The sequence below is a fragment of the Ictalurus punctatus genome, chromosome 18, assembly GCF_001660625.3.
Source record: "Ictalurus punctatus breed USDA103 chromosome 18, Coco_2.0, whole genome shotgun sequence".
Lineage (NCBI taxonomy): Eukaryota > Metazoa > Chordata > Actinopteri > Siluriformes > Ictaluridae > Ictalurus > Ictalurus punctatus.
The window spans coordinates 22597742-22658898 of NC_030433.2; the positions used below are offsets into that span (position 1 = coordinate 22597742).

General features: G+C 41.2%; 4 protein-coding genes and 1 non-coding gene across 11 annotated transcripts in view; 1 reads left to right on the top strand and 4 right to left on the bottom strand.

The window, feature by feature from the left end:
* dbn1 (drebrin 1) overlaps window positions 1-4973 on the bottom strand; it is a 67594-nt gene extending 62621 nt beyond the window's left edge. The window contains exon 1 of one of the 4 annotated variants that reach the window (XM_047162029.2): window positions 4770-4973. In XM_047162029.2, the coding sequence (XP_047017985.1) occupies window positions 4770-4852 (83 nt within the window). In that variant the 5' untranslated portion in view covers window positions 4853-4973. The remainder of the gene's footprint in view (window positions 1-4769) is intronic. The other 3 variants (XM_017492968.3, XM_047162031.2, XM_053687832.1) reach the window with 3 other exon arrangements.
* A 7878-nt stretch (window positions 4974-12851) lies between these two features.
* Window positions 12852-23660, bottom strand: zgc:77151 (ARID_ARID5 domain-containing protein). The gene is made up of 10 exons (XM_017492451.3): window positions 23411-23660; window positions 20513-20773; window positions 18466-18625; window positions 18078-18314; window positions 17044-17156; window positions 16758-16902; window positions 16536-16588; window positions 16036-16133; window positions 15786-15933; window positions 12852-14943 (listed from the first exon to the last, which is right to left on the bottom strand). Exons 1-10 carry the CDS (start codon window positions 23429-23431, stop codon window positions 13696-13698), a joined length of 2484 nt encoding a protein of 827 aa, XP_017347940.1. The 5' UTR covers window positions 23432-23660; the 3' UTR covers window positions 12852-13695.
* Window positions 23661-28512: 4852 nt separating this feature from the next.
* uimc1 (ubiquitin interaction motif containing 1) lies at window positions 28513-40655 on the bottom strand. Of its 4 annotated transcripts, none has more exons than XM_017492450.3 (18): window positions 40122-40647; window positions 39905-39995; window positions 39682-39806; window positions 38152-38454; window positions 37548-38012; window positions 36520-36583; window positions 36147-36268; window positions 35658-36032; window positions 35022-35273; window positions 34874-34929; window positions 34673-34791; window positions 32246-32301; window positions 31854-32097; window positions 31706-31766; window positions 29824-29932; window positions 29119-29167; window positions 28926-28971; window positions 28513-28843 (listed from the first exon to the last, which is right to left on the bottom strand). In XM_017492450.3, exons 1-18 carry the CDS (start codon window positions 40269-40271, stop codon window positions 28651-28653), a joined length of 2880 nt encoding a protein of 959 aa, XP_017347939.1. In that variant the 5' UTR covers window positions 40272-40647; the 3' UTR covers window positions 28513-28650. The 4 variants fall into 4 exon arrangements, 3 of the variants coding, with proteins under 3 accessions (XP_017347939.1, XP_017347938.1, XP_053543799.1); XM_017492449.3 differs by having other exon boundaries at window positions 34874-34932; window positions 40122-40646; XR_001815408.3 differs by having other exon boundaries at window positions 28750-28843; window positions 29824-29955; window positions 34874-34932; window positions 40122-40655.
* LOC124629196 (small Cajal body-specific RNA 14) lies at window positions 36358-36486 on the bottom strand. The gene has a single exon (XR_006984106.1). It is a non-coding gene; the product is annotated as a small Cajal body-specific RNA 14 (non-coding RNA).
* A 1278-nt stretch (window positions 40656-41933) lies between the features above and the next one.
* On the top strand, window positions 41934-47575 carry znf346 (zinc finger protein 346). Its single transcript, XM_017492452.3, has 7 exons — window positions 41934-41991; window positions 42434-42537; window positions 42718-42813; window positions 43752-43908; window positions 44013-44228; window positions 45009-45108; window positions 45510-47575. Exons 1-7 carry the CDS (start codon window positions 41934-41936, stop codon window positions 45652-45654), a joined length of 876 nt encoding a protein of 291 aa, XP_017347941.1. The 3' UTR covers window positions 45655-47575.
* Window positions 47576-61157: the final 13582 nt, after the last annotated feature.

Consider the following 61157-nt stretch of genomic DNA (forward strand, 5'->3'; position numbering starts at 1 on the left):
GTGGAAAAAATGCGTGCTGGTTCATGTGGTATTACCGATCAGTGCCATGAAGCTCTCAAAAACCATTTTATTATTCATCTCAACCAGTGCAGAGTTTAACATGCAGCATTTTAGGGATTCTAGGCCAAAAAACACCCCAAACATTTATAAATAATACTGGTAGCCATGGTGATTATGATGGTGGTGATGGTGGTGGTGGTGGTGGTAAGGGTAGATATAGATTCGGTTTGTATTTGTACCATCCCTGATATGGATCTTTAATATCAGAACCCTAAATACAAAATAAATGCAGAATTCATGTAAATTACACCTACATACCAAATTTATATTCAAATACTTTTGTCCACATCCAAGCTCCATACCCTGATGCACTCTATTCTAAATAAATAAATAATTCTGGAAGTCCAATTAAACCTTCTCCTGTAATCAAGGCATTTTCTACCCACTGTAATTTCTAACAGGATATAAACTGGGCAGCGGATATCGCAGACTTGGGAAACGGGACCATTAATTACACTTGAAAAGGAGACGACGTTTCGTCTAGTCCTTGGCCTTCAGTTTCTCTGCTGCACAGAGAGATCTTCTGGAACATTCCTTGTTTGATATTCAACAACTGTTATAAGGTCCTGTATCACCTTTCTTAAAAACTCAGATGCCTCCCCTTTCCTAAGGCACGCCATTCGGGACTCAACATCTTGGAGAAGTCCTTAAGATCTCCTTTTAGGATCGATCGTGAAGTCTGCTTACCTTTCCACCTTCTTGCCTTCGGGTGCTGGGTATTATTCAGCTAGTTGTGTGAAGTGGCAGGGTGTTTGATTCCAGCACGCAGCACAGAGGTCGCTTTGTATCCGAGTTTCGTGGTTGTGACGGATTATTGATGAGCATGAGTGTGTCTGTGTTTGGGGTGAAGTGTACCGCTGAACGGGAAACTCGCCAGGTAGAAGAATGAGGAAAATGGAAGGAATACCTGTCAAGGACAGCCGCACTCATGGAAAAAAAAAAAGTTGGGTTTTTCCCCCCTAGTTAATTATCTAGGAGTATAAAAACACCGGTCGGAGCTCACTTACAGTCGATGTGAGAGCTGATGGTGTTGATAAATCTGTAGGTATCTGAGTAATTAGTTCGATTTTTTGGGGGGGTCGAGAGTAATTTACACGTAAATTGTTTATCGGGGTCACCCAAGATCCCCAAGTTCGACAGCCTTGTATTTGTTTACCTCGTTTCAGGTGGGATTCACCTGGGCAGGCATGGGGCACTCTGTAATATCAGTTGAATCAAATAAACAAGCACATGTCTTGTCTCCACCCCTTTTTAGTCATTCGCGTGCCACCCGATTGTGTCTAGGTGTTCTGTGTCAGTTTATAATTAGTCTGAGGCTTGGTTTTCTGTGTTTCACAGTTTCTTGTTGATGATGATTATCGGGTTTACCCGAATAAACCTTACGCTGATCTTACACACTCACGTCCTGACTCGACTAACTAACGGGCGTTACAGGTATACTGTGATGACAGATTTGAAAGCATTGTGCTATACTGGATGAGAGCTTTAAAAAAAAAAAAAAAAGTTATTTCTTATGTGCAAAAAATAAATAGCAAAAAAACAGCCGCTCCATGATTTCGGGGCCGCAGGAACGAACACAAAATCAAGGAAACGCCGCAATATTGGGAGGAGCTCGCAATTTTTCAAACGTCACGTGACGTCATCACGACGTCGGTCAAAGCCTTCTTCGATTCACGTGTTCACAGTCGAACACGAGTACAGCTAAAAGGCCTCGTTTACCGACAAACGTCGCGGCGAAAGAGCGCGCAGAACAATTCCGTTGCCGCAAACAATTCAAATATCAAATCAGATCAATCAAATCGCATTTTATTTGTCACGCGGTGAAACGCTCTCGGCGACCGCGCCGATATGTAAAAGAGAATAAAAGAAATACGCTAAAATATAATAAAGATAAAAACATCATAAAAAAATTAAGAATGTAACATAGAGAGAATCAAACTAAAATATATGAATTAAGAAAGAGTTGACCATTTTGAATATAATACAAAATTGCTATTATATATTGTAGAATAGTAAAAAATTACAAAAAAAAATTACAAATAGTACAATTACAAAACTGAAAAGGAAAAATTTACAATTATTATATATTACGTAAAGTGGAATCTAGAACATTATTATGTATATGTTGAGCTGTAACAAGCTAAATTGCAGAGACATCAGAAATCAGTGCCTTACAATATTGCTGTAAAGTTGTGGTTTCATTTCAGGCTCCTTTTTTTTTTTTTTTCATTAAAAAAATAAATAATAATAATTTCCAGCTGAGAAATGAGCTCCACCCCCAGTTCAGCTCTGACACTTTTTCCTTAACAGGAAATCCACAAGGCATACATCATTTCAACAGACAGGGCAGGGGGAAAGGTCAGCTTCAGAGAGAGGAAAAAAAGTCTAGCCAAAGATTGATTTTAATTAGAACTGCAGTTCATCTTAGAGGTAGCTGAAAATTACATACAGCTTCTTTAATATCTGAAGTTGCACTCCTGCTGTACTGTACAATGTGAAGCTGTTAGCAAACGTGATATGATATGATGTGAGTTGTGTCAAAATGGTGTGGAAGTTTCTATTCCTTAAACCCTTGCACTACAAATCTGACCTATTCGGGGTTGCCAGGTTTGGGGTTTTAACACCAGGTTGGTTTAGCTTTGGAACAAATATCTAATCAGAGTTTGCAAACACAGGCTACGGCAAACAAAGGCAAAGTGTAAGTGCACACAGTGTATCTGTAGCTATGTTTCCATCCGAGCTGTGAATTTATCTTAGGTGAAAAATTCGAATATCGTATAAAACATTTGCGAATAAAGCCCAGTTTCAATCCTGTGTGTTCGAGAGAACGAAATACTTTTCTGAGCCAATTATCCAGTCACGTGATTTGTTGAAGCAAAGTCACGTGACTTTTTTTGACGCACATCGAGGAATTTGTTCGATAAACGCGTAGCCGTCATAGTTTATATCCGTATAGTCTTCTTATCGAACGCAAAAATGATCCGCCTCGATTGAGCGTTTTTTATGCGCATTATTGGAGATTTTATTCGCAGCTGTTGTTTCCATCCAGCGTTTTTTAACGATAATGATAATGAGTCTTTATTGATCACGTATACATTACAGCACAGTGAAATTCTTTTCTTCGCATCCCCCAGCATGTTAGGAAGTTGGGGCTCAGAGCGCAGGGTCAGCCATGATATAGCGCCCTCTGGAGGAGAGAGGGTTAACGTCCTTGCTTGAGGGCCCAACAGTGGCAGCTTAGCAGTGCTGGGGCTTGAACCCCCAACCTTAGGATCAGTAACCCAGAGCCTCAACCGCCAAGCCACCACTGCCCCCAAATTTATAATACGATATAAATTTTTCTTTTTGTTGCATAAAGCAGTGGTTAAAACAGCGGCCTACGGATCGGAAGTTCAAACCCCAGCATCGCCAAGCTGCCACTGTTGGGCCCTTGAGCAAGGCCCTTAACCCTCATCTGCTCAGATGCCGTAAACGTAAACGTAAAAATCGGTGGCTAACGATGCACAGAACCGTTTCTGTCGTAAAAATATATCGCAAACCCCGGGAAATGCAACTGCACATATTGCGAATATCTTTCCCCACGAAAAGACAGAGAAACAGACGAAAGATTCCTCTCCCCTTTCCCAAACTTTTTGGGTGTCGTTAGGCTGGAAACGTCGCTGAAACCTGACGAATCCTGGACCCGTTGTGTCTAGATTCTAGACACAGATATCTTCAGCTGGTTAAGTATGCTCGTGTGCTACTTCTCAAGATTCACGGAAAGGAATTCTGATGGAAAAAAAAAAAAAAAAAAAAAGGATTCCAGGAGTGGATTTTTTTTTTTTTTTTTTTTTTTAAAAAGCCCTGGTGTATCTATCCTCCCAGTGAGCGAGGACTCGACATGCAGAGATTTATTTTCTAGGCATGACACAGAACAGCACAGACAAAGATCAAGCACCTCAGTAATATCGACCATGTGCCCCAGTGGCAGTTTGCAGCTGCACCAGGGGGAGGGGGGGGGGGGGGGGTCCGTCTTTTTTTTCTTTCTTCCTTTCTTTCTTTCTTTCTTTTTTTTTTTTTTAAACACAAGCACAAAGAGAACTGGATCACAGCCCCAGACCAGTGTTACAGTCGTGACAAAGAAAGAAAGAAAGAAAGAAAGAAAGAAAGAAAGAAAGAAAGAAAGAAAGAAAGAACACAAACGCAGACACAAGTACGAGTCATGTTAAGGGGAGGAAAAGAAAGAAAATGACAATAGACTGCTCCTCTGGATCAGGACTGAGTCTTAGTATTTCGCCTCGCCCTTGCAGCTGGGACAAAACCACCGCCATGGACTTCTTGGATACAACAGTAGCTCATATTTATGCATATATAATTATATATGCACACACGAGTTTATATAATATTGAGCTATTGAGCACACCGCAGTGAGAACCCTTACAGGCACTCCGATGTGGAGATCTTTCATCCTACATATAAAACCAAAAAAAAAAAAAAAAAAAAAAAAAAAAAGCAAGTCATTCTTTAGCTTCAGATGATCAAACACCTAAACCTCGCCTCTATACTGAGATAATCAGGGATGCTGCGTCCATTATCATGAGATCATGAGATCACCAGATCACCGACTACAGCCTGAGCATCACCCCGCAGACCATCGACTTCCAGCGGCCATAAAGCGAGCAGCCTGGCCGGGGCCAGAAAATAAACCTCCACCCCGGATCATCTCTTACCAGTCAGTGGGTGAGGACTCGTCGATTACGTCCTGGTAAGCGGTGAGCAGAGCCAGTCTGTTCTTACTGAGATTCACGGCCATGGCGCTGCTTCTGCAGTCATCCAGAGCAGAGCAGCACTGTGAGGATGGAGAGAACCGAGAGCCGAGAAAGATACTGCGCACTGAAACAAAGAGAGTGAGCCAGCTAGACCAAGTGCTCTCTCTCTCTCTCTCTCTCTCTCTCACACACACACACACACACACACACACACACACACACACACACGTATTACCATCCTTATGAGGACACCCCCATTCATATGTGTATTGAAGTTAATTAATGCTAACATAAATAAATACTAATCAATCAAAATCTCTCTCTCTCTCTCTCTCTCTCTCTCTCTCTCTCTCTCAAAAGTCAAAGTCAAAAGGTTGCTTTATTGGCATGACAAATATGAACATTGGTGCTGCCCAAACTTGGATACAGACTTTGGGAACAAATGTACAAAAATACAGGAAGAAATAAATGTACATACATTCAACAATACAGTCAAAGAGAAACAAAAAGAAATAATTAAAAAAAACAAAACAAAACATAGAAATACATATATAAATATATACACGTGTATGTAAGTATATACACACATACATAGATACATACATATATACATTTTCTCTCTCTTTCTCTATCTCTCTCTCTCTCACACACACACACACACACACACAGGTTTGTCTGACTGTTCTTGCAAGGACCTTATGTTGGTGTAATTGTTAATGCAGCTAATTAATAGTGTGATACACCTAACTCTTACCTGAACCTTAGTAACAGGATTTCTTTAAAAATAAGGGCGCACGGTGGCTTAATGGTTAGCACGTTCGCCTCACACCTGCAGGGTTCGGGGTTTGTGTGTGCGGAGTTTGCATGTTCTGCCCGTGCTGCGGGGGTTTCATCCGGGTACTCCGGTTTCCTCCCCCGGTCCAAAGACACGCATGGTAGGCTGATCGGCGTGTCTAAAGTGTCCGTAGTGTATGAATGGGTGTGTGAGTGTGTATGTGATTGTGCCCAGCGATGGATTGGCACCCTGTCCAGGGTGTACCCCGCCTCGTGCCCGATGCTCCCTGGGATAGACTCCAGGTTTCCCCGTGACCCTGAAAAGGATAAAGTGGTATAGAAGATGGATGGATGGTTTAAAAATAAATAAATAAAAGAAGTGATTTTCCATGTACAGATCAGTTAAATATCTCCACAAAGTCCAAACTGTCAGATATTCCTATCCTTGTAGCGACTAATTTTACACACACACACACATAAAATAATTACACACACACTCACACACACACTGGCCCTCTACCAAAATTTAAACGTGCGCTGATTGTGAATAACAAGCGGACAGAATTGTAAAAAATGATACAAATGTGGATCAGTAATGCAGACGAGAGCCTTAAAGGTGCAGACTGTAACGGACATCTGTAATTATCACGTAAGGTTAATAAAACAAACAAAAAAAAACCTGATTCAAATTATTGTCATGCAGTTTTGTTTTGTTTTTGTTTGTTTTTTTCATTGTACACTTCTGTGTAAAGTTTTCTGACCCAGAAATGTGTTTACAATTTTCCACCCCTTTAAAAGCAACTTATGAGGCATATGTAGGGTCACAGAAGGGGCGGAGTTAATTAGGGAAAAGAAGAGGTCTTGGATGTAGCAGTTGCAGTTTTCCTTGCAGGCAGCAGAGGTCTCTAAAAATTACAAACTGCACCTTCAAAAAAAACAAAAAAAACAAAACAACCCCCCAAAAAAACCATACAGACATTTTTGATTTACGTTAAATGTAGAGAAAAGGCCTATTACACAACGCGGCTAACGAGTATGCTAATTTATCAAAATTACTGTTGTGCAAATTGCCAGGCCAGGCCGCACAAAAAGACTTGCTTCACTCATTTTAGCATCCATCAATTCATTTTCTATACCGCTTATCCTACAGGGTCGTGGGGACCCTGGAGCCTGTTCCAGGGAGCATGGGGCACAAGGCGGGGTACACCCTGGACAGGATGCCAATCCATCACAGGGCACAATCACATACACATTCATACACTACGGACACTTTGGACATGCCGATCAGCCTACCATGCATGTCTTTGTACTGAGGCTCACGCTCCTCCCCTTTCCCATCGCCCTGCTCGCCAGCAGCTAAACACAGAGTCATGATACTCTACACACAGAAACCCAACACAATCTTATAACGGACTTGCGGCGATAAAACGATTCATTTGTTTATACCGATTGAATCGAAAATGTCCGATAAGTCGATTTCCATTCTGTTCGGCGAAATAGAGCACGAGTCTACTCCGAGAGAAGGATAAGTGAATCCTGAGACTTTAGATTATCATGATCTTTTCTCTATTAAGCCGAACGAAAGCATAGCTGCATACAGACTATAGAACATGTGCGAAATATCGACAACTTCTTTTGCCTTTCCTATAAATTGTAATCGCGTTCTGATCTGAAATCGGTCGTAAGCTCTCATTTTATGACTGGCTCTCAGTATTCTTTGTAGGTCAAATGCAAAACTACAGAAGCAAAATACGACCACCGAAAAGTGGTCTAAAAGTTTTAGAGTTACAGCATGGGACACAAGCCATGATCCCATTTCACTAGTCACATGTTGTTAAAAAGAAAGCGAATGGCAGGCACGAAAGGTAATGAATCCTAACTGAAGCTGATGGTGCTCTGGCACAGGGATAATACAACGAATCCATGCAGGCGAAAGGGAAGAAAAAACATCGGCTAAAACTAAGATCTGAAAGATCTGAAATCCTAAACTGTGCTTGTAGGCCAGCAGATACACTTCACTTCAGCTAAAACAGAAAAGCCTACATGCTCACACAGATAAATATACTGTACACTAAGCCACGGTGATTAGTGCCTGACCCTATGGATAGCAAAGCCTGCCTCTACAACAGTGACCTACTATCGTCCACTCCACCTCCTCACTGCGTCCGGCTTCATCCACTAATAATCTCCTCCTGACGCTCTACTGCCCATTAAAGTAGCTTAACATTAATTCATTCTTCTCAGTCATCCAGTTCTTGCTACCTGCAGAGACCGCAATGAATTTCAGTGGTTATATGATGAGAAAATACAATCTCTGTCTCTCTTACACACACACACACACACACACACACACACACACACACACACACACACACACAGTACTTGAGTGCATGGTACATTGCATCGTTACTTTGTTACGAGTATAATTAAATCATTAATACTTTTAATTAAAATAATACTATATATATATATATATATATATATATATATATATATATATATATATATATATATATATATATATATATATATATTTGAATTTAACCCAGAATCACTACTAGGAATAAATTCACACATCTATATTCTGAATTTATATATTTCTGTAAAGCTGCTTTGGGGAAAGCGCTATATAAATAAAACCGAACTGAACCGAATTGAATTGAATTGAATTGAATTGAATTGAATTGAACTAGTCCAATTAAAAGACACCCTGTGCGACTTTTGATTCCGAGACCCAATCAAAATAAAGTAGTTTCCTTCTGAAAAATCTACACTTCCTACACATGAAATATTGAGCAGCAATGCCAAAGACAGTGAAGACGGACGCGCACGTTATCAGCTATATTCCGTTTGAAATGTTTTAAAGGAAACAGTCGTTATAACGCTAAGAAAATGATCGGACATGTCGGAAAACTCACAGCAACCTGCGGACGCACGTACAGCTAAGCCGTTAGCTAGCTGAGTGAGCTAGACTAGCTAGCCGGATGTTTTTTTTTTTTTTTTTTTATGTTTTACAGTACAAAAGCTCTGTATTAAAGTAAAGATGGCCACATTTGATGTTTAATAGCAACCGTCTGTTGTGGTAAATATATCAAAGTGTTGCTATGGCATATACTTAAGACTTAGGAAACACTAGAAACGTGTATGGATTAATGTGAGCTAGCTAGCTAGCTAGCGTACAAACCTAGCAAGCTACTGAAACTGCAACAGCATTTGGCTAATTTCGCTAGACGGCTAATATTCTAGACGGCTATTTCGCTAGACGGCTAACGCACTCAGTTTTTGTTATGTGCTGTTGATGATGGAGGTGGTGTTCACTTCAGTATAGGTCACTTGGTTACTTAACATCACTATTTGAAATTACAGAACAGTTCCGGATTAGTCGTGCGGGTCGCCGAGTCATTTTCTCGATCAACGCTTTCAGCGTGTTTTGTTCTCTTTCCACCGTCCACATTCACACCGTGTTCAAATACAACATGGGCCTCATTAACTCATGCAAGAAATAAATGCTGATTTATTTATTCTTTTTACTATTTTGCCACCAAAGTGTGGTGGCAAACGACTGTAATGTAATGTAGTGTAATGTAATGCAGCACTCAGGAGGCAGTGTCCTTGATTCTTTGACCTCTCACTGTTCTGTAATGAAACTTTTTAGGGAGAACAAACAGCGATTGGCTAATGATTAGACCGAGACACATGCTCTTACTGCTCTTACGTACAGTGAAGGGGAATATAGTGAAGGACTACCACAAGAAGCGTTCCTCTTTCTTCCGAAACACGAGTTTGAGTCATTAAAGTAACTAAGAACTATGTTGTTAAGGGTTGTAAGAGCTGTGTTTACACAATGGGTTGCCAGATTTATGGTTTATCCTGTGCAATTTCATAAAAATGTGATTTCTGATGCAGCAGGTAGATTGTTTTTACTGTAGTTAGTGATGTTTTGCGTAGATTTCATTCGTTCTAATTAATTCAGTAAGCAAACATTTTGAAGTCAAGGATTGCTTTTTTTGGATAAACAAAATAGACAGAGAGCGCTCAGTACAGATTTATTTCATTTATGAATATTATCCAGCTACATTAAAGGGAAAAAAATGGATGTCGGACCTGATGCTGATAACAGCTTCGATGGTCCTTTCCCTCTTTGGAACGGAGAACATGATGGCTGTCGACTCGTCGGACCACGAAGCACGATTCCACTGTGCTACTGTTAGTCTCAGATGAGACCGAGCCCAGAGAAGTGGGAGAAACTTGTGCACAGTGTTGATGTACGACTTCTGCTTTGCATAGTAAAGCCTTAACTTGCATCGGTGGATGCAGCGGCGAACGGTGTCGACCGACAAAAGGTTTACCAAAGTATTCCCGAGAACATGTCAGGGTATACATTACACATTTTTTTTTAAACACAGTGACGTCTGAGGGATCGGAGATCACTTGAATCTTCTAATTATATTGCACACTGTAGAAGGTTAAATTCCCCAAACCCTACCGATTGGTCTTTGGAGAATGTTCTTCTCAAAGTGTCGGATTATTCTCTGATGCATCTGTTGGCAGATCGGCGATCCTCGACCCGTCCTCGCTCTTGAAGGACTAGACCTTTTTTGGAGGCTCCTTATATACTATGCTTAGACGATAACCTGTTTCACATCGCTATTAGTCCTAAACCGCCCCTGTCCCAACTTTTTTGGAACGTGTTGCATGCATCCATTTCAAAATAAACATTTACCTTCAAAAACCATGCAAGTCAAAGTACATTTACGAATCACTCCTCTTGGATTTATAATAATCTCTTAATACGGAATATTCGATACATTTGCCATTATTCGAGATCTTTTCACTTGCTAAGAAATGACATTTTGCAGTGTATTAAAATACTTAAATGTGTACAGTAATATTATGCCAATTTCATTGATACCATAGATTTATTTTTCTCTAATGAAGAATAACAAATAACTAACAATTAAAAAAGACACAAGATAAACATTCCCATTAAATGATTAGTGCGTGTAGCACTATTTGCTAAATAGTAATAATAATAATAAACATCTTAGCAAGTGTAAATATCTTTAATAGTCAGATTTATTTAGTGTTTACTATCATAGGATTACAACAAAACAAATAGAAGATTATTAATCCTATTTCTAGATATTATTTTACTCCTTTCAAGCTTGAAATGTTATTTTATTGCCAGATATTTCAGTCAGTAGACAGAATTTGTAGACATTTTTATTTGATCTGCTAGTTGATTAAAACACTAAGCTTGAAAGGAGTAAATATGTTTATAAAAATATGAAATAATCTTATATTGGTCTTGTATTTGTTACATACAAAATCGCAATGAGAAATATTTGATAACTTCTCCGTTATTCAAGATATGAAAAGATGACATATTTTGTATTTAAGTGTGCCTGGAGCCTGTTGCTTAACCTCTGCTGTGTCTGTCTCTGTATATGTGTGTGTGTGTGTGTGTGTGTGTGTGTGTGTGTGTGTGTGAGAGAGAGAGAGAGAGAGTTCAGAGAGTGAAGGTATGTGCTCATTTCAGCCCCAGCTATTTGTCCAAGTTAAACAGCTCCCCCCCCACACACACCCACACACAGATCTGAGTGACAGCTCAGTTATTGAAAAGTTGTTAAAACATTGCATGAAGGCACCAGAAGTGTGCAGAGCTCATCCGAAACTGAAATACGTCTTCATCTCTAGCAGATTTGATCTGCTCGATACAAACACCAGTCCGTACATCACCAACACTTGTGCATTAAACTGACAATGACAGCCATTTTACAAAAAATATTTCCTCTTGTACATGGAAAAGTGAAATACATTCATTCCAAAATGGTGGAATGCGTAGTAGTCATCATGTAGTCCAGGAAGGCCTTTGAGAACACCAAAGAGAAACGCTCATGAGAAAACATCTCCACCTAGTGGCCATACAGGCGCAGTGCAGGCAATACGGGACACAAAATAAGCTGAGTAACATTTTTATCATAAATATTCAGTGTTGTAATGGTCTTCATCAATTGTCATCGGTTCCTTTAAATACATCTTGTAAAAGAGAGAGTATCTAATTATATATATATATATATATATATATATATATATATATATATATATATATATATATATATATATATATATATATATATATATATATATATATATATATATATATATATATATATATATATATAGAGTGTTCCTATATAACAGTCCACAGTATCGTTTAGCAGGAAGTTAGATTATGTTTGTGGTGACAACAAATAAGACAGGACTGGATGATCCACATTCATCAGCATGGGTCTGAAAGTAGCTAAATCCAGCAAGCACTGCGTCAACAATAGTCAGTGAGGACCAAAGCTAGCTTTCAATCAGCTTCGGAATTGAAATCAAAAGCCGTTTCACTGAAATAAAAAAAAAAAAAAATTAAATATACCAAAGGATTAATGCCACACGTATTAAACAGTGCTGTTGAATTAAAGCATCAAAGTGTCATTTATTCTGCTCACTTACACGCTGTAAACCATTGATGACCAAAGGCAGAACAATAAATGTGAGAGAGAGAGAGAGAGAGAGAGAGAGAGAGAGAGAGAGAGAGAGAATAAGGCACCGAGCTGAAACCAACGATTCAACTGCATGGATTTTGGAATAATAATTTAGTCAATAAAGTATTTTTTATCTTTTCATTTTATTAAAATAAACTGATCCAGGCATTTTCCAATCTGCAAAGTATATCACAAGCCATATTCTTCTTTTATTATAATAATAATAATAATAATAATAATAATAATATTTCTAAAATCCAATTCAAACTTTAGATTTCATAATCACATTAAATTCGTCTGCTCTGTAAACATGTTCAGGAAGAATATATATGCCCTTAATTTTAAGCTCTCGCTGGACCCTTAAAAACTTATAAATAAAATGTAAAAAAAAAAAACATAAAAAAAATTACTAATTGCACAAGTTTAATAAACAACCACCAAACAGAACACTCCGCAAATGCTTACAGCAACGTTAGCTTCCGGTTAACAGAGGAAAATGAAAATGTATTTAAAATTAAAATAAACAAAAAATTAAAAAAAAAAAAAATTATATATATATATATATATATATATATATATATATATATATATATATATATATATATATATATATATATATATATATATATATATATATATATATATATATACAAAAAAAAAAAGAATAAAAAAAAAAAAAAAAGACTTGAACCGTAAAATCAACAGCACCTCAAGAAATAACATTTTTTTAAAAAAAATGGGAAAAAAAAATATGGTTTACAATTTATAACGCACTAACGATAAAGCTTAATAGCGTATTCATGACCGTAAAATGACCAAACATAAACAAACTACAGTAGCCGTCCAATTCCTGCGGAATTGCCTTTTTAAGTTATTTGCGACGTACAACGTGACATTTGCAAGTTATCTTAAAAATATACGACTCGGAATTCCTGTATCCCCAAAACAAGCACCGTACACGTAGAGAACAAAACCGGAAACGTTCCCCAAGTCACGTGAAACCACCTTCGTTGGCTGGGCCGCTCGAGGCCGATGCACAAGTCCTGCAATAAAATAATAAAATACGCTAAAATGGATCAAAAGCTCTCCGACCGCACAAGACGACTGGTCTTTTGTTAAGAACCACAGATATAAAGGAGGAGTACAGTAGTAGTGTTTCAGACACTCTGCAAAGAAATGGGATTGTCCAACCGGTCACTTTAATAATAGGAACTGCTCGTTAATGCGGATTGTACGAGAATCAGCCAATCAGGTAGCAGCGGCACAACGCGTAGAATCATGCAGATATAGACCAAACGCTTCGGGTACGCTTCGAGCTACGGGAACTCGAATGACCACCCTGTACAGGCGTGGTGAGCAGAAAAGCATCTCAACACGCGGTATCCTGAGGCGGATGAGTCACGACGACAGAAAACCGTATCGGGTTCCGCTCCCGTCAGGCGAGAACGGGAATCCGAGGCCGGCTTGTGCGAGTGAAACGAGTGAAGGAACAGTATTACTATTAAAGTGTGCAGAGAGGAGTGAGGAATAGATTTTTTTTTTTTTTTTTAAGGCAGACACATGTTCATGCCTGCAGGTCAACAGCTTTGTGAAGGCTTGGAAAAAAGAGAAGGAACTTTATAATCCCTCGTGTTGGAATCCGTGTAAGGAACACTTTGCTCGCTTTTAGGGCAGGATTCCGTGTTCTGATTAACCAGAATTCTCTCGGGGGTCTCGCCTAACTTCAGGTCCACGGGGTTCAAGTCGTTTTCCTGCCATTTCAGAGCAGCGCCCGATGACGAGACGACGCTCAAAGGGAAAACGGAGTCTGTGGAAGGATTAAGGTCAGCTTTTGGAGATAAATGGGAATCCTGAGATCCAGTCGAGACTAAGCTAGTCCTGTCCTGAAGAGCCCTGGCCCTGCGTGGACAACTCAGGTCAGCTGGCTCGTCCTGGACCGACGTCTGTCCCGAGGAACCTCCGTTCTGCTTCAGAGTCAGGCGAAGGTCTACGGGTTCCATCTTCAGCCGCTTGGCCTCGGAGTCTCTTTGCCACTGGGAATCCGTGTCATCTGAAGACCTCTTGGTTGTGGGCTTCTTGCTCAGGTTGAGAGGCACAGCCTGCTCCTGAGAAACGGGCACGGCGTGGCCGTTGGTCTTGCTAAGATCCTGAGCCAACGCTTCGGAGAGACGCTTGGTGAACGTGTTCATGTGTGCCGAGCCGAGGCGGGTGTGCATCAACCGGTGCAGCTGAAGACTGCAATCGATGTCCAGCGGGAGGATCTTCAGCGGAGGCAGCTGAGGTCTGGCAGTCAGGCCCTCTCTCGGGCCTCCAGTCCAAGAAGGATGCGCCGAGTTGCACCCAGAACACTGGTGCTGCAAATTCTCCGGCGTTTCTGGACTCCTGGCTTTGGTCTGGCTTGTGATCGAGGCCTCCTGAGTTCTCACCGGACTGCTCGCGCCACTGAGGCCCAAACGAGCTCTGAAGAAATCCAGGGGACACATCCCCTTAGTCGGGCTGAACCCTTCTACCGAGCGTCCCATCTGCAGCTTAGATTGTCCAGCCAATAAGCAAGGAGCTGAAGGTTCGTTCTCCTGTTTCACCTTTAGATCTTCCTCAGCTTTATGCTGCTGGGGTGTGTGGGCGGTATCCGTGGGTGCTGAAGAAATCCTTACTTCCTGGATGACCGTGATCGGCTGGGCAACTTTACTCACCGCCTTCTCACTTGAAGTTTTAGAGTGCGATGGAGGTCTACCAACTCTGCCCCGACCCAAAACTTTAACGGCCCGTTTCCCAGGAGGCCGTCCTCTTTTTCGCACCCTGGCGCCATCTGCTGGTGGTGCTGCCTAACAAAGCGGAACACAACAATTCAGCGAAATAATTGAACTCCACGTCGTTCTCATTAATATTACAAAGAAAGTTACGTTTTAAAAACTTTAAAATGTCCACGTGGTTGTTGGTATGGCTGCAAGCTTCTATTCTACCTTTGTATCTAACGTTAAGTTGCTTCGTGACGTTTTTGGCTGTACTATGCAGGGACGCGTTTTAAACTATTCCCCGAATCCCGTTTAGAAATCTTACACTCCATTACAGAATACCGGACTGTCTATGAGATTTGGACGTTTCAGTTGTCATCCTAGCAATGCATTCCTCAGCGCTGACACATCACAGGCTGGATAAACTAGTCGTGTGTATTACACTACGTAAAGGTATGAGAAGCAAACTTGAAACAACGACCGCGCCGTGACGGAATAATTGCAGTTAATGCATCCAGTGGAATTAACATTACATTCCCGTAAAGCTGCTTGCGAAGATGTCCTTCTCTTAAACTGCGATATTAATAAACCTGAACTGAATTACGCTCCCTTCCTGTGTACTCTGAACCAGGGCTGTCACTGCGGCCTAGTGTGTTCAAAATAAATCGATGAATCAACGCTGTACACGTTTATCGTACGAGGTGTGTAACGATTAAATCAAACAAATATGTGATTCATTCCGTCATTTCCAAACGTATAAAATCCGTACTCCGATCCATCCCCGACTTCTTCCGTGTTCTCTGCATCATGCAAATCATGTTCAAAAACCCGATCCTTCAGGCTGATTTGAATCGTTCCCGGTGACCATATTTACAAAAATAGAGCCTGCGTCATACGCGAATAAAATTTTTTTTTTTTAAAAAAGCCCTTACCTGACTAGTGACCCCGTTCTTCCTTGGAGCGCTAGGAATTCTCCCACGCACAGGCTTTCGGATAGACGCAGCCGAAGCTACCGGAGCTTTGGGTTTGCTCGGCTGTTGATTTCCTCCTTTTATCTGCTGCTCGTACGGCAGCATCAACCTGCGATTCGGGGAACAAAATCAAACGGACCAGAGTCACCGTGCGAGCTGGGGACGGTTAGCGCAGTGCCACGGACTTGTTGCTGTAATGGGACTCACTCACTTTTCATAATGTCTTCTGGTACATGTGGCAGCACTGGTACTGCCTGGACTTCCCCCTAGCTCGTTATAAACCACTTTCCACAAGCGCCGGGACGTCACCTGTAGGCACAACGCGAGCGTAAACGTCACTTCTGGCATTTTCTTTATAATATACAGGTGCATCTCAAAAAATTCGAATATCGCGGAAATGTTCATGAGCTCAAGACGAGCGCCAATTTGAAAAATTTTAATAATAATAATAATAATAATAATAATAATTCAATGACAAATTTTAATAACAACCCAACACTTAATTGCTATTTTAAATATTTTATACATCTAAGAATAGACTCAAGCTGTATCAATCATTGTATGATCACAATTTGCCACCCTGAATCGTAGGACGCTTAAAAACATTCCCACCTCTAAACTAAAAGCAGTGAAAAAATTTGATTCAACACACACACACACACACACTAGATATATAAAATTTTAAAAAACAAAATAAAATAATAAACTTACTGCTTCATATCCTCCCAGCTTGTTGACAGTCGAGTACATTAGGAAGAGATCAACTGCAGACAAATAATAACGAATACAGATATCATTAACAATGCAGATGGAGTCGAGTAGAAATAAGAATAATAAGGAGAACGAAGTGCTTAAGTCAAAAGAGGAATTTTCAGATAAATATTAGCATGATGTGCCTCCATGTATTCCAGGAAGCAGGAAGGAAACACTCACTCTTCTTGAAGCCCAGGTTGGGAACCTTGGAGATAGGGGATCCTCTACGCTCCATGAAGACATACAGCTGATCCAGAAAGATCTTCTCCTCAGGATGAGGAAGCAAGTTCCCCTCGATCGTCTCCACATTGCTCATGACACTCTCCTGCACCGTCATTCGTTAACCACCAATTATAATCCATTTCATCATGCTTAAGGCTCAATTCTTTAGCTACCTCTTGTCAGAATGTGGCAGTGTGCGCGCCTTAAATATACACTTTCTACAGAAATATATCTGAACACATGCCTTCCTTCTCTCTCCCCAGGACTCGGAATGGTTGAGGCTTTGCTGATCGGTTCCGTCGCCGTCTCGGCCCCGTCTTTTCCTCGGTCGTCCCTTCAGGCTTACGGAGAGGCATCCTGAGACGGAGACGCAAACGAGGCAGCCATTTAAAAAGATAATACTGAGAAAAATACACAACAGTTTTGTCTTAATATTCGTTCCAAATGCCTCCATTTAGCCCACTGTGGGTGTGTATGTGGCACTCACTGAGAGCACAGACACTGGAATGTTCATTAAATAAATTGTTTAGGTCTCTTGCCATAAATAAATAACAGACTTCTGTCTGAATAATTAAGAAATAAAACACCCGTGGCGCATGCCGTTCTAGGACGATAATCAGTGACCGGATGGTGTGATGTGGCCCAACATAAAGCGGAGTTAATGTTACCACCCCAGAGTCCATTGTTTTCCTGGAACCACACGGTACGAAGTGTTCCATTCCTCTCATAACACAGCAAGGTTTTATTTATTAACGAACGACCCTCCGTGCTTAATTTTTAACCATTTAGAGTTACATTTTACGTTAAGAAAAGTCAGAGAAACCACACTGAAGCTAATACGCTAGACAAAAAAAACCAAACAAACAAACAAACAAAAAACAAAACAGCAGCTTGTCACGTTACTGAGAAGCCAGAAAGCGTAACCTCCTCCGTCCTGAAGAACAAAACTGACACTGGAGACTCCTTCCGAAAACGTCTCCTGACAGAAAACTTCACGGTATTAACGATTAGACGTTTATTTCTCCCCCCACGTTAAACACTAATCTGTTTAAAGCTTAGATTGCCCTGTGAACGGTTGACGCGTTACTATAGAAACGCATGCATTAATACTATCCTGTGATTCGCGTTAGAGCTGGCACTGCTGTCTTGGAGCCGCTGTTACACAAACCTAACTCGACAAATCAAATAAACAGAGCTGATTTCTCTGCACAGGGTTGCTTGGTTTCTTGGAAATGTAAAAACGCTCGTTAAACACGCAAGCCCGTGCTGTAAACTCACCGAACTCGGGTATTAAACTCGCGTTGGTGCCTAGACTCGGATGGCTGAAAGTGTCTCTGCAGTACAGGATTCGGGTGTTGTGTAGGGTCATTTTGATCCAGCCCAAAGCCAGGAGATGAGGGTCTTGAGGACTGGACCAGCCAGCGTGGCTCTGGATCCGTTTCTGCAGGGAGCGAAAGCGGCAGTACTGCGGGTAACTGAGCACTTTAACCCTGTGCTGAACTCCCGAAAGTTCATCTGGAGAAAAACAAAAACAACATCCGTTAGCAGTCGGGCGGCAACTCCGAGAAAAATGTTCTCCAAATCTCGTACCACAAACACGCGGACGTATCGGACGGAGAGCCTCGTATCGGACGGAACGCCGCACCGTTACAGCCCTTGAGCTTACCCTTGGTTTTCACTTCCTGTGGATCTGTAATACAGGGGGAACCATTGAGTACATGGATCTTTTTGGTGTTCCGTTTCCACTGAGGTGGCTCCGGACAGGTCCATTTCACCAGATGCTCCACTCGCACCACGACCTTCTTAGAGACACCGATGACTTCATCCTGGCACGCAAACACAAACGCGCACGATTGTTCACGGATCATATTCAGCAAAAAGCTACGTATTTCAGAAGGTATCGGGTTCACTACAAGCCACTGGAGCTGGGTGGATGCAAACTTGCCATAGGATCTGCTCCCCCCCCCCAAAAAAAAAAAAAAAAAAAAACAACAAATAAAAAAAAAAAAGAAAGAAAGAAAGAAAAGAGAGACGTCTCCAAATCCGTCCCTTAAAAAGAATTTCATCCTAGTTGTTGCATTTAGAAGGACTTGCTTTTTCAGAGTTTAAGTAAAACGTGGGCAAGAAATCTGACTGCCGATTCCCAAAGCTATGACTCAGTCTCACACACATCAAGACGCTGTGGCTCTGGCAGCTAGAATTTTCCGCCATCGAATACACGTGACCTCCTTCAACGAGAACCCCAAACTCCACCAGTCTGGACAGTGAAGGAAAAACTCTGAACTTTTAAAAGGCTGAAATGTATATAGAAATGGCTCTAGAAATCTGTGTGTAAAGAAGAGAATTAAAACATGCGCCCTAGTTCGCTCGCTTTCAGTTCCAACTCTGAATCAACATCGTTTCAATTCCTTGCATCTCCTCCTGAGGAGTACTAGATTTTAGAAGCGGTGGTCACTACAGCGGTAACTGAGGTGGTGGTGGTAGTAGTAGTTGCTGAAGAGGTTACTTTGTCGGTCATGGCAAAGTAACGAGACTATTCATTGCTGTCCACCTTAGACAGCCGATTCGTGGCTATCGGACAGCATATGAGATTTAATGGCGTCGACCCCCGTTGTGCTTTTTACGAGCACCGCAAAACCCTTCTCCATGTTGACCACTAACGGGCTGCAAGCCACTTTTGCCGGAATTTGCATTTCCCCAGTTCTTTGCGACTTTACGAAATGTACTTTCTCTGCTCCAAGTTTTACTCCACCAGGTCCCAGCGCACCGCTGTCCAAACATCTGGCTGTACAGCAACCGTGCACCGGCCGGAGGCAATTCCACGTGCTGATCACACCAGTGTAAATATTCAAAATAAATTGGTAATTGTTTTGAAGAAAAAATAATCGCTTTTTTAAATTTTTTTTTTTTTAAATGCGTGTATGAATAACATTGAATGCTTTTTAAATGCCATTTAAGGCCTTAATGTTTGCTAAAATTTCATTTAATGACGATGCTTTTCAATACCCCGGAAACCCTGCATTCCATATTCCTGCTTTGTACAGGAACCACTGGGTTGCCTTTACCTTATACCAACCTTTTGTTTTGAGTACCTACATGTTAAATTTATTTAAAACTTGACAGATTTAATTTTAAGGACAACAGGGCAAATATGTACCACGATATTCACTTAGTCGAGCTGCAAGAGCTTTTTTATATCATTTTTTAAATTATTTATTTTTTATTCCATTCTCCCAGATGTAGATTTGAACCACTGCGCGACATATTAACAGAACTTCCTGGTTGGATTAAAATGTCAGTTAGATTCAGGTCAACATTATTTACACTTTTTATTTATTTATTTATTTATTTATTTATTTATTTATTTATTAAACCCATTTCATGTCAAATGAACCGTCTGTAAAACATAATAGCTAAATGACAACCCTCATGACTAGATCACATCACCGGTCATGCATAACTCTCCTACGGTTATAAAACATCAGGTGTAACCTGTTTACAGACAGACTTGAAAATATCGAAAGGTACAGATTAGTGAACTGTTGAAAGAGGACTGAACTTTTAATACGTCTTGTAACACTAGCACTGATATTACTGCTAGATAATAATGGCTCGTCCTTAATTTTAGAAGTTCACGCCATTTATTCATCTTTTTTTTAAGCAGACAAATATCAAGTATTACAGTGGCTACACTTTAAACCCTGCTTATTTACCTCTCCGTGCTCCTTAGTTCTGCCCTTGGGCGTGTCCTCTGGAAGGTAATAGAGTCTGGAGCTGGCCAGAGGGTGACGCTGTCTCTGATCCTCCCACAGCAGAGTGATCTCAGCGATACACACGGGCTCCTGAGGGCCACAGCGAACATAGTAGAACTCTCCCAGTCTCCAGACCTTCGCGAGGCCACCATCCTTGGGCTTGCAGCTCACCGACTTGTAGAAGGCAAAGGAGCCTCGGAGGCAGCACGGGGGGCCTAACCACTGAAAACGGAAAAACAACAACATAGAATTCAACTCGTACCTCCTTCATACAGAGGAACGACGGCTACGGTGTTAGGGATAAAAACATGACGGGGTGTGTTGTTACAGAAAAATCAATAAAGCAGTCATGAGATGGACTCACCACCCCAAAGCTGACTTGGCTTGTTTGTTCGTTCTAGGAAATTAATCAACATCTCCTGATTTGAGAATTCAACTGCGCTCTGGTGTAATAAAAATCCCAAAGTTTCCATTCCACATGGCCAAATAATACAGGAAAGAAAAAAAAAACCTTTACCCTGGGATGTAAAGGTCAACTTTATAAACTCGACACATACACCAACCTCACATGATCACATTTCTGCAATAACCGTCGAACTTTTCTTTTTTTAAAAAGTAGCTCAACATCATTAACCACTGACAAAAGCTTGCATTCTTCTGCTTCAATTTAATGTGTACTTCTCTCTATTTACTGCTTTTCAACACACAACACTATCTTCCAAATGAGGGTTTAAAAAAAAAAAAAAAAAAAAAACACAACAACTAGGATCTCAGTCCAAAAATGTCTCTGGATTCTCACTGGTCATGTTTCCATGGCTGCAAACACATCGCAGTGCATTTATGCTACTTAGGAACAGCACAGAAAAGTGATGGAAAATTGCCCTGTTTTTCCTGCGAGGTAAACAAACAAACAAACAAACAAACAACTAATAATACAGTTCAAGAGGAAAAAAAGAAAGAAAGAAAGAAAGAAAAAAGATTCAACATGTCCATAACAAACAAATGAGAATTCCATACTTATGTACTTGTTCACTAAACTTGATTTCTTTCTTCTTCTTTTTTTTGGTAATTCCTAATAAACTTGAACTTTTGGAGGCTATTCCGGCTAGCTATGCCTAGGCTATTAACTGCTCATGTGACGCATATTTTGCATTGCAAAATAACATCTTCCACAATCATGAGCTTGAGCCAATTTTTCTTACAAAGCCATGAGGAGAAAGGAAGTAAGCAACTGGAGGCCTTTCCTGCCCCCACCGCCTCCATCGGGGCCTCCGTTACCCCCCTGCAGGGCTTCTCCTATGGGAGCAAAGCTTCAGAGGCCACATGTGCAGCTCCTAAACCATGGCCAACACTGTCAGGCCATGACTAAACTAAGGCTGGGTTACAAGCCCCAAAAATAAAAATGTATATTTTTATAATGGCTCTCATTTTCTCTGTATAGTCATTTTTGCACTACACCCAAGATCACTGACGGTTTGGTAGAAGAAGAAAAAATAAAATGGTGGTGATCTGCAGAGATACTGAGAAGAAGCCCATAGTAGTTGACCTTGGTGTTTCTTTTCTACTTAGGTTCTTACGCAACATGTCTCCGTCCTAGGATTAAATTAAATTAAAAAAAAATGTTACAGCAAAAAGGTTTAATATGAGTTAGGAGGAGGGGGAAAAAAAACAAAACAAACCACACCAAAAGATAAACACCTCAGTGTGTGTGTGTGAGTGAGTGAGTGAATTATTCAAGGGCACTAACTTCCTTTATAAAGTAAAAGTTATATACAAGTAAAAAAAAAAAAAAAAAAAAAAAAAAAAAAATTTAAATTCTCAACTTCCTAAAGTGTAGTTCGTTCTAGAAAACCGATTTTTTTTTAATTTGGTTGCTTCTTGAATGCTTTTAAATAGCTGCCATTTTGTAGCCTATATTTGTAAAGCCTTATTCGCAATATTGTGTCGCGTTTGTGTAATATTAGCTATATTAGCTCATATTCGCCTGTGAATTCCTTTGATAGCCCATAAAATGGAGTGCCACATCATGTAAGGAACTAGTGAGAATGAATAAATGCATCAATAAAATACATCTCTCCACCTAATTCAAGTCTATGGTATGATACTATAGTTCCTAAAAACCTCTCCTTATTAACACGTCATTAAAAAGATGTGGAGTTCCTGGTTAATTTTGTTTGCTTCAAACGACAAACCGACCGACTCACTGCAACAATGTGGCATTTTATTTATTTATTTTTTTAAAAAAATGTAGTAATTAAAAAAAATTAATAAATAAATAAGAGTAAATATCCCGAATTCAAGCGAATATAAAAGAAAGAAAAGAAACAATGAAACATTTCTGTGGGGTAAAAATGTTGAAAGTGCAGTAGTGGGGGTGGGGGTAGAAGGGGGGTAGGAAGAAAAAAAAAAAAAAGAAAAAAAAAAGAGCTAGGTAGTCGACAAGCCACACAAAGAAATTAATCATTAACGAAAATAGCAAAGAAAAATTATACCATTGAATATGTGGACTCGACAGCGACCAGGGTGACACATGTGTATTAAATCGAAAGGATACAAAGAGAAAATATTTGGTGTAACTTTTTTTTTTTTTTTTTTTTTTAAAGAAATACCCCCACAAAAAAACTTTCCCGTTCAAAATCAACAGGGAAAAAAACCCCGTCCAAGGCTTTGATAGGACGAGTATCAAATCAGCGTTTTAGGCGAATTCAAAAACAAGGAGATATTACACGAGCAAAAAAATCAACCGAGCACAGAGAATAAAGCTCTAAATTATTCCTGTTCGGGTGGATTCATTCTTCTAGGCTATAAAATGATACAAGACGTTGATTTAATGTAATATAAAGTTGGAGTTTCCATTACCTGTATGGCATTCTGCTCCATTGCAGTCCAACATTCCCTCACCCCCCCTTTCTTTTCTCTCTCTCTCACTCTCTCACTCTCTCTCTCTGCCCCCTATCGGGTTACACAGCCGGGTACTACATCCACTAAATAACAAGGCAAAATAATACACAAAATACAGCGTCATTCATATTAGTGTCTCGTTATTATTTAGGGGTTTGCACGCAGCCATAAAAACACTACAGAGCAAAAATTAATACCTAAATATCCTTTTTTTTTTTTTTTTTTTTTAAATAAAGCTTGTGCCGTTTGTTTTCTTTCTTTTTGACTACCTAAACAGCACAGGATCTAGGTGTGGCCAAACTTTCCAACGTCAAATAAGGCTGCAATAAAGAATATGATCATTAACCCATTTGATTAATGTTCCTCTAGTGGATTTTTAAAAAAAGATTTTTAAAAAAAAGACAGAATTCGGTCAAAAGAAGACGTTTACACGACAACATGGAAATATGGATGATAATTATTACAGGAATTCTGACAAAGTTGAAGGTTTTATTTCTTTATTTGTATTAAAAACGGGGAGGTATTAGACGCATATATTTTTTTTGAGGAAGACAAACTTGAATTCGGCAAGTGTCGTAAAATGCAGTGAAGAGGAGGATCACGTGACCTTGCCACGCTATAAGAACGACAGATATACCGTGTTTTTGGCAAATTTAACAATGTAGAGGCGTAAACAAGCACTGTGTAATACAAAGTGTTTGTAATAACAAATAAAAGAGAATACAGGTTTTTTTTTAGAAGCATTTTCATCTTTCTAATGGATTTATCATTTTGCTATCATTTAACATTCATGTTTTCTTGTTATTTGGTAGATTTAAAGACATTACCTTAGATTTATTACAATGAAATTTACCTAAATATATGTATCGTGTATAAGTATATTAAAAACAATAACACAAAAACCATTACAATTAGGCTATTAAAAAAAGAATACATCATAAATACATCGGTATCATCTATAAGTACAGAGCCTATATACACACACAAAAAATTGCAGTAGTCTTTCAAAAATAATACATGAAAAAAATGTAATCTCTTGTCTTTCAAAGCATTAATATTATTGTTGAAAAGATGAGTTTTAAAAAGCTTATGTTATGCAGCTTCATTTATCTAAAATACCAAATCCTTTAAGAAAACAGAGCTAGAAGCCTTGTGGCATGATCAAGAGATGGAAAAAAAAACTTTCAGATATTTTTAAAAACCATTAGTTTATGGAAAATTTGACAATGATGCATCTTTACAGAAGTCGGCTGAATAACGAGAGGAAAAGAAAATACGCACAATTGTGTCTGGTTTCAAGTTACAATAAAGTCCCCTGTCAAGTCAACTGAGTTGACATTAATATTTAATTTCTGAATAGAAGCATTTCATGGAAGAAATATCGTAAAGTATCCTCTGATGGGTTTCGTTCACTTTATTAGCCTGCCAGAGAACTAAATGTAGTTGAGGAACATCTCATTTCTGTTTAAGACTTCTGCTAGGAAAACAGCTCGGGGATTATCAGTCAGTGCCTTTATTTGATATTCATTATATCATTTTGGACAAAAACAAATCAAATAAGTGTAAATATGTAGAAGTATATTGGTTATAATCCTAGTTATCTTTACCGTAAACACTAAAGTTCACAGCCAGTAAAACAAACAAACAACAACAAAAAAACAAATAAGTTGATCCGTAGTTATCAGTTACTTGTCTATTAAAAAAACATTGTCTGTTAGATCATCTGTTATAAACACGCCTCTGTCTGCAGAGTCAAATAAAAATGTACTTACTTTGTTTGTTTCTTTGTTTGTTTATAACTAGAAGGTTTTTTTTTTTTAAATTGTCTTTTGACCAGCTTTGACAATGACCTCAGTATTTTTTAAAATTACACTGAACAAAAAAAAGATATCTCAGCAAGCATCTTGAATATATGTAGCCTAGAAATCTATCAAATATTTATTTTTACAAGATTATTCTAAATCAAATGTAATATTACTCAGAGTTTTTTTTTGTTTGTGTTTTTTTTTTATTATTTTTTTTTTTTTTTTAGATATTTGACATTTCAAGCTTTAAATATTCTCATTTTGCTGGCTAATAATTGTGCTACTTTCTAAAATAATTTTTAATAATAATAATAATAATAATAATCACCATCATGTTTTGCAGTGTACACAACAGGGTCTCAAACAATAGAAACCTAATGTGATAATAGAAAAGCTATAACAAGTAATAACACTTACATTAATTGCAATAAAATCATTTTCGTGCTGGATGTTTAATAAAACGCGTATAATTTATAGATAGAGAGAGAGCGAGAGAGAGAGAGAGAGAGAGAGAGAGAGAGAGAGACTGACGTAACTCCACTGCTACACTAGAAACCACTCGATCTGATGAAGTTGAAGTTTGCAGGATCATTCTTTGACCGCCGCCATTTTTAAAACCGCCAGAAAACAGCAAACATTTAAGAAGTTAAACTGAAGTTCCTAGTTTTGGACGCTTGGTGTCGCTATTACACAGAACAGACTCTTACCATCTGTCTTCTCTTACAAAGCGTTTTAGTTTGAAAATAAATAACATCTTTTTTTGTGAACGTGTTTGTGTTAAACTTTTAGGAATTGGTTATGTACATCTCTCTCTCTCTCTCCCCCCCCACAAAAAACCCCCCAACAACAACAAATGTCAGAATATGTATTATCAGTTTTAATATTATTTTTCTTTCTCCCACACCTCAAATGTACTCATATTCAGTACATTGTTCATCTGCTCATGATACTTGGCAACTGTTTTACTCACAAATGTAAATTTTTGGGTAAGATCCCATTACTGTCAATTTTCCCGGTAGACTATAATTCCTATGTTTTATCTTTGATGGGCATTAAAAAAAAAAAAAAAAAAATCTTTGAAAAATCAGAAAAGTTTTTATTTCAGAAGGAAGTGTTTTATTGTTCTTTATTTATACTGTGAAAGGTGTTCAGAAGTGCTTAACCTGGTATTCAGAAAGATAACGTGGATTCTCTGGATTTCAAACGCATATAAAAATATACTACAGACCCCCCCCCCAAAAAAAAACAAACAAACAAACAAACAAACAAAAAAACAGGTGATGGTTTTCCAAACTTCGACTGTCCAGTTTGTGCCCATCGTAGCATCAGATTCCCGGTCGTGTTTGATCAGAATCGAACCCGATGTGGTCTTCTGCTGTTGTAGATCATCCTCCTCGAGGTTCTGCATCGTTTACATTTACATTTATTCATTCATCAGATGCTTTTATCCAAACTTACAAATGAGAAAACACAAGCAAAGTTTGAGTCGTTTGAGTTACCGCAGCCTTCCCGTCACCTCGAACCAGCCTGGACGTTCTCCTCCGACCCGCTCTCATCAACGATGCGTTTCCGTCCGCAGAACCACCGCTCGCTGGATGTTTTCTGTTTTTTGCACCATTCCGCGTTAATTCTAGAGATTGTTGTGGTTTCGATTCTTCCAATAGATTCTCTGAAATGACTGAGGCATTAAACAAATATATATACTAAAAGAGAGAGAGAGAGAGAGAGAGAGAGAGAGAGAGAGAGAGAGAGAGAGAGAGAGAGAGAGAGAGCGCAGTAAACAGTAATAAATGAAACGAAGTTCATATTTGGTGTGATGTGACGACCCTTCGCTTTGAAAAGAAATTAGCGGTACAATTTGTGCACTTTTATAAAGTTCTTCTGGAGACTTTGACTGTCGCACTTGCTGCTTTCTTTAAAGACGTGCAAACACTTTTATGCAACACTGAAGTTTGTGCCGGAAAACTAATGTTTAGAGATCTAAAATGTTTTTGTACTGACGCGATTATGTAGAAGTCATAAAACTCAAATCTATAACAAAGTTATTACTTTAAGAAAATAATAAATAAAAATGAAAAAAGGGGTGCCTAACCCTGACTTTCGCACAGTACTTATAGGAGGAAGCAATTTTCCAAAGACAATTATACAGTTATGTGTGGCTTCTAAAGGTGTGTCTTTCCTTGACATGCAAAGACTATCGACCTTTGATTGCACTTCTTTAAGACGGTGTACCTGTAATATATCGGACCAAGTTCTACCAGCATCTTTGAATCTACAGATAATCCTCAGTACATATTCTCAAACTTCAACACCTGCCCGGATAATACATGGACTTCTCTCAGAATCATCCTTTTTGTTCCTCCCAAATTCAGATTTGATGTTCGCTCACCGACATTACGATTTTTTTAGTTCTAGGCTTACTTAAAAGTGGTAATCGAGTAAAAGTGCAATTACTCATCAGAATAATTAACTAGTGTAAAAAAAAAAAAAAAAAAAAATTTAAAAATAAAAGCACAGCTTCCACTTGTTCCACTCATTTAAGTTAGTGAAAAAATATTAACGTCTTGAAGTAAAAACATCAAAGTGTAAGAAAGACCCGGAGAAGGAAGAGACGACGTCTACTTCCAATCACGCGCCGATTTGAGTTACTGATGTTAAATTAGTGCGTTTTCACCTGGGAAAACATTAACATTAGGGAAGACTAAACCTCTTCAGTAATAAATCTTCCAAACGTTAGCTAGCACGATAATAACGCCATATAATAGCTATCGGTCCCGATACAAACTGCCGTGATCAATAGAAACAGATCAGCGATGGGTAGTCGGTCTTATTCTTACCGTCCTATCGGTTAGTTTAGATTTGTTCACTTCGTTAATTCATCTGTCTGCTGCGAAAAATCTTTCAGATCAGTGGTAAAGTAAAGGGATTATTCTCCCACCTCTGGGTTTCCCCATCAATCTTTCCACACTGATTTCCTATTACTAAAGATGACTCAAGATTTAAGAGCTAATCTGACAGAAACGTTAGTTTGCAATAAGAAAATAGCAGCACCCGTCTGAATAACGACGGACGTTCAGTTCCGGTTTAAATCCCGACGGAAAGGTTGAAACGATTAAACGAGCGACGTCGTTTCATGACGATTTTATACGATCGGTTATAAAAGTCTTTCATTCATCGGCGCGTTCTCCGTCGTTCCGCCCCGTCGTACGTTACAATAGCACGTCTACAGAATTTAAAAGAACAAGGCACCTTAAGTAACATTACTGAATCATTTAATGATATTAATTACAACATAGAAATGAGATTTAAAAAAAATAATAATAAACGGCACACAAATTAAGCCTTGGTATTAATAAAAAGCAAGAAATCGATGCTTTGGAGCGCTTTCTCATGCTATCTCTTAAATTTCCTCTTCCTCTCGAGTCTGTGCCTGGTCCTGTCCGAGTTCTGCTGCCGGAAGTTTATGAGGCAGTCCGTGATTTCCGATATGGGAGTGAAGGATTTGATGGGAGACGAGCTGACGTAATAACCCGGAGCTTGAGAATCCACGCCGTCGCCAGGCGTCACGGACGTGTCCGCGAGGCCGCTGAGGAACACACACACACACGCGCGCGCGCGCTCAAGACTCAAGACGCTGCAGATGTAAGCGTGAACAGTCTGGCACTTACCGATTGTTTCTGCTTGTGGTATTAGATGGTCCAGCTCCGCTGTCATCTGAAACGAGTTTGAATATCGCGCTTAGACGTCGTTTTAGCATCAAAACTATTACAGAATGTAGTTTTCCGACAAATTCGGAGGTTTTCTTGGTTTAATTTTTACCTGACCCTTGGATAAGATGTACACTAAGTGGAGCGTACGTACCCAGGTGCACCGTTTCTGTCCGATTCAAGGCAGACAGCAAGCCGTTTCCCTTTAAAAATAAAAACAAATCCTAACATGGTGCAAACTGGATCTGAATGCTCATTTTATGCGTGTCTTAAGGTTTGTTTTTTTTTTGTGATCGTTGCCGCCAAAAACGATCGATTTCACTGCGGCTTTTTAGAAAAGGAAAGAAAACAACTGCGATGCAGCTTGCAAAGTTTTGTTCGCTTGTGTCAAGGACCGATTTTTTGAAGAATGGAATAATTTATCAATTTAAAGTTGAATAAAATAGAATATATACCATGAACGTTACATTTTTTTTTACCTCAATTTATTTATCCCATGGCTACTTTAAGTTGTGTGCTGAAAGAACTGTCGAGATTTTTTTTTTTTTTTAAATAAAGGAAAATAACACCAATAACGGGATGTGCTGGATCAAGTGCTATTCTAATTTGCTGCTGAACATAAACCATGTTTAAAACGTTCCACCCAGGAAAAACCCGGGAACCTCTGAGGTTTGAGCTCCACGTGGGCGATCTGCACGATCTGAATAGCTCACACAGACAGGTGCGGAACCCGACTCTGAGTATGCGCAACTTTCCCTGCGTACATATCGACACACCTTCTGGAATTAAAGCTCTGAATAGTTTGTAAACCGATATAAGTATTTCGACATGGGTTATATAAATCTTCGGGAAGGCATACCTGCTTTGATCCGGGGGTTTTGTGTTGCAGGCACTGGTCCACATGATGGCTGTACTCCTTGCTCGTGAACAACTTATTACACAAGAAGCATTTCTCTCGCTGCTCTGATCTGATGAAAAACCCCATCGACACCTGGTTAATTATTCAGACGAGACATGAACACAACCCAGCTTTAAAAATACGTGTCATATTTATTGGAACTTTTATTGGAACTCATTTGTAGTACAAGACGTTCGTAGAAAAACGCGATCAATCCTTATTATAAGAACCTTTGGGTTTTGTTTATTTATTTATTTTTAATAAGTCATCTTCTCCAGACACTCCTCCTCGGCAGAATTTTCCCCATATTGAGACGTCTCTCACACTCCCTGTGTATGAAATAACTCCCTACTCTACACTAGGGCTGGGCGATATGATAATACATCATCGCCATTGTAATAAATTACGTCATAATATGATTGTCAAAGATAACAAGGAGATAAAATACTTTTTTTTTTTTTAATGTTCCTTCTCATTTTCAGCATTATATATTTAAAAAGTGAAAATCTAATCAAGTGATAGGGGAGTGAATTGAGAAATGAGATTTTAGTGAACTGAGAAACGATAGAAGTGTTCTCAAATATAGAATCGTTGCCTTTTGACTTTAAATCTTAATGAATCGTATCAGACGTAACCCTGAGGTTTACACCGTCTAATGCGAACACAGCGTAATTATTTATTTTCTATAAACAAAATGCTATTTGCTAAAATTAAAACGCTAAAATGATTTCGTTTCTTCGTGGCGTGGATTCCACTAGATGCTGGAAACCTTCCTTTGAGACTGTGGTCCATGCTGACGTGATCGCATTACACGATTCCTGCAGATTTTTTCATGCTGCGAATCTCCCGTGCTACCACATCCCCAAAACCTGTTCTGGTGGGTTCAGATCCGGTGACTGGGAAGGCCACGGAACTCATTGTCATGCTCATAAAACCAGTTTGAGACGCCTTGTGCTTTGGGACACGGTGCATTATCATGCTGGAAGCATCCGTTAGAAGATGAGTAAATTGCGGCCATGAAGGGATGCACACGATCAGCAACAATACTCAAATAGTCTGTGGCCATGATTCAAGCCATGATTGTTTGGTATTAACGAGCCCAAAGTGTACCAAGAAAACCTTCCCCACACCATCACACTACCTCCACCAGCCTGGACACAAGGCAGTTTGGGTCCAAGGATTAATGCTGTTGGTGCCAAATTCTGACCCTACCATCTGTGTGGCTCAGCAGAAACCCAGATTCATCAGACTAGGCTACGTTTCCCTGAAGTGTTGTGCATTCTGAGATGCTTTTCAGTTCACCACAACTGTACAGTATGGTTATGTAGCCGTTCCGTCAGCTCAAACCAGTCTGGCCATTCTCCGTCGACCTTTATACGCCTCGTTCTGATGGTTGATCCGGACATTAACCGAAGCTGTTGGCCCGTATTTTCATGATTCTGCTGCCACATGACTGGCTGATTACGAGTAGGCGTACAGGTGTTCCTAATAAAGTGCTCAGTGAGTGTATATCATGATAATCACCCACCCTTACCCTACTTACTACAAAGTGATAATTGTACTGTAGGTACTCTACATGTCATAGACAACATCGTTGAGAACTGTATTCGTTTAGACCTGATTATAAAATATAATAATAATAAAAAATTGGGCATGTAACCGTGTACACAGAAAGCAGTACGAGACCTGATGCATAAGCTTAAAACCTGAACTCTAAGATGGTTTATACCCAGAAGTGTTCAAATATTTGAGGCTCATCGTTCATAAAATGCAAGTTGAGCCAAACGAAGGCTGTTTAAGAAGTGCAGGTGACGTGAAGGGACACTATGATACTTCTACTTACTTCTCAGACCTCACGTCGTCTTCCGTCGCAGTTCTTCTCACGCTCTTCCGTCGAGAACTCCCTGAATACAGGAGGAACCGCTGAGTTTTAAACAAAACATTTACTCTTGCATTGTTAAAACTTTTTTTTTTTTTTTAAACTTGCTGACCTTGTGAAAAGTTGTCCTGCTGGTCCTGGTCCTCCGAAGTGCCGTTACAGTAGGCCGCATGCATCTCGATCTTACCGAGAGAGAAGAGGCGAGTGCACATGGGACATTCTACATGAGAGGGAACGGACGCCATCCACGACTGCTCCTCACCTGGACGCTCCTGCTCCATCCTCTCCTCAGCTTCAGCTGGTGGATCCGTCACTTCGTCCACCTCCATGACATCGGACTCTGCCTGCAACTGCGGCTGAAGACGAGAATAGTTCGTGGCTCTCGAAAAAGGTTTGTTTAATATCCTGCGTGCGTGTAAATACAGCTATTAATGCTGCATTACAATAGTTATTACAGTGTTGTTATTAGTCTGCATTGATGTTGAAGTGGATTGAGAGATGTACCTGTGCAGGACTGGTCACCATCAGCTCTGGGGTCTCATCTTCGGTCATCTGGGTTTCTGTAGTCCAAGACAGGGGCGAGACAGGAGAACGGTTCGATGGTGAAAGTTTCGTTTTAAAGGCACACAATGGAATACTTGTGCAAACATATATATATATAAAAATCTATTAATTCTAATTATTGGATCACGTTCAACAGAATTTCATTCATATTTTATTTATTATATACATATTTCTATGAGACCATCTATAAGACTATCACATTCTATAAAACAAACTAAAATATACAGTACGGTCCATAAGTATTTGGACAGGGAAGCAATTTTCGTTCTTTTGCCTCCGTACATGACCGCAATGGATTTGAAACGAAGCAACTGAGATGCGATTGAAGTGTGGACTTTCAGCTTTAATTCGGGGAGTTTGATAAAAATACTGAATTAACCATTTAGGGATTACAGCCATGGAGTCCCTCCATTTTCACAGGCTCACAAGTAATTGGACAAACTAACAGGATTATGAATATAACGACTTGGAGGCAAATCCTTTGTAGTCGATGGCTGCCTGAACCCATGGACATCACCAAATGCTGAGTTTCCTCCCTTGAGATGCTTTGCCAGGTCTTTACTGCAGCCGCCTTCAGTTCCTCCATGGTTGTGGGTCTTTCTGCCTTGGGATTCGTCTTCGGTAAGTGAAAAGCATGTTCAATTGGGTTGAGGTTATCAGACATTTAAGAACATTTCATTTCTTTGCCTTAAGAAGCCCTTGGGTTGCTTTGGCGGTACGCTTTGGGTCGTTATCCATCTGTACTGTGAAGAGCCGCCCTATCAGTATGACAGCATTTGACTGAATCTGAGCAGAAAGTATAGCTCTATATGTTTCCGAATTCATCCTGCTACTTCTATCAGCAGTCACATCATCAATAAACACCAGTGACCCATTTCCATTGGCAGCCATACAACCCCACGCCATAACACCTGGCGATTTAGACTATGTAGACTATGACAATGACACGCCTACCTCCTCCAGAGTGTTCTTGAATTGGCTAGATGTTGTGAAGGGGTTTTTCCTTCAACAAGGAAAGAATTAATCAAGGACTCATCCACTTTAGTTGTCTTCCAGGCCTTTTGGTGCCGCTGAGCTCACCGGTGCATTCCTCCTTTCTAAGAACGTACCAAATTCTTGATTTGGCCGCTCCTAAAGTTCGATATCTCGCCGATAGGTCAGTTTTTTGGTGTTATTATTTTTTTTAAGCCTAATAATGGCCTCCTTCACTTGAATCAACACTTCTCTGGACCGCATATTGAGAGTTCATGACGGAGAAACAGACCACACCTGGATATGAAGCTGCTTATCAGTCAGCTGTCCAATTACTTTCGAGCCTGTGAAAATGGAGGTACAATTTGGCCGTAATTAATGAAACATTTTTTGGTAAACCATTCTGAATTAAAGCTGAAAGTCTACATCCATGGCAGTGGTGTACAGAGGCAGAAATGCATCGCTGTCCACATACTTATGGACCTGGCTGTGTCCTACACACAGAGCTGGAAACGACGACAGCATTCAACATATTTTAGTAAAACGCTCACAAATGATTACTCGTAGCTGCTCGGTTCGTTAAATATGGGAAATAAACCCTGAGGTCTGTGGTTCATGTTGTAGAACGACGAGTTTACCGCGATGAAACGTTTTGCTCGTGAAATTACTGACAAGTCTCGCTCGCAGCCGACTGTTACGGTGCTTCACTTTAGCGACTGAGCGACCGTGCGGTAACATGTTAACACAAATCGTATATAAATACACAGGTACGACTGTAATATTGCACCTTCATAACATCAAGGGTCATCGGAAAGTCAAAAACAAGGCGTGTCTTTTAACGTTTGACATTTAGGCTAGAAAAGTGGCCTGAATAAAAACCATTTCCATGTTGTTTTGGTGAAATATACAGTTTACTTGAAGTAGAGATCCATCCATCCATCTTCTATACCGCTTTATCCTTTTCAGGGTCACGGGGAACCTGGAGCCTATCCATCGGGTACGAGGCGGGGTACACACTGGACAGGGTGCCAATCCATCGTAGGGCACGATCACATACACACTCACACACCCATTCATACACTACGGACACTTTGGACATGCAGCGTGGGGAGAACATGCAAACTCCACACACACACAGGGCCACGGTGGGAATCGAACCACCGACCCTGGAGGTGTGAGGCGAACGTGCTAACCACTAAGCCAATTCTAACAGAATTTAATTTTTCACCATGGATTAAAAATATGATTTAAAACCATGTAATTACGGTAACTCTATAGAGACCGAATATAGAAAGTCATTTTAGAAAAGAAATGTATCCATCCCCTGAATCAAACCCAAATCACACCATGCACACCATACATATTCACATCACTAGGATCTAGATATTTTCATACCTGGACACACAGCTCTCTCCACGTCAAAACTTCCGTTCTGAACGTCTTCTCCACGCTCATCGGGCTCAGATTGTCTCCGAGTGTCTTCAGAAAGGTCCTGAGAAATGGGCTTCCTACAACTACGAAACAAACGAGTGTGGTTGGACAGCCATGCTGATTTGATGATAGTTAATTAAGCAAAAGATACCACGCTGTCGTTACCTGGAAGCTTTGGCTGAGGTTGTGGACTCCTTTTTCCCAAACAGAGGTGGTGATCTCTGCTGTTGAACAGAAATAAAGCATGTGTGTAAGTTGCTGCCTTATGAGATCATTTGTCTTTTTTGGAATAATAAAAGAGAACACTACACACTCCAAGCTCCTCCTGAGTCTCAGGAGAGGACAAGACGAAGTATGTTTCGTGCTGACTGTCCTTCGCTCCGTCTTCCGAACAAGGTTGAGACTCTTCCCTCTCCTTCCGCTCCACTTTTTTCTTTTTCGCTTTTTCTTCTTCGTCTCGCCCCTTATCTTCGTCCTCATCCTCCTCTTCCTCCTCCAGAAGGAGAGGGGCTCGATGGCGCTTCAGTCTCCTGCCATGTGATTTCTCTACCGGGCACGGGAACACCTGCACAAAGAACAGCACCGAACCTTTGAGCATTATGTGCGGAGTCCCACGATTTAAACCTGACGGTATGGTCTAGAGGTCGACTGACTGATCATTTTTTCCAGGTTGCGTCCATCGAGGGAGCGCCCGAGAAGGGTCCGCTGTCATTCTACAGTACGAGAGCGGCCTCTAGAGGCGAAATAAAAACTAGCTCTGGCAAATTTTTGTTGTGTTATTTGAAGTGGTTTTTAAATTCATTTTGGACCTCTCTATATTTATTTGTTATTTGGACTTTGTTATTTGGAGTGTTACGTTTTGGTTTAGTTTGGCTGTATACATTTTATTTGCTTTACTATTTATTAATAGCTAATATATAAATACATTATATAAAAAGGTCTAACTCACTGGAAGACCCCAGTCAGCTTTGCGCAGGAGCTGTCTCTGGGCCTCTTTCAGGCTCTTCTCGTACACCTCCAGCTGGGCGAGGATGACTCGCGTGTAATCATCCGGGCTTTGGCCCTTGGGGCAGAACGGCACGCCCCAGTAGTACGATACAAGACTGTCCTCTTTCCCTTCCACCGGCGGCGTGAGTCTACATTCGGTGGACTTTCTAGAAACTTTTGTCTGCTCGGACTCGGCTTGGGAAGGGGATTTGGTCTGAAATGAGTCCTGCGTGGTGATGGCCGTAGGTGGGGAGCAGCAGGGTTGCGTTGGCGAGAGCTTTGGCTGGCCTGCGCGTGAAGCGCGGTCCTGAGGGAAGACTGGGCTTGGAGGAATTATCTGTCAAATGAAACATGCCACACATAAACATATTATCTTACCTTATCACAGTTTGGGGTTTTTGGGAATATTTATAAAGCGATTGTGAAACCTACACACAGACACAACAAATACCTTTTCGTTTTCTTCCTCCTCCTCCTCATCTTCATCAGACAAATGAAGGACCATGTGACTGGTGAACTCTTCCAAAGATTTGGCATCAGCAAGTGAAGACACGTCCAAGTTTGGTGCTCCGTCTGCAACCAAATAGAAAAAGAATAGATTTAATAACCAGATATCTGGCTTTAAAATCTTTCAAAACTTTTTTTCCCTCCATATTGCATTGTTTGTATGGAACCATCGCACAGGAAGCCCAATAACTTGGCAGGCCCTGTCGGCAGGAACCAGTCACTCTGCGTGGTGCGTTCGTGCTGCAGGACACTGCTCAGTTTTACAGCCATGGTGAAAACACCACACACACACGGAAAGAGAATAGAGAACGTTCTACCTGACACAGTGCTTAAGCCGGTTCCCCGAGAGGGTTCATCCTTCACCTTAACAACTTCCCGTGGCTTAAAGTGAAATATTAAGAAGTTAGAAAACTGTAGATAAATTGAAAAAAATTCAAATGGAATAAACATAATCCACTCAATGTGATAATAATAATAATTGAATGAATACCTTCCCTAAGATTTATTTTACAAAAATAATCAAAATACTAGGGTCATTATTTAAATGTACACAACAGCACTGTTTCTCTAATCTGATTGGTCAGAAGTCGCTGATTGATCTTTAACAGCGCGAGTCTGACAGTACCGACAGCTGTAGTTTCGAATCACAGGTTTATATTAACGCGCTTCTTCTAAGAGACCTTTTAAATGAGTTTCATGAGTTACTACAGAAACTAAGACTGAGAATAAAACGTTGAAAAGTGTTGTTTTGTTAAAAGTAAAATGCGAAACGTGTACGGAAGGGAGTCGGCGTGACCGGGACGTTTGCCTCGTCAGGACAGAGAGGTTTACGCGTTTTGGGTTCTCTGTAATATCAAAAGCTTTTTTTTTCTTTTTTTTTTTTTTGGGGGGGGGGGGGGGGGGTGTGTCTAAGTGTTTTATTAATTAATTTGTAGAGGGGAAAAAAAAATGCTGGTGAAGGAACGACTGTTTATAGCTGCTACAGTGTGAGACGCGACGCTTTTAAACGTTCTACGACGTTAAACGCAACAATAAACGGTTAAAACGCATGATGCGTCATGAGGCTGTGGTTTAAGGGGACTTTGTGACATCGCAGCACCGTAAGGTTGATTACTTTTCTGCCTACTTGTTTTTGTGCTGTTGAAAATTCCACCCAAGGGATTGGTCAAACATTCTACTAACGACGGGAACTCAGAAATAAATATAATAATAACAACCTCAAAATGACGGGGTGCGTTAATTGTAATTTGTCTCAGAGGTAGCGGAATTTAATTACATACATCGTGTCCCTTCCGTATCTTATGGTTAAGCCCTGAATCCTGAAGAAATGAACTCCTGTACAAACCTGTTCGTCACCTTCAGGCACTGAAACGTGTGACGGAGGCTGAGCTTTCCTGCTGCCTGGAAGGCGTTTTGGGGAATCTTGGCTTTTATGGCTTGAAGATTCTCGAGACGCGTCTTCGGGTTTGCATACGCTGTCTGTAAAGCTGGTGCAGGGAGTGCGATCGCTAAATTCATCCCGTGTTAATTTAGTGCATCTTTTAGAGTCAATCCTATTAAAAACAGGGCTTTTGGGAGGAGGTGGGCCGTTTTGGGATCTGTCAGGACTGGTTAAGTCGACAGAGCTGTTGTTTGTACACGGGATGTTCCTTGGGGATTCGCTGCGGCTCGGCGGGTTCTGGCTCAGTCTTACTACGCAACGACGGAGGTAGACGGGCGACCTCTTGAGCGGAGAGTCGCTCTGTGAACGCTCGTCCTCGGGGGAGCGTGCGTTAAATTCCTGTTTAACTGGACATGAGGAGTGGGATTCCTGTTAAATAAGAGAACATCGTTATTTAAGGTCAAGAAAAGATCTATTCGGTCATACGTGGTGTAGCTGAGAATCCATCTAGCTGTGGTAAGCTTGCTAATAAACGAAACGGACATCAATTCCATGCAAAGTGACTAACTTGAGAAGCTGCAGAAGGCACAGACGGAAGGGACGGACTCGGAGGTGAAGGTTGCGATGAGGTCCTCTGAGAAAGATCGGGCATCGGCGGTAGCGGACGGACCTCCTCCGAACCTGTCAAAGCACTCGTTCGTGCGGCCGGAACGTCGCCGTCGTTGTCGTCGCTCCCGCCATCCTTCCCATCTTTGCTGGGAAAGGAGAGCTTACACCGAACGCGTGCCGTCACAGTGTCTCGGTCGTGGTGAGGCTTCGCAGCAGACCTGACTCGCACGGAGCTCGTTTCTGAAGCTTGACTGCAGCTGACCTGGAGGATAAGCGCTTCACGTGAATGGTAGGTTGTAAAAGTTTAAAAGATATTTTTCAATACTACAAAAGCCGCACAGATTAGAACGGACATTTTGAAACCGTCCGGACTTTCATATCACGGAATACTCCGGCATTTTTTCAACGCAATCTCTAACAGGGTTGCCAAAACCGTTAAAATCGCAATCTAAATTTGTTTTCAGTGACCTTCAATTCAAGAAAAGGGTGTCTCGTTACAATGGTACCTGCGAGGGGTGGGATATAGATAGGTATAGATATATATATATTAGGCAGCAAGCGAACAGTCAGTTCTTGAAGTTGATGTGTTGGAAGCAGGACAAATGGGCAAGCGTAAGGATCTGAACCATGTTGAATAGGGCCAAATTGTGATGGCTGGACGACTGGGTCAGAGCGTTTCTAAAACGTCCGGTCTTGTGAGGGGTTCCCGGTATGCAGTGGTTAATACCTACCAAAATTGGTCCAAGGAAGGACAACCGGTGAATCGCTGACAAGGTCATGAGCGCCCAAGGCTCACCGATGTGTGTAGCCCATTTGCTCTGATCCCACAGAAGATCTACTGTAGCACAAACTGCTGAAAAAGTTCATGCTGGCTTTTTGGATGATAGACCGATCAGAATGCCCATGCTGACCCCTGTCCAGCGCTGAAAGCTCCTACAATGGGCACGTGAGCATCAGAACCGGACCATGGAGCAATGGAAGAAGGTGGCCTGGTCTGATGAATCATGTTTACCTGGGGAAGAAATGGCACCAGGATGCACTATGAGAAGAAGGCAAGCTGGCAGAGGCAGTGTGATGTTCCGGGAAATGTTCTGCTGGGAAACCCTGGGTCCTGGCATTCACGTGGATCTTATTTTGACACGTACCACCTACATAAACTTTGTCGCAGACCGAGTACACATCTTCACAGCAGTGGTCTCTTTCAGCAAGATAATGCGTCCTGACACACTGCAAAAATTGCTCAGGAACGGTTTGAGGAACATGACAGAGAGTTCAAGGTGTTGACTCGGCCTCCAAATCCCCCAGATCTCAATCCGATCGAGCGTCTTTGGGATGTCCTGGACAAACGATTCCGATCCCCACCTCGCATCTTACAGGACTTACTGCTAACGTCTTGGTGCCAGGTACCACAGCACCCCTTCAGAGGTCTTGTGGAGGGCAGGCCTCGACAAGGAGGACTTACACTTAGGCTGGCCGGTATGATTTTTACCTGAAGACTTTCTGCGATGGCTTTCCTCATGTTGTCATCGTCTACTTGTTCTCTCTGGGTCGCAGTGCTCGCCTCTTGTTTACTCAGTCTCAAAGCCAGATCCAACATCTCATCCTCAGTCATGTCTGATGGCACAAATGGAATACTTCAGATAACGTTTTATTTTACCTGAAATGTTTCATGACCAGGTCTGTGACAAATGTGCACGTGGAAGTCTTGTGACCTTGCACGTGTGTCTTCTTTTCTCTCTCTAGGCGCCGTACTGTTCTTGGTGTCACTTTAAAGGCACAGTCTTCTTCCTTGTTGTATATATACTAAATAAATAAATAAATAAATAAATAAATAAATAATAGCACCCAGTTGTCAGATTTTGTTAAACAAATAACTTAGGCTTGTTCTCAGTTGTAAATAAAGACTTTTGAAGCCATGTAAACACGCACCTCTTCATCACTTCCCGAGTCGGAGATGACCAGCGTGTCGTTGTCCTCGTCTTCCTCGTCGTTATCATTATCATCATCATCATCATCATCTCTGCGACGAACTTTTCTGCGTCTTTCATTTTGACCCGTGGTCCTTTTTCTCCGAGGCATAACGTTATATATATATATACACCCACACACACACCGTGTGAGGAGCTATTTCACACTCAGCACTTCTAAACTAGCAAGAACCGAGCTTGCTAGACATCTCGAAAGCTACATCGACATAGCTAAACATTAGCTTGCTAACTGGAGTACTTTTGAATACACTCCTCGTCGTATGTATATATATATATATATAAAATACCTAAAATATTGTCGCTAATTAATATTAACTACATTTCCTATCGTAGCTAACTAGTTTATTTCTTTCTTTCAGGTTAACTATGCGGTAGAACTAACAGCTAAACAAGCAGTGCACCTTTTACACAACTACTTTCTGGGCCCAAACATTGGCTTCCCTGCATACTTCTATACTTGATAGTATGTGAAAAAGCAGGACGCCCGTTAACTAGCGCACTATTTTCCCTCCATACTAGCTAGTATGGTAGAATGCGGCAGCCATTTTCTAGTCACGTGACACGCTACACTGAGGAGAAATGCCAAACGGGAGCGTTACTGTTAAATCCTGGAAATATGGAAATGTAGCACTGTATACTATTTATATATAGTGCTACATTTATTTTTTTTATATGTTATATAAGATATTAAAACAAGTTTAATGAATACGACCTGAGGTTTTTTTGTGTGTTGTGTTGATACGTTTTTGGCTGAATTTTTTTTTTAATGCAGATCTGGCAACCTGGTATAACTCTCAGGCTTCCATACGATACGATACGATTTGATATTTGACGATACCACTGAATCTGCCAATACGGTATGATTTTGATTTTTAAGGCAACATCTCAATATTTCATTATACCACTGAATTTGCTATGATTCCATACGATTTCTATTTTAAACAACAATTTGATGATCGTCAAACATAGCTGAAATATGAGTTCAGAGCTATTTTTGTTTGTGAAACCAAGACTTTTCAGATCTCATTGGTTTATTTGCCGATTTCTGTGTTGTTTTGTTGTTGTTGTTGTTGTTTTGCAGTGCTTGGATTGAGAAGAGACCATCTGCATTTAGGGGTTATATATATCAACACAATGAGGCTGAATTTAATGACTGATCAATAATGGGTATTAATGGGTAATTAACAGTCTAATTAGTTATTGCTGAAAATGAACAATGACAAGACATCCTAAAATTCCTAAAATACATCCTATAATAACATCTAGATAAAAATGTAAAGGTAGTAAGAGAATAATTTTGGTCATCTGTCAAAAGACTCAATTCTGCTTTAGTGTTAATAATAATAACATTATTATTGTTATTATGAATAATAATAATAATCGATGTACAAATTATTATTTTTTACAATATGTACACTTGCAGTCCATGTTCTGTGTATATACTGTCCTGTGTATTTATTGTTTTGCACTCGTGTCACACTGTTGTATATTTGCACTTTATTTAGTCTTTAATAACTTCAGTAAAAACTAGTACAACAGTAGAAAATGTCAAAAATATCAACAACAAAAAAAGAGGAAACTAATGGTTGTGTTATCTGCAGGTGAGTGTGGTGGTTGCAAGCAAAGAAACGCGCATGCGCAAGAGTATCGACGCCGCGCTGCTTGTAACGATGAACCAATCACAGCGCAGGAGGTAAGATTAGACGAAATACGGGTGGGGAAAATAACGTTAAACGCACCGTCTTTATTGAACATGGCGACCCGAGGACCGAATGGAGATTTTCCTTATTTACCTTCGGGGGCAGCGGAGGGTAAATAATCTCACATGCTTATATATTCAACATCAAATAACACATAGATTAATGCGTTACGTGCACAGTAGTTAGTTAGGTAGGTGTTTGGGAAATCTAGCTTACGGTAATGCAACCCATAAAACCTAGCTAGCTTGTTAGCCACTTGAGCTAGGTGTAGAATTGTAGTCAGTTAGCATTTAGCTAGTTTTGGAGAGACACCACAAGGTCGCTGGATGGTTAAGGAGAGGGCATGTTGGTTCATTTTGGTTATTCGAGTATTGATAAAAAAATATATAGTTGTCCTGTCTCGACTCTTAAACGTTACAATAAGACGTGAGTAAGAAAGAAACATCGACTTAAATCGCTTATGAATAAATTGCGTCCATTGAAAAAGAAAAATGCCATTCAGACTGTTGAGTTGCCGAATCGTTTTATTCAACAAGTCGCTTTTGTGTTCCAGTGAACCGACTGATCCAGGAAAATGGCGACCTGTTTTCCGAGTCGCAGTGTAAAGTGTGCAACGCTGTCCTCATTTCAGAGTCACAAAAACTCGCACATTACCAGGTAACCCGTTTTATATTTTCACCCGAGTCGAATGTGTGTGTTCAAGAATCGGTTCGATCCGGATTCCTCTGTAACGTGCGAGTCGATTCATAGATTTGAATCCATTTGATTCAAGTCACGGAGCCGGTTTATATAGTCGATTCAGGGAGTTGATTCATAGTTGTGCTTTTACATTTCCAGAGCAAGAAGCATGCAAGCAAAGTCCGACGCTACATGGCCACCCATGAAGACGAACCCTTTGCCAAGAGATTCAAACCCTCATCACATGATGCTGAAGTAAGAGTTTTATAAATAAACGCTTTATTGCCTTTTTAAAAAATTATTATTACAGAGTTCATTTGCTGTCCTGTTCCTCCTGTACTCCAGCTCTCTGCTCCACCTCAAAACATTGTTCTGTACAGATGGGGCAGAGTTCTACCATATACGTTAATCTAGATAACTTCCTCATCAAGAGCTCCTTCGACTTAATTTTCTCGTGATCTTGACATAACAAAAAAGCTGTTTTTTCACAACGTAATTTTATCCCGAGGACGTCTCGCACCTTGAGAACGGGGACTGGTGTTGCATCCACCTTGGCGTCTGCGCCATCTCGATCGCCGAATAACTGCCCGCGGTAGAGATGAACTTTCTCCGCGTTGAGAGAGAGAGAGAGAGAGCGAGATGTGTCCACTTCTCAAGTCCCTGATCGCAATAGTAAAATTTATTTGTCTATAACGCTGCAGGATCGCGCTCAGCTTTTGCTGCCTCCAGAACAATAAAAACGACACGTTGTCATGTCGGGTGCACAGCAAAAAATTCAGCCACGATCGCAAGAATGCAACTTTTGTTATGTCCGGATCACGAGAAAATTACGTCGTGTTCATGAGAAAAGAATAACGAGGAAAAATAATAAAAATAAATAAAAGCCACTTTTCTGTTGCTCACCTTTCTCATAGCCCCAATATAGCGACAAGAAGTTATTATTATTTGACCCACCTGTCAAAAATGCAGACTTCCACAAGCTCTAATGAAGGCCTATTAGGGCAGGTACCATGCTGCCCCATACTCGGGACAACTACAACAAAGTAGGGACGGGTCGTTCGTTTTGAACGAATCTTTTATATGACTCTCGAATAACAAGTTAAACGACGTCGCCGAATTGAAGTTGCCAATTGTATGTGGTTGTTTATTATTTTTTTTCTTTTAATTTGCATCCCTTGTCTCGTTTCTCGCAGAGTGGCGAAGTGTTGCAGAATGAAGGGGACAAATACAAATCCTGCGAAGTGTGCAACATGAGCTTTTCCTCTCCAGTGGTGGCTCAATCTCATTACCAAGGCAAAGTTCACGCCAAGAATATTAGATTCGGAAAAGGCCTCGGAGTACAGACACCTGGTACGAGTACGATCTATTTTTTTGGTTCGGATTGTTAGATTGTTTTCGCTTCTGGTGCAAGTGTGTGTGTTTATAAGTGTGTGTGTTCCTGGTTTCTGTCCCAGCCACACCTCAACCCGTTGCTCAAGTGAAGAAGTTGGATGGACAGACCGGCGAAGGACGAGGCTCCGATGATCACGACCCCAACCGCTTCTGCACCATCTGTCAGGCTTCCTTCAACAACCCAGTGATGGCGCAACAACACTACAGCGGCAAGAAGCACAAAAAACACCTGACCAAGCAGAAACTGATTGAGACCTTCGGGCCTTCCACCGCTCCAGGTGAGGAAGGCGCACCAGCATAAACGATATAACGATATAACAATAATATAACAACAACGTAATAATAATACAAGTACACTCTTTCAAAGAGCGCATGCAGTTTTTGCGTCCGAATGTGCATTTTCTTTTTTTTTGTGCTTGAGAAAGAGTACAAATAGTACAAACTCATGATGTTCTTACTGCTTGTACTAAAAAGCTTTCGATCTGAAGGTGTGGGATTAAATGTTTGAAATCGGTGTCGTAGACAAAAATATAACCGTGCCGACGTATTCGTTTCTTTCATTAGAAAACTAACATTTTATTTACAACAAAAATATATATTTTTCTAAACGGACGACTCGGAGCGAAATATTCGGAAAAGCAGCCGATGAGTGTCCGGCGTCGGTGTGAACTCCTTTAATACTGTTTAAAAAGCATCTCAGGGAAATTCCTCAAGAAATCGGGTGAGAAAACGCCAAGAATACATTTCTGGAAATTCTCGGCAAAAAGGGCGTCGACTTTGAAGATGCTAAAATACTCAATTATATTGATTTATTTTGGATTTTTTATCACGACATAATTCCCATAGTTCCATGTGTGTTACTCCAGAGTTTTGATGACTTTATTATTATCCTACAATGTGGGGAAAGAAAGAAATAAAAATATAGAATGAGTGTGTCTAAACTTTAGACTGGTTGTGTGTGTGTGTGTGTGTGTGAGAGAGAGAAATGTTGCATGCCTATATAACAAAAACAATATGTCAGAAACAGCAGAAGTAATTGCTAATGCTTTCCCCTTCAGCCTCTACAGTAAAGGGCTACCCGTGTACCATGTGTAATATCGAGCTCAATTCGGTGGAACAGTACCAGGCTCATATCAGCGGCGCCAAACACAAGAACCAGTACGTATACCATCACGCCCAACCCACAAACAAAAGCTGCCAGGTTCTGAGTTGTTTAACAAATCTGGATGTAAATATGAGGATCGTTTGATCTCTAAACCCAAATGTTTTCAATGTATAAGGAAACATGGAACTTGCCATTCCAATACTTTCGGAGGGGTCTGTATGAACTTAACCCTTTCTTGCATAGTATCCACAGTCAATTTAAGGTTCTTTTTAGTAAAACACAAACTATTTGCCATTCTGATTGGAATATGTCTTCACAAAAAACTCTGTTAAAGCTACTGCTTAAATGATGGTAGCTTACCATCGTACTACTTGTACTTTTTGTTGGGGGAATTTGGTATTAATCCATCCCTATTCTCATTAGCGCATCATAGACGGGTTTTCTGACTTTGCAGCGTTCGACTCAAGGAAGGTGGGAACTCAACGGTGAGCCCCCTGGGGAAAAAACCGCCGGTCTATCTGTATGGCTATAACCAGGAGCAGGAAGCCGAGGAGGACTGGGGCAGTTTAAAGCAGGACTATGAGTCAGGAGGAATGTAAGGCTTCGGCGCCCTTCGACACGTTCACGACGAGCTGCTCCTGTTCAAGCGAAGGCAACGTCTCCCTTCACGACGCCACCAGATTCCGCTCTAACATCGCTCGTTATTCTGTATGGTGTATCGTTCTCACTCAGAGGTAGATGAGTGAACACCGCTAACCTCCATACTGTTATTATTATTATTATTTTTTTTACAAGTATTTAAATGAGTGTAATCTTATAGTAATGCGTTAGATAAATAGTCATTACACAACATTGTGTAACGACTGAAATTATTCCTGGAGGGAACAACAACAGCAACAGTTTGTTTTTGTTTTTCTCCCCCCCCCCACCCTCCCTGCTTTGCTTTGGTCTTCTAAGACTGGAGATGTGTAAGACCTAAACTATTTAATAATAATAATAATAAAAAACCCTGTATCCTTTCCGGTTACTCCTGAGCTTTGTAGTAATCTAATCTCTGTATTTTTTTTTTGTTTGTTTGTTTTTTTTAAAAGAGTGAAGATTAGTTTCCTGATCTTTCTATGTTTCCATATTCAATGTGAAGTCATTACCTTATTTGCCCAGTAGAGGGAAGTAGATAGCTTTTTGTTTGTTTGATTTTAAGTATAATTTTTGGTGTTTTAGTTATGTGTTTCGTTATCGTACGTGCTTGGCGCATACTCCTGGATGTCGCGGCGCACAGTGTTGGACCCGCAGGTCAAAACCGAGCTACAGTTTGTGTTGCTCAACTGCATAACTTTTTAAATACGTTTCTATCCTATTTTGTACAGGACTCCGCTGATGACGTCCGTGCTTAAAGAGAAAAAAATAATTGCATGACCACGACGAGGGAAGAAGAAACTTAAGTGCGGCTACGTATTGTATATACGTTGTTTTTTTGTTTGTTTGTTTTTTAAGGAAACTACAACATGCTTGGATGGAAAAGCTGCCGTTCGTCCGTATCAGTTACGATTAATAAATAAATAAATACAAAAGAATTTCACGCGCGCAACTTATCGTTAAGCACTGCACCATTTTCCTAGAAGAGAACGGACGTTATGCACAAGTCGTTTGTTTAGAGGTGTAACAGTCGATTTTTTAAAATTTATTTTCCTTCTTCTTCCCTTCTTACTTTTACAGATAACCTGGAATGTATGTAAGACTCGATTTAAAAAAAAAAAGTCCTTAATCATTTTATAGATACGTTAATTAATTACTGAGTCACTGTAAATCCTGTGGGCGGGGCTTTACGGACATTAGGCTTGCTGCCGTAGTCGTCTTTACCGGTGTTACATGGTGTTCACACACCGATTACATCACTTGCCCACCGCGGCACCGCCCCCACTGTCGTTTTGCCTTTTTATAGTAATAAAAATCATTCCGTTGGGTTAGTGAACGGACGCTACGATTAAAAACCGAACACGTCTGCTCAATTCAGCACGAGCCGAATGAGTCGGAGTCGCAGCACCGATCAGCAGGAGTCCGATTTCACTTATCACCATCGTTAAGAATAATAATGACCCCCCCCCACCACCACCACCATTCACGCAATTACGAACACGGGCGGGAACTTGATGACGCAAATTGTAAATTACGGAGCCGAGACGGTCATCGTTTATGTTTCCCGTCCGAGATTATTGCTAGATTCGCACCGTACCTCCAGACCCGAGTGTTCGGATGTTTGTAGGATGTATATTTATATGGAATGATCACTGTAACCACCTCATGAACTGATTTAGATTTTTCCACTTAGGGTCAAGGTCACAGCAAGGTCAAAGGTCTGAAATAGTTTTTTTTTATTGAATCGCTTCCTTCCTGTTTTGAAGTATATTTTAAAGGATCGAACATGTGCGCAGCAGAGGCATCCCTGTCGAGTTCTCCTTGTTTATTTTAGATGTTGTGTATATAGTAATAATAATTGCTAATAAATTGTCCATGTGAACACACGATAGTTTGTGTGTTTGTATGTGAGCGTGTCTTAACTCCTACGTCTCGACTAGAACGGTCGAGCAGCAGCTTTTTCCCTCAGGCCGCGATAATCTTCCTCGTTCCTCCGTCGTCACACCTTCCTAAGTCACGGCCAGGCGTCAAGATCTTGTCGCTTTTAAGAAGGATGTCGACGGTACGGCTCTGTAGTTCTGTATCGCTCTGTGTCTTAAGTTTAATAGACTGATTTATTCAACTTTTTTAATTCTATTTTATTTGATTCTAAAGGTTATTTGCGGACAGGTTTCAGTAGCGCCCTCCTGTGGTTTACGCTAAACGTGGTCAGGAGTTGGAGCGGCGGTACGGATACGGGAGTCGTAATTAAAATTCCCGTTTTAGTTTACAGGGCTGCGGGAGTTGCCAAGTACAATTTCCTCTGGTGTAAAATTCCCGGGGCGAAGTTCTCCGCCGCCTATACGGTATAAGCACCGTTATTTAAATGTACGGTATCCTACATTTTAAATAACTTCGATTGCAAATAAATGAAATTGTGAGCTCCCTGAGGACGAATTTGTGTTAAGATTTCAATCCTCCGGTAGCTTCGATCCAGCAATGCGTGTACATCAGCTGACCTCCAGGTGGTCTAAATGTTGTTTATTCAATCGTCTTTGAGTTTTTAAAAAGAATTTGTTTTTGTTACGTGCATCATCCACCGTAGAAAAGAGAAAAAAAATCGAACGCTAGTTATTTGTGGGGGGTTGGGGGGGGGGGGGGCGTACTAACCCTTTTATTTACATTTTTACACACGGTGATTAAAAGTATTGTAAGGGCCAAGTTTCATGCATGTCAGAGCATTTTAGTTGTTTAGGATATTAACACGCTCTCCTAGTAATGTTAAAGGCTTGTCTCATCAAGCAGAACTGACACAACTGTAAGAGAAATGTGTAATAGAGGAACATCATGTTCGTTTAACATATAGGGCTGTGTAAAATGCTAAAGAAAAAAAAAAGTTGCATTGTTGCCTTATGGATCGCGTATTAGCTTTTGTGTCATGACTGTTGTGTGTTTTTTTTTTTGTTTGTTTGTTTGTTTTTTTTTAAAAATACATTGTAAGCGCCAATTAGTACGTTTCCGTTTAGTAAATTTGTTTTCAGAAAAAGAAAAAAGAAAAAGTTTCTTGGTGTTATTTCAGAAGTAAAATTCACGGAGCTCTTTCTGTGACCGAATAATCACGTCCTCTAGATGGCGCCCTTGGCATTTGACGTAAAATACGGATCGATTGATATACTGTGGTCGTGGTCGCGAACCTGGAAATTTGTATCGCGGGTTTTAAATTTGTTCTAGCTTTTCCGAAAGGTATGCGTCGATTGTGTACCCACAAAAAAAACAAAACGGCAACAGTTAAAGGTTGTAACTCTTAATCTGCGCTGGAATGGTTTCATAGTCGTCACCCCGACCACCACCACCATCCACTCCCTATTTAGGTCTCAATGGTACATTCCTTTTCAGTAATAAAGGTGAATGAAGCCTGCTTTTTTTTGGCACAGGTAGACTTCCATTCATAAAAACGCAGAGGGAGGGTTCACTGTTTTCATTGATAAGATCTATTTACATAGAGAGAGGAGGTGGAGGGGCGGAGGCTGGCCTGGTTCGTAGTGTGTGAGGCGCCACAATGTATAAACAGCCCAGCTCTATATACAGCCCTATATACACACACACACACTCTCCCCCTGTGCTCCTCAAACCAACCAAACACACAGTCATTACTTTTTCCATGAGCGTCCACGTTTACGTTCGCTTTGCTGGCTTTGTCTCCGTCGAGTCACGACAGAAAAATCCAAAATGTCTTGCTTTGTGAATACACGAGCTCATCTAATATCCTCCCGGTTTTATTTAGTCCTGCCCCGAATAAGCTATTTCACATAACGGACACGATAACGACTGGAATTTACCGAAATGAACCAGTTCAAAGTTTACACACCCTTGATGTTTAACACCATGTGTTCACGAGTCCCGTGTTCGTCCCGAGCAGTTAAACCGCCCGCTGTTCTTCAGAAAAATCCTCCAGGTCCTGCACGTTCTTTACTTCTCCCGCATCGTCTGCCTATTCGAACCCTTTCCAACAGCGCCTATGTGACGTTCAGATCCATCTTTTCACACCGAGGACGACCGAGGGACTCGTACACGACTATTACAAAAGGTGCCGACGTTCACCGTTGCTCCAGAAGGCAACGCGTGAGAGCCAGCGGGGTGTAAACTTTTGAGCAGGATGACTGGTGTCGATTGTTTTTGTTTTGTCTTCTGGGGAACATGTAAATTATCTCTTTCTGAAATGGAAAAATGCAAGATCTTTCAACAAAACAACACTCGTGACGGAATACTCCGGTAATGAGTGTGAAGTAGGGTACGCGTGATGGCTAGCGGAGACGATTAAAGCCAGTTTAAAAATGGCTCGTCCTGTCCGGACTTTAAACTCGACTTTGGAGCGCCACATTGCTCGCCGGTTTTAGCACGTAAGCGTGTTTGTTTAGGACCTGGCTATGCAAATATAGTTGTTGGATCGTAGTGTTTGAGGTGAATGGACCGTGTACGACCTTTAGTCCATTACAACTAGGGTGTATTTTCATCCGGAGAAAAGTTAGTCGATAGATTATAGATTAAAAACCGTGTACCTTTTTGTTATTAGAGATCATGTTCCGGGCCTCACTTAAGTGTCGGATTTCATTTCAGTGATTTTTTTTTATTTATTTATTTTTTCTTCTTCTATTTTTCTAACCCTTATGGTCAGGTCAGTTTCATAAGTTCCACACACTTATTTATATTATGACTTCTTGTAGCGGACAGGCCCTGTGGGGGGTGGCGTGTGTTCGAAACGGTGTTTTCCTTCCTGTACGCGCTGTAGCAGACTGTGTACGTACGAGTGTACGGGATAGGGATCATGTAAGAACATTGCATTAAATATGAAATGAAATCACCCCAAACCACGTGGCGAAAAGTGTTATGGTTTGATGAGACTAATTCCAAAAGGTATGTTTGGTTGCCCCTATATTGTGTAACGGTCGCACTGTTATATCTTCTTTAATCGTCAAATCGGTTCATTCTGTCGTGTAGGGCGAGTTCGGCGACGTCTGGGACGGACACGCCGACGGGTCAAAGGCTCGAAGCCCGTGTGAACGCAAACTAAATAGGAATCGGAGGTAGCAAGGTATTGAGTGCCTTACTATTGGGTTCTTGAGAACCGCCGGAATGAGCAGAAATGCTTCTGCATATAGGTTTTCTTTTCTTTTTTTTATTTATAAGTGCATTAACCCGCTCTCTTGTACGTCTACGTTTAACTCGAGTACGTAGCGTAGAACCACTGAAGCAGATGCAAACTGTTCCCGGCCTTGGTGGTACAAATAAATGTTTAACTTTGGGGATTTCCTGGAAATCTGTTTCAATCACCAATCTGTCAGAAAAAAAAATATATATATATATATATATGTGTGTGTGTGTGTGTGTGTGTAAAAAACGTGATGTGCAAAAGGTTAACAAAAGAAGCACACACGTGTTTTGCTCTGTGGCTGAACTAGCCGTGATTCAGTCTCCAAAAAAAGAGCAAATCTTCCTCTTGAGGTTTTGCGATATCTTTGAAATGTTTATCCTCTAAAAACAAACATGCCACAACCTGCACGTTCGGTTTCAACTCAAACATATTATGTTGAAAGCGTAACGTCCCCGAAGATCCCGCGTTGCCAGATGTTCGCGGCCCGCTGTAGCAATGCTGTTTCATAACCCCGAATCGGATGTTGGGCTGACGCAGTCCAACAAACACGGGGTGAAATTTAGAGCCGGAGATAAGGGAAGGTCAAACGTTTGTTTGCCTGGCGGCTGAGGTTCGCTTCGCTCTGTCGATGAACTGTATAGGTACAGCCTGGAGCAGGTCAGGAGAACGGTGAGCCGGGAACAAACAAACAGAGTGTGGATGTTTTTTATTATTATTATTATTTTTATTTTATTTTTTAGCACTGTTGTTTTCCTGATGTTTTGGAAATTTGGGACAGTGGGATATTGTGTTAGCGCCTGTATCCTAGCGTTCCACGTATCGCTTTGCTGGATAATTGAATGAAACGACACACGACTGTCCCGAGTTTTCCTCTTAAATCCAGACGGGGTCATAAATTAGTGCTGAAATCATGTAAAAGTACCTGTTACTCATCTAAACAAATACTGGATGCTTCAAACTCTCTGTGAGCTAAAACGTAAACGTATAAACCCCTTAAAGTTATTAAAAGGATGAAGTAAAAAAGATAGGTGGACGCTGGAAACCGTTAAACCTAACTCTCAAAGGTGAGCTAGCAGGATGATGACTGACGGTACAAGCTAGCCGAGTGCTAATTTTCTGGCTGTGACTGCCGTGGTGAATACCAAGTGTTTGTAGGAACGCTTCAGGTATTCCTCCTAAATCTACAACCTGTTATAAATTAGTAGAAGATTGCGAAATAAAGCCTGGAGAAGACACCGGTCCATCGCTATTAGCTCCTAGAGTTCATTTTCTAATATCTGAGTCTCTTTTAATAAGGATTACTACTTCATGCTGTTATAGGATGGGTAAATTGCGAGCGTAAAGGGATGCATGTGGTCAGCTGTGATACTTAGATAGCGCGTGTTGTGGAATTTCAGCGACGCTCGAATGGTGTTAAGAGGCCCAGTGCGTCGCGAGAGGACATTCCCCAGACCGTTACACCGCCACCACCAGCCTGAAATGTTGACGCATGGATTCATGCTGTTGACGCAGATTTCTGACCCTGCAGCGGAAATCGAGGTTCGTCAGACCACTGTCCGGTTTGGGCGAGTCTGTTCCTGTTCTCGACGGACAGGAGTGGAATCCGACGTGGTCGTCTTCTGCTTTCGTAGCTCGTGCGTTCCGATCATGCTTTTCCGCACACCGCGGTGCTTATCCGCGTTACCGTGTCCTCCATGTCCGCTCGAACCGATCCTGAAAAAAAATGTTCTCCGGCAACGTTGTTCGAAAACCGTCGCGTGCGTGGAAATCCCAGGAGATCGGTCGTTTCCGAAATACTCGTACCGGCCCGTCCGGCGCCAGTTTGGTCGCACTGCCGTCACGTGGATAACCGCGTGAACGGACGTGGCCGGCAGCGTTCCTATTAAAGTGGCCGGCGAGTGTGAAAAGGAAAAAAAAATAAAAAATCATGTGACTGTTTAAAGAGGGATTAGCCCTCTTCGAGAGCTGGGAGAAAAGTCTCATGTGCTCCACTTCCTGAGGCGCAGGATGGCTGCAGGTGGCTGTGGGGTTCAGATTACTTTTCTCTCGGCAGATCAAAAAGGCCGTGCAATCTGAAAATTCCTGCAGATTACTCCTAATTCTTCTGACAGACGGACATATTTAATCCGCAGCAGTCGGGCTGGAAGCGAGCGCTACGACCTGTGAACGAGCAGCTTGAACCGCCACCTGTCAGGACCCCGGTCACATGATGAGACGAGCTACGAGAGAAAACACGCGTGCGGCCATTTTGTCGTAATGCGAATGAAAATGTGAAAAACATGGATGCTGTCAGTTTTCTTTCTGTTACAGCCATGCTTCTCAATGTGCCGTCTGGGGATCTGCGACGCACAGCCAGCGGGTCTATCGAAGCATTATATTGATCATTATCGAGTCCTTATGGATGATCGCCGGCCACGTGATGCGTTCGAATAGGTTTAATCCGGAACGCGCAATTCCCAAATTGGGCAACGTTCGTGGGAGCGCATGGAATTTATTTCAGACTTAAAAGGTCCCTGGCTGTAAAATAAGTTTGAGAACGTCTTTATTCCAGAACTTAGAGTACAGTATAGTGTGGTTCAAAAGTCTTGGGACGCTAGCAAAAAAAAAATAAAAATCTTTTTGGCTTGTCTAATGAAATGATCGTTTAAAAAAAAAAAAAAAAAATCCTTGCTAATTTAATGATCAGCAACCGTTTGGGTGAAAATTCGGTAGTAGGATTTGGTCTTTTAGCTTTAGTTTGTATAAAGCAATCGGGTGTAATACCGAATCCATCGAGTTTCGTCTCGACAAGTGCGTCGACGATAACGAAAAGCTGACCTTTTATACGAAGGTGTTAGCATGATGATGATCACAAATGTGTCCTTAAACACTGAATATGCAAAACATTGAACATTTTCCCAATTTTTAATTTTAAAAAAAAAAAATTCCCAGATTTTCCATATGGTCTCAGAATTTTGGAGCCCGCTATACAAGGCCAAGTTTAATTATTCTTAGTTAGTTACTCGCCTTCTGTCTAAGAAAGTGCCATTTTTGTGAACATATGGATATCGTTTCTAGCATTTAAGTGCATGAGGAAGTAGAGATGAAGTGCTTCTGCAAATGCCCAGCCGGACCAGACAACAGGTGAACAGTTACGGTCTACTGGCAAATCTCACTGATATTCTAACCTATTGCACTTTCCCAGAGAACGGCTCCCCCGTGGACACACATTATTGCATTACAGAGCCCTTTCCCTGCGCTTTGATCCGTTGAATGTGAAGCAGATCTGTGGCAACGGCCTGTACACGGAAAGCTAATGAAAGCAGGCTGACTAAAAGAGAGCTGTCCTGCAAGAAGCCGGGACAATACCCTTCTTTCAGGGTGTTTAGCGGGATCTGGTAGATTCTTGTACTACAGCTATGTGAGTGGTTCTCCAGATTCAGCACCTCCACTTGGCAGAGGACAGCATAACATTCGGAGAGCGCTCGTTTGATCTTAAGGTTGGGATCAAGGTCCGCGATGTGTATCCAATAATGTAATAGCATCTCCGAGCATCTGTTCTTGGTGAAGAAATGGAGGAAGGGAAGGAAGAAAGGTTATAAAAAAAAAAAAAAAAATTTAAAAAAAGGCAGTCACACTAAGTCATTGGTTCTCAAAGGAGGGGTCCATGAAGCATAGCCAGGGGATTCGTGACGTGTGTGTTTTTTTTTTTTTTTAAATTCTGGTACAGTTCTTGGAAATCACAACCCGCTATTATCCAAGGCCACCGCGTTATTACCCTGATCGCGCCCTTGAATTGAATCAGTTTAATACAAAACTCAAGAACTGGATAACAAACCAGCCTGGAAATAACGTCAATTCGGACCTCTTGTGTTCTGTCGGGGATGAGAACCTCGAATGGACAGCCGGAATCTCATCATAAGCAAACGTTATAAATAATGAGCCTGATTATTTCAATAGTCCGTAAAACGATCGTGGATTTTATGTTACAGTGAAGATTAACTTCCCTTCCATTGAAGCACACATTCAGAGGAACCTCTGGTGGACCTGACCTCACACGGATCGTCAGGGATTCACTCGCTGTCGCTGCTAATGTAATTTGTAATGAAAATTTTTTTGTACGATACGACAAGTAGGTCGTATTTTTAATTGATAACCGGCTTGGTCGCTTGGACTTGATGTACTCTGTTGGTGGAAAGTTCAGGAGAAAAAAGCTCTACGGCTCAAATAAATAGCTAGAATATTATTGTACCTGTATAAATAATTAGCCTGATATTTGAATTGTTGGATTATGGTCGTTTGGGGCTTCGGGGGTTTCGTCGGGGTACTTCGGTTTCCTCCCCCAGTCTAAAGACGTGCACTGTAGGCCGATCGTCATCGTAGAATTGTCCCTAGTGTGTGCGATTGTGCCCTGCGATGGGTCGGTACCCTGTCCAGGGTGTCCTCCCGCCTTGTGCCCCGAATCCCTTGGGATAGGCTCCAGGCTCCCCGTGACCCCGTGTTGGATAAGCGGTTCAGATAATGGATGGATGGATTGATTTTATGATCATAAAATAAATCTGAACTGAAAGGGTTTGTGGATTTAGTTTGACAGTTTTCTGGACACAAAAAGTTTGAGACCCTCTGCACTGACTAACTCACACGGTGGTGATGTCCCTCAGAAATAAGTCTGAATTAACCAGCAATTTATTAACGGTGTCCTTGCTTTTAGAAATAATTCTAATTTACCTAGAGAACCGGTGTACCGAGTCGTACCTGCCGAGTCTTGTACCTGAGCCGTGCTTTTGTACTTTCAAAATCTTGAAGGGTTTAAGGAAGACAGATCTTTCACTCTGGTGCTTTAAATCGGTGCCTTCTCCTCTTCAAGTACACAATGGCCATTATGCTGGAAACTTTTCGAACCAGTCGGGCCTGAAGACAACTCCAACTCCAGGCTACAGCACTGCTTTTAAGAAGATTATATCCTCTACCAGGGTTGACAGGAAGTGCAAGAGGAATTGGACTGCTGTGACCAGCAGTCCTGTGACCAAGGAGTGACCACGAATAAAAGAGATGACGAGATTCATAGCGAATGTGAGCGAAGTAAAATGAGCTCTCTTCCACAATTCCTTTTTGTTAAAAATAAATAAATAAATAAATTAAGAAAGGTTAACATGATCACAAATTCAAATACAGTTCCCTTGGTCGGACTATTTGGCAGCGATTGTTGAGGTTTAAAGCAGCATCCAATTACTCGCGGTTAAGCAGAGACTTCGAAAACGGCGGAATTGTGACGGCGTCAAGCCGAGCTTTTATGCGTTTGCATGGAAATAGGTTCTGCTCAGGCGTCTGTTTTTAATGGCGCGTGTTCCTAGGGTGTTTTGGCAGTAAAATAGACCGATTGCAAGTAATTCAGGAGGAAGTGCTGTCCACATTACTAGAGTGACACGCAGAGGATGGGTCTATTAAATAAGATCTTACTCAATAGACGGATAAGAACTGGGAGGTATGAATGGCTCCACACACAAATGAATACAAGGCTATTCCGTTTCAAACTGTCGGGATCCTTTCTTTGAAATAGGCTGGCAGGACGTACCCCGAGGGAAGGTCAGCAAGGCAGGCTGGCACAGTATCCCGTTTAAGTTAAGGCCCATCGGCGAGGTCCGGCAACTTCCGTGCAAGTCGAGGAGCATATGGCGGGCGCGCTTTCCAGGCCAAACATGCCTTTTGTGTTTGAGAGCGGGATGAACTTGTCCGTCTCTATTTCCTGTATCGATAACGCTAGGCTCGATTGCAGTCATGGCTAGGAGGGAATGAGGAAGGGCTATGGATATATGGGAATCCCATCAACAATAGCTACAAAGCCAGGGTACATCTCAGAACTCTGATTGCGAGTACTACCCCACTCGTTTCCTAAAGCACTCATTGTGCAGTGACTGTGCAGAGTTATTTTTTTGATGCCGTAAGCCAGGAAATCCTGGATTGGTGTGCTGGCTTGGCTAACGGTCTATTGTCTAGCCGTGGCTTCAGTGGCTCCATTGAAGATCTCTGTCCAGCTGTAAAATTGGGAGAGATGAGACTTCTACTGAAAACGAGATGCCGCCCCACTGGGTCGGGTCCGGCCCAGCCAAAGACGCAGGCTACGTGGAGGGGGGAGAACCGAGACACGCTGTGTTTGCCATGTTCGCTTCCTGTCACTTCCTTCACAGGATCCCAGCATCCTGCCCTAAACTATTGCGTTTCATGGTGCATTTCCTTGCTCTGGCTACAGACATTCTGCCGTGTTAAACACGGCCGGATTACCATAACGGTCGCTCCAGGAGCCCTGTTAGCACTGGAGACATTTCCTCAGGAAGTGATTTGCCACATAGTCTTTACCTCCTACCAGCTAAGACAGGAGAGAAGAAAAAAAGAAGGACTATATAATTGCACAAGTGAGCACAGACTGGGGGGGAAAAAATACATCTTTTGGTTTTGGAATCCATTTAGTCCATTCAAGAAAGCATGCAGAGAATCCGGTGTCCTCAGCCAGGTGGTTTCTTTTACTGTGGACCGTTTTTAAATCATTTAAGAAGAACAGATTATTCCTGATACATGAGCTAAACAATCTGTTGCTTGTTTCTCCAAGCATGCACGGTCGTGTTCGTCTGTATCGGTCCAAGGTAAACGGTGGGGTTTCTTAATAAAGGTCATTAAAATTGATACGGATCTCCGAACAGAGTGCACATTTTTGCTGCTATTAACTATTCCGAAAGGCAATGGCGGGCAGCCAAGATATTCCTTTAAATGTTTTGGTTTTGTTCATATCAAGTGCACAGATTTGAATTTGTGTTCGCTACTTTAGAAATCCCACCGTTCTGCCTGAAAGTTCTGGATATTACTGTATACCACAGGCCTTTTCTCCTTTCATTTCGCATCACCTAACTTTGATGGTGTCGCGTCCCAGTCCCATCCCCCCACCGTGATCATCACACGGTGACTCTTCATTCAAAATGGCCGCTGTGGACTTTCACAGTATGGGGTTTCCTTGCCTCAGTGTTGAGATGCTTGGCCAAAAGGCACACCTTTCTGTCCACTTGTACAGAGACAAAGGCTTCATTGAGTCTGTCGTGCTTGTCTCCGGGTCTTGACCTGCTGCAGCCCTGAGCCTTGAAAACAACAGCTGTGTTGGAGGGGTTAGGGAGGCTTGGGCCTGTGGCCACGGTCACACATGGGAGGCCTGCTGTTCCTCTGGACACAGCCGTCCACCAACAACAGGAGGTGACAGGCAGCAGCGTTTACTGAATTAACCGTAAGAATGTTTAGATCGGACTGAGACCGAATATGCGCCGTAGTGGTTTTCCAGAATATTTCGATAAATTGTCCGTGTCGTCGTTCCTGATTGCCTGCCATTTTTACAAGTACGAAATACATTTAATCATTTGGAACAAAACAAATCTTGTTTTTGAGACTAATATGCAGAATAATAATAAACTATTGTGATAATATTCAGGGTACTTTAGAGAGAGAGTCTTCTTCTTCTTCTTCTTCTTCTCGCTCTCTCTCACACACGTGCAGAGCCTCATTGCCACAGTCTAAGCTTAAAGATATTTTCAGCTGTCAGTGCTGGCAGAATAAGTGTGTCTTTGTTTCCCGAGTGCGGTGAAAGGACTGGTTTGAGCCTCGGCCGGCCTTTCCACCCCTCCCAACTTCTCAGTCCTGTGACGTGAGGTCACTACTATCCCTTACCTGAATCGAGGGCCTTTGTTAGGCTACGCTACCTCTCTAGGAACACAGAGGGAGGCCTGCAACAGGATCTCAAAGTTCCTCCGGTATGGGTTTTGCCAAGCTGTTTTCTCTGTCAACACAACACTTGAGAGAGTGAAGGGGTAAAGTACCTTCGGTATTATGCTGATATGGGAGGGCAAGTACAATTTAATCCTCCACAGCCTCCTGCGTAGAGGGAGCGTAGTTCCTTCATTCATCTTTAGTAAGGGCTTTATCACATGAACACTGGGGCAAAACATGTCAATCTGAATGGCATGCCATGGCACACTTATTCACACCTAGGGGCGGTTTATTGTAGCGAATCTACAGTGAATACCAGCATGTTTCTGAGAGATGGGAGGAAACCAAAGAACCCAGGGGAAACCCACACAGAACACGGGCAGTAACCAAGCTCGATCGATCCGGAGACCCTGGAGCTGTGAGACTATTTGAGCACTTTTGTACTTATCTCTTTGTTTTGCTATGCTTCTCCTCTCAGATTGCGGTCAGAGATGCTTTTCTGCTCACCAGAGTTGTAAAGTTGTACAGTTTGTTTAAAAAAATTTTTTAAAAAAAGAAAGTTGTATCTTGAACTTATTCTCCTCTGATGTTTTTTTTGTCTTTCTGCACCATTCTGTGTAAACTCTAGAGCAGTGGTTACCAACCCTGTTCCTGGGGATTTACCATCCTGAGGGCTTTAACTCCAACCATAATCTTGCCCACCTGACCATCTAATCACTGCCTTAAGAAGTTCTTGATCGACTAAAACAGGCGTGTTAGATTTTGGTTGGAGAGGAAACCTGCAGGAAGGTTGATCTCAAGGACGAAGGTTGGTGTCGACTGCTCTAGAGACCGCTGTGTGGGAAAAATCGTAGGAGATCGGAACTTTCTGAAGTTCTCAAACCAGCCTGACCACGGTCAAAGTCACCAAGATACACGTTTGATGTGAACAATTGATTGGTTAATTACATGAACGACCAGGTGTGTAGGTGTTCCTAATAAAGCGGTCAGTGAGTGTATGGTTAGATCTGATAAATTATTTCTTTAGGTGAGGCAGCTGTTTTTCTTTTTAATTCCTTGCCACAATGGTGTTCACATGATGAAGAAGAAGAAGAAGAAGAAGAAGAAGAAGAAGAAGAAGAAGAAGAAGAAAAAAATGCCATTGCTTGTTGATTTTGTTTTTATTAACAACTTGTGGTCCAGTCAATAGACAACTGGAATTCTTACTGTAATATTCCACAGGTAAATAAATATATGTAGTGTAAGGCATGTAAGAACACTGATTTATTCATAACAGAAATATCCTTCGCAGAGGTATGACTTCTGTCCAGAAGTAACACAGCCATCAGTGTGTTATGAGTAATTTTTTTTTTTTTAAAAAGAGAGAGAGAGAGATGGTATTCTGATCCAGATAGTTGATATTAAATCAAGAAAATCCAAATGATTGACATTATTTCATCCTAATGGCCTACTTGTTCTATATATTTAGAGTAAACAGAACGGCTGGAAGAAATATTAAACAAAAAAAAAATAAATCAACTTAAGTTGAAGTATGTTAAAAAAGTATTTAAAGTGGAAAAAGTACATTTATTTATTTACCTGAAATCAGAAATCAGGATTTTTCTTCTTTCTTTAACCCAGTCTCATTCTTGCCAGTTCTAACAAAATGCATGAGACACTTGGTATAAAAAGTTACGGTAAGAGATTAGGGGTCGGGGTGTGGTTAGCGTTCTGATCATTTCTTAATCCGGAATTTGAATACATTCCAACCACACTGTTGCGCTAGGGAGAGCAAACGATCCTAATGGGCAGTGCGTGCACAGAGATGATTGGGTTTTTTGTTTTCGAGACAAATTGGTAAGCTGGAGGTGTTCGCTCTAGTTAATAAATAAAGTTAAAATGCACAGAAATGGGATTGGGATTGGATTGAAAGGCAGGAGATTGGGATTGGATTGGAAAGCAGGAAAATGTGATTGGGATTGGACTGGAAGGCAGGAAAATGTGATTGGGATTTGGTTGGAAGGCAGGAGATTGGGATTGGAAGGCAGGAAAATGGGATTGGGATTGGATTGAAAGGCAGGAGATTGGGATTGGACTGGAAGGCAGGAAAATGGGGTTGGGATTGGACTGGAATGCAGGAAAATGGGATTGGGATTGGACTGGAAGGCAGGAAAATGGGATTGGGATTGGATTGAAAGGCAGGAGATTGGGATTGGGCTGGAAGGCAGGAAAATGGGATTGGGATTGGATTGAAAGGCAGGAGATTGGGATTGGATTGGAAAGCAGGAAAATGGGATTGGGATTGGACTGGAAGGCAGGAAAATGTGATTGGGATTGGATTGAAAGGCAGGAAAATGGGATTGGGATTGGACTGAAATGCAGGAAAATGGGATTGGGATTGGATTGAACGGCAGGAGATTGGGATTGGACTGGAAGGCAGGAAAATGGGATTGGGATTGGATTGAAAGGCATGAAAATGGGATTGGGATTGGACTGGAAGGCAGGAAAATGGGATTGGGATTAGATCGAAAGGCAGGACATTGGGATTGGACTGGAAGGCAGGAAAACGGAAAACCATACGTATTGGAGCCATGGTGTTTATATAATCTAAGTAAAAAATGGAAGAAGTCA

Coding starts and splice junctions, on each gene's coding strand:
- zgc:77151 (XM_017492451.3), bottom strand. CDS start 23,431: ATGGAGCAGAATGCCATACAG. Junction 18,315..18,465: donor ACAGGAAGTGAAAACCAAGG/GTAAGCTCAAGG, acceptor GTTTTTCTCCAG/ATGAACTTTCGGGAGTTCAG. Junction 17,157..18,077: donor GAGTTTAATACCCGAGTTCG/GTGAGTTTACAG, acceptor TCTCCGTCTCAG/GATGCCTCTCCGTAAGCCTG.
- uimc1 (XM_017492449.3), bottom strand. CDS start 40,271: ATGCCTCGGAGAAAAAGGACCACGGGTCAAAATGAAAGACGCAGAAAA. Junction 39,807..39,904: donor AAAGAAGACACACGTGCAAG/GTCACAAGACTT, acceptor TTGTGCCATCAG/ACATGACTGAGGATGAGATG. Junction 34,933..35,021: donor AGACTCAGGAGGAGCTTGGA/GTGTGTAGTGTT, acceptor TCTGTTCAACAG/CAGAGATCACCACCTCTGTT.
- znf346 (XM_017492452.3), top strand. CDS start 41,934: ATGGCGACCCGAGGACCGAATGGAGATTTTCCTTATTTACCTTCGGGG. Junction 42,538..42,717: donor AAAAACTCGCACATTACCAG/GTAACCCGTTTT, acceptor TTACATTTCCAG/AGCAAGAAGCATGCAAGCAA. Junction 43,909..44,012: donor CCTCGGAGTACAGACACCTG/GTACGAGTACGA, acceptor TTTCTGTCCCAG/CCACACCTCAACCCGTTGCT.